The sequence below is a fragment of the Mercenaria mercenaria genome, chromosome 17, assembly GCF_021730395.1.
Source record: "Mercenaria mercenaria strain notata chromosome 17, MADL_Memer_1, whole genome shotgun sequence".
Lineage (NCBI taxonomy): Eukaryota > Metazoa > Mollusca > Bivalvia > Venerida > Veneridae > Mercenaria > Mercenaria mercenaria.
Window position 1 is genome coordinate 73,190,962 of NC_069377.1, and position 72,089 is coordinate 73,263,050.

At 33.0% G+C, this 72,089-nt stretch overlaps 2 protein-coding genes across 2 annotated transcripts; both read left to right on the forward strand.

Annotated features, from left to right (window-relative positions):
* Positions 1 to 29,503: 29,503 nt before the first annotated feature.
* Positions 29,504 to 47,296, forward strand: LOC128550150 (adhesion G protein-coupled receptor E1-like). Its single transcript, XM_053528593.1, has 7 exons — positions 29,504 to 29,564; positions 34,521 to 34,599; positions 35,742 to 35,858; positions 42,549 to 42,680; positions 43,043 to 43,177; positions 43,983 to 44,064; positions 44,966 to 47,296. The coding sequence occupies exons 1-6, from the start codon at positions 29,562 to 29,564 to the stop codon at positions 44,060 to 44,062; spliced, it is 546 nt and encodes a 181-aa protein (XP_053384568.1). The 5' UTR covers positions 29,504 to 29,561; the 3' UTR covers positions 44,063 to 44,064; positions 44,966 to 47,296.
* Positions 47,297 to 50,473: 3,177 nt separating this feature from the next.
* On the forward strand, positions 50,474 to 59,379 carry LOC123535704 (fibrillin-2-like). Its single transcript, XM_053527905.1, has 7 exons — positions 50,474 to 50,489; positions 51,358 to 51,507; positions 52,662 to 52,811; positions 54,622 to 54,771; positions 57,458 to 57,577; positions 58,651 to 58,785; positions 59,306 to 59,379. Exons 1-7 carry the CDS (start codon positions 50,474 to 50,476, stop codon positions 59,377 to 59,379), a joined length of 795 nt encoding a protein of 264 aa, XP_053383880.1.
* The last annotated feature ends 12,710 nt before the right edge of the window (positions 59,380 to 72,089 follow it).

Genomic DNA, 72,089 nt, shown 5'->3' on the forward strand with positions numbered 1-72,089 from the left:
ATTTGTTGCCTGGCATAATTTTAGGAAAGCTGTTTTGTTTGAGTATTGTGTTGATTAAATCTAGATGGATAAGTTTGTTTAGTCATAACTGATTATTGAAAAGCAGAAACCTATCATTGAAGCTCTTTACAATCACAACTATTGGGATTTTTAATAGTGCCACCAACACAAGAGGGGTAGGGGGGCAGTGAGGTCAGTGATTATGTTCACAATGTGTCACTAGAAACTGGCAACAGAAATGTTGTAGCTGATGGAAATTTAATATCTAATGAAAGTAGTGATTCTGATTCAACAGATGTTGGTGCATGTGCATACTTCCTTTGTTCTCCATTTGTAACTGCAAATCAGCAATCCTGGATGAAAAAGGGATCAGGGCATAAAACTTACTAATCATGTTTCAAGAAATATCAGATATAAAATGTTTTGGCCAATGCTTGAAAGAAAAAACTGCGGGCGTAAAAGAAAGTATCTTAGGAAAAAGGCAAGAATGCTCGGGAAAAACGAATATATAGTGTTACTGACTCTGTAGCCATTGCTGATTTTTTTCAATGTGTATTTCTGGATAAATGCACATTTAAACATATATCCAGTTCCATGTTATTCAATTTATTGGATGTTATTTTGATAATTCTTACAATAAAACATTTCTCAAGTAAATCATACAGCATTAGTTTTATATGGCATGAAGAATATTTACATGGCATGGATTGCCATGTGACCACACTGGAGTCACATGGCTACTTGTATGATAAGCCACCCCTCCCCCGAAATTCAAATTTGAATTGCTGTCATAACTTCTTTTGAAAAAAAAGAACATTTTTCTTCATAGATTTTAAAGTTTTTCATCTAGACTAATAAAAATGTCATCTAGCTTGATGCAGAATATTTTTTCACAGATTAAAAACACCATTTGAAACATGTATTTTAAAAATCTGTCCCTGAGCTGAAAAGTGTAAAAAAACAAGGGAATCACTCGTCAGCCATTACCTTCCTGTTATACCCAAGTTTGGTCTTAAACTAGAATGTATGAGACTGCTGATTAAGAGTATGATTGCTTTATTACGTTTTTCTTTTGTTTCGAATCCTCACATGACTACAAGAGGGGTAGGGGGGCAGTGAGGTCAGTGATTATGTTCACAATGTGTCACTAGAAACTGGCAACAGAAATGTTGTAGCTGATGGAAATTTAATATCTAATGAAAGTAGTGATTCTGATTCAACAGATGATGGTGCATGTGCATACTTCCTTTGTTCTCCATTTGTAACTGCAAATCAGCAATCCTGGATGAAAAAGGGATCAGGGCATAAAACTTACTAATCATGTTTCAAGAAATATCAGATATAAAATGTTTTGGCCAATGCTTGAAAGAAAAAACGCCTGGCGTAAAAGAAAGTATCTTAGGAAAAAGGCAAGAATGCTCGGGAAAAACGAATATATAGTGTTACTGACTCTGTAGCCATTGCTGATTTTTTTTCAATGTGTATTTCTGGATAAATGCACATTTAAACATATATCCAGTTCCATGTTATTCAATTTATTGGATGTTATTTTGATAATTCTTACAATAAAACATTTCTCAAGTAAATCATACAGCATTAGTTTTATATGGCATGAAGAATATTTACATGGCATGGATTGCCATGTGACCACACTGGAGTCACATGGCTACTTGTATGATAAGCCACCCCTCCCCCGAAATTCAAATTTGAATTGCTGTCATAACTTCTTTTGAAAAAAAAAGAACATTTTTCTTCATAGATTTTAAAGTTTTTCATCTAGACTAATAAAAATGTCATCTAGCTTGATGCAGAATATTTTTTCACAGATTAAAAACACCATTTGAAACATGTATTTTAAAAATCTGTCCCTGAGCTGAAAAGTGTAAAAAAACAAGGGAATCACTCGTCAGCCATTACCTTCCTGTTATACCCAAGTTTGGTCTTAAACTAGAATGTATGAGACTGCTGATTAAGAGTATGATTGCTTTATTACGTTTTTCTTTTGTTTCGAATCCTCACATGACTACAAGAGGGGTAGGGGGGCAGTGAGGTCAGTGATTATGTTCACAATGTGTCACTAGAAACTGGCAACAGAAATGTTGTAGCTGATGGAAATTTAATATCTAATGAAAGTAGTGATTCTGATTCAACAGATGATGGTGCATGTGCATACTTCCTTTGTTCTCCATTTGTAACTGCAAATCAGCAATCCTGGATGAAAAAGGGATCAGGGCATAAAACTTACTAATCATGTTTCAAGAAATATCAGATATAAAATGTTTTGGCCAATGCTTGAAAGAAAAAACGCCTGGCGTAAAAGAAAGTATCTTAGGAAAAAGGCAAGAATGCTCGGGAAAAACGAATATATAGTGTTACTGACTCTGTAGCCATTGCTGATTTTTTTTTCAATGTGTATTTCTGGATAAATGCACATTTAAACATATATCCAGTTCCATGTTATTCAATTTATTGGATGTTATTTTGATAATTCTTACAATAAAACATTTCTCAAGTAAATCATACAGCATTAGTTTTATATGGCATGAAGAATATTTACATGGCATGGATTGCCATGTGACCACACTGGAGTCACATGGCTACTTGTATGATAAGCCACCCCTCCCCCGAAATTCAAATTTGAATTGCTGTCATAACTTCTTTTGAAAAAAAAAGAACATTTTTCTTCATAGATTTTAAAGTTTTTCATCTAGACTAATAAAAATGTCATCTAGCTTGATGCAGAATATTTTTTCACAGATTAAAAACACCATTTGAAACATGTATTTTAAAAATCTGTCCCTGAGCTGAAAAGTGTAAAAAAACAAGGGAATCACTCGTCAGCCATTACCTTCCTGTTATACCCAAGTTTGGTCTTAAACTAGAATGTATGAGACTGCTGATTAAGAGTATGATTGCTTTATTACGTTTTTCTTTTGTTTCGAATCCTCACATGACTACAAGAGGGGTAGGGGGGCAGTGAGGTCAGTGATTATGTTCACAATGTGTCACTAGAAACTGGCAACAGAAATGTTGTAGCTGATGGAAATTTAATATCTAATGAAAGTAGTGATTCTGATTCAACAGATGATGGTGCATGTGCATACTTCCTTTGTTCTCCATTTGTAACTGCAAATCAGCAATCCTGGATGAAAAAGGGATCAGGGCATAAAACTTACTAATCATGTTTCAAGAAATATCAGATATAAAATGTTTTGGCCAATGCTTGAAAGAAAAAACGCCTGGCGTAAAAGAAAGTATCTTAGGAAAAAGGCAAGAATGCTCGGGAAAAACGAATATATAGTGTTACTGACTCTGTAGCCATTGCTGATTTTTTTTCAATGTGTATTTCTGGATAAATGCACATTTAAACATATATCCAGTTCCATGTTATTCAATTTATTGGATGTTATTTTGATAATTCTTACAATAAAACATTTCTCAAGTAAATCATACAGCATTAGTTTTATATGGCATGAAGAATATTTACATGGCATGGATTGCCATGTGACCACACTGGAGTCACATGGCTACTTGTATGATAAGCCACCCCTCCCCCGAAATTCAAATTTGAATTGCTGTCATAACTTCTTTTGAAAAAAAAGAACATTTTTCTTCATAGATTTTAAAGTTTTTCATCTAGACTAATAAAAATGTCATCTAGCTTGATGCAGAATATTTTTTCACCGATTAAAAACACCATTTGAAACATGTATTTTAAAACTCTGTCCCTGACCTGAAAAGTGTAAAAAAACAAGGGAATCACTCGTCAGCCATTACCTTCCTGTTATACCCAAGTTTGGTCTTAAACTAGAATGTATGAGACTGCTGATTAAGAGTATGATTGCTTTATTACGTTTTTCTTTTGTTTCGAATCCTCACATGACTACAAGAGGGGTAGGGGGGCAGTGAGGTCAGTGATTATGTTCACAATGTGTCACTAGAAACTGGCAACAGAAATGTTGTAGCTGATGGAAATTTAATATCTAATGAAAGTAGTGATTCTGATTCAACAGATGATGGTGCATGTGCATACTTCCTTTGTTCTCCATTTGTAACTGCAAATCAGCAATCCTGGATGAAAAAGGGATCAGGGCATAAAACTTACTAATCATGTTTCAAGAAATATCAGATATAAAATGTTTTGGCCAATGCTTGAAAGAAAAAACTGCGGGCGTAAAAGAAAGTATCTTAGGAAAAAGGCAAGAATGCTCGGGAAAAACGAATATATAGTGTTACTGACTCTGTAGCCATTGCTGATTTTTTTCAATGTGTATTTCTGGATAAATGCACATTTAAACATATATCCAGTTCCATGTTATTCAATTTATTGGATGTTATTTTGATAATTCTTACAATAAAACATTTCTCAAGTAAATCATACAGCATTAGTTTTATATGGCATGAAGAATATTTACATGGCATGGATTGCCATGTGACCACACTGGAGTCACATGGCTACTTGTATGATAAGCCACCCCTCCCCCGAAATTCAAATTTGAATTGCTGTCATAACTTCTTTTGAAAAAAAAGAACATTTTTCTTCATAGATTTTAAAGTTTTTCATCTAGACTAATAAAAATGTCATCTAGCTTGATGCAGAATATTTTTTCACAGATTAAAAACACCATTTGAAACATGTATTTTAAAAATCTGTCCCTGAGCTGAAAAGTGTAAAAAAACAAGGGAATCACTCGTCAGCCATTACCTTCCTGTTATACCCAAGTTTGATCTTAAACTAGAATGTATGAGACTGCTGATTAAGAGTATGATTGCTTTATTACGTTTTTCTTTTGTTTCGAATCCTCACATGACTACAAGAGGGGTAGGGGGGCAGTGAGGTCAGTGATTATGTTCACAATGTGTCACTAGAAACTGGCAACAGAAATGTTGTAGCTGATGGAAATTTAATATCTAATGAAAGTAGTGATTCTGATTCAACAGATGATGGTGCATGTGCATACTTCCTTTGTTCTCCATTTGTAACTGCAAATCAGCAATCCTGGATGAAAAAGGGATCAGGGCATAAAACTTACTAATCATGTTTCAAGAAATATCAGATATAAAATGTTTTGGCCAATGCTTGAAAGAAAAAACGCCTGGCGTAAAAGAAAGTATCTTAGGAAAAAGGCAAGAATGCTCGGGAAAAACGAATATATAGTGTTACTGACTCTGTAGCCATTGCTGATTTTTTTTCAATGTGTATTTCTGGATAAATGCACATTTAAACATATATCCAGTTCCATGTTATTCAATTTATTGGATGTTATTTTGATAATTCTTACAATAAAACATTTCTCAAGTAAATCATACAGCATTAGTTTTATATGGCATGAAGAATATTTACATGGCATGGATTGCCATGTGACCACACTGGAGTCACATGGCTACTTGTATGATAAGCCACCCCTCCCCCGAAATTCAAATTTGAATTGCTGTCATAACTTCTTTTGAAAAAAAAAGAACATTTTTCTTCATAGATTTTAAAGTTTTTCATCTAGACTAATAAAAATGTCATCTAGCTTGATGCAGAATATTTTTTCACAGATTAAAAACACCATTTGAAACATGTATTTTAAAAATCTGTCCCTGAGCTGAAAAGTGTAAAAAAACAAGGGAATCACTCGTCAGCCATTACCTTCCTGTTATACCCAAGTTTGGTCTTAAACTAGAATGTATGAGACTGCTGATTAAGAGTATGATTGCTTTATTACGTTTTTCTTTTGTTTCGAATCCTCACATGACTACTCTGATCTTAAACAATTTTTCAAAGTTATACGAAAAACCTATTTACTTTAGCCTTACATTAAGATAGATGATGTCCACAGGTTCACTCCTTTTATATGAATCGAAACAGTTCTGCTTTTATTTGTGTAATTTAAGTCTCTCAACAATATTCAACTTTATAACTATTTTGCTTTGCAACTTGTCAAATGGACAGTTTTCGTAAATATAAAAAGAGTTCTTATAAAAATGTTGTGCTTTACCTAGCTGTTTTCGTACCATTTTCACTTATTGTGTGGTGACAAGAACCAGTGATTTTGTAAACAGTGCTATAAAATAATGAGACAAATACAAGCTCAAGTTACTTGCTTAAGATATTCTAGCTCTTAATTGCTTATTTTCTTGCCACAAAATATTGTTTGTATTACTGATTGTATGTCTATTATGCATCTCTTAACATCCGATGTCCAGACCATAATTGTGTGAAATTACTATTATACATTATATTTGTATTTAATATGTGTATAGCTTACTATATTTCTGAACTTTTTGTTCTTACATTTAAAGCTCTGTCCAATATCTATTTTAGTGAAAGTTGGATACAGATTTTGATAATTATCCAATTGAAGAACGCGTAAAATGCATTATGAAGCGTTCTGTTTTATCTTATACAACAACCTTTCTAACTCCAAACCTTGTTTTTTTGTTTTATTTCTACCAAATTTTGACAGATCTGAATGAAATTTGAACACAATATTTAATGATTATTTTATCACAATAGAATATAACAACGATAATAGTTTGTAGTAAACTCATTTAACCGTAACGGTAACAATTATGTAAACCTTAAATCAAAGGTCACACAATTATAGAATTCCAAATCATAGCACTTTGAATCAATGACTTTGGTGAAATTTAAATTGTTATATTCTGAAAGTTCAGCTCTGTTTTTTTAATGGAACAGCCGTTTATATTTTCAATATCAATATGATAATTTCATATTAGGTTCGTGATGTCACTAATATCACCACACTTATTATTGACGTGGAATAAACAAGTGCATTTAGTTACTATAATAAATAATTTTCAAATTTTCTCAGCTAAACATACTTGCAGAGTAGGATATTGTGATCATGCTATGTCCGTCGTTCGTCCGTCAAGTTGTCCGTCGTCAACACTTATGTTTAAACGACATCTCCAAAACCGCGAAATGGATTTCAACGAAACTTGGCCTAGATGTTTTTTGAGCGATCCTCTTCCAAAACTATTTAAACGGTTTCACTTGGTTTCACATAGGGTCCGCCAGAGCTAAAAAATAGAAAATTCTTCAAACGACGTCTCCTCCTAAAGTAATGGTCCGATTTTGAAATAATTTTACAAAGAAAGTCCTTCTGTCACCCGCCACCAAGATTGTTCAAATTATATTGATTCGTCAAGAAATATGGCCGCCAGGGGGCGTGCACGTGGTCACTATTCCCTAAATGCATGAAGTGCAAATTAAAAAAAAAAAACAAAAAAAAAAACTCTTCTTGTGTGAAACTGAAGGCCAAATCTTAAAATAATTTCAAACAAATGGTCATTGTGTGAGCCTCTACCATGATTGTTCAAATTACTTTGATTCGTCAAAAAATATAGCCGCCAGAGGGCGTGACCACTTTTCACAATATGTATATCGTCTTGTGTGAAACTGCTGGCCCAATCTTAGAATATTTTCAAACAAATGATCCTTATGTTATCCTCTACCAAGATTGTTCAAACTATTCCGATTCGTTAAAAAATATGGCTGCCAGAGGCCTGGCCACTTTTTATCAACAATGTCTTTAAACAACATCTCCTCCAAAACCACTGAAAGGATTTCGACGAAACTTTACACGAACGATCTCTGGGTACCCCTCTTTTGGTTCATTGAACACACGCGTCTTTTTGGTTAGAAATAGGTTTTTCTGTGATGTATATGATATCAGAGTTGTACTGTCTAAATATTGGCTTAGGTTAAAGAATGTGTGCGACTACTAACGATATACAAAAGACACTTAAAGTCTTATACACAGGTAAGCGCTTTAGGGTTATTGAAACTCTTGTTATTTTTGGGTTACTTTATAACATCTGCCATGGTTAAATATATATACGTACGGATTTGCTTCCACTTTAGAAACTATTTCATTGCCTTCCTAAGGCGACTGATTTTCTGTTTTAAAAACGATTTTTCCTCAGTCTGAATGGTCTGCAAATATTTCGTTTCCCCGATTTACAATATTACTTTTAGTATATGTTAAACACACACCGGGAAGCTTAAATGCACTCGAAATAATGATATTTACTATAATCAATGGAAATTTTGATTGACCATTTTCAACATCAGATAATTTGCAAGGCAGTATACGTACCACTCACCGTACATTGATCACTGACAGCTTTGTGTCTTGCGGGACATATACATCTATAATACCCCCATATACATACAGAACGGAAAAATAGTTACGCATGATATCATGAAGTATTGTGTTAATGTCTAAATGATATCATGACTCTTTGTGTAAATACTTGGTTCATGGCACTTTGTTGTTTAATTCGTGAAAAAATACAACAAATGTTTAATTCTAATGTCACGTATAAAAACACTAATTGAAGGGCTTGCCTATCAATAGTCAAAATTATTTGTTGTTTGTCATCCTGACATAGAGCAATATACATGTACTAGGTAATTTATAAGTAATGACAAACAAGCCATTCAATAAGTTTATAATTTAGATTATCTAAGACTTATACTAGCATTTTATGAGAAAAATGGTCATGTATATCGTTCACCTGTTACATTTGGCCTAGTGATCATCACGATAAATATTTTGACCAAGTTTTATGAAGATAGGGTAATTAATATGACCTCAAGAATGTTAACAGACTTTTCGTTTGATTTTAGTGGGTGACCTAGTTTTAAATCCCATATCACCCAGTTTCTAACTTGGCATAGGAATCATCAAGACAAACATTCTGACCTAATTTCATAAAGATAGCGTCATTAATGTGGCCTCTACGGTGCTATCAAGCTTTTCCTTTTATTTGACCTGGAAACCTAGTTTTTGACCCCACATAATCCAGTTTCAAACTTGGCCTAAAGATGATCAAGTTTGCATTGGCTGAAAGGTCAAACAAAACGATTTTAAGTCGTAAGTGTGGTTAAAGTCAAACGTAAAATGTCATTTCTAGTGTGTACATAATGTAACAATTAACAAATTTTGGCACTTTCGGGGTTCAAATAGGGGTCGTTATTCTGAAACCTATGATCTGATCTGATAAAGTCATCATGGAATGCGAGATTTATTGCTGTTAAAGATATTTTGCAAGTTTGTTTCAAATCAAACTATAAGTGAAGTGCCTGTGTGGCTACAAAAGCCAACATGGCAAAGTTTGGCCCTTTAAGGGGCCACCACTCTAGAACTCATTATGGGATCTCGCCAGTTTTTTGACAGGAACCGAGATAAAAGCGAGATTTTATACCAGTACAAATTGCTATGTTGCTCCTACCCAACCTGTCACAACGGAAGCACTGGTAGCCTCTTAACATTGAAGGATTTGTCCTCGCTAAGGTGAATCTCTTCGATGCAGCGACCTGAATGTCCTTATCAAACAGTATGTTCTCTAATTCATTTTCTTATTGAGGAGTCCTCCTGCATTCCAATGCATAACCTTGAAAGGTTGCATTGACTTCTTTTTTTTTTTTTTTTTGTTCCTGGTGGCCAGTAGATTTCCTCCCTCGTCTCCTAGCTCTTATACAAGTTGCGCGCAAGTTTGATTAAAATTAATAGTAAAATGTGGTTTCTATCGTGTTCACAAGTAATTGTGGACGGACGTATGGACGGACGAAGGCGCTCACAAAAGCTTACCTTGTGTCACTACGTGACAGGTGAGCTAAAACTCTGATAGAATCTATTTGAATTATATATGTTTTGGGGATACAATTACGACTTTTTTGTACGATTTGTAAAATGTCTTGAATAGTGATATAATGAATTATCATTACATTAATTAGTTTTAAAATCTTCTGAATAGTAAAGATTATTCAAAATGTCTCATTTTATAAACATTAAAGTTACACATTATGTCATTATTTCTACATTACATTCAACACATTAGAACTACATTCCATCTATCTGTTTATCAAGAGAAAGGTAAAAACAGATGTGTACAACCCCGAAGCAAGCATTTATACTTTGTTAATTTGTAAAAAGTGTATTGATCGATCAATCACATTTTATACATAGTTTTAGATGGGTGGGGTAATGTTCATACCCCTATAATTTCACAATTTTGACAAAATTGCACAAAAGAGTATTTAAATAATTTATTTTCAAATGAATAATTAGCAAGTAAAGATTTCGTCGCCTTATATTATTGATGCTTGTTTTTATTAAATGGTAAATAACGGGTTGTTTGTTCTAATTATCAGTTGTAAAATACATAGGTTTTCCTACCCCCTTTTTCTATTCAAAATCTTTTAAATACCCCTCATCCATCTTTAAATTGTCATAAATATAAATTATATTGTATATGTGATAAAAAGAATATATCTCATTGATGTTTCGTCGAATATTTTTATTATACATTTTTTTGCATTATATAAAGTGGGTGGGGTACATAAAATACCCCGGTTTTGCGTATTTCTTAGCCACGTCTGGAGTAGATTGCACGAAAGAGTATTTAATTAAATTACTTTCCAACTGAACAGTTTGTAAGTAAAGGTTTCATCGCCTTTCATTAGTGTTGCTCTTATTTAATAATGGATAGTTAATTCTAATTATTGGTTGTAAAATACATAGGTTTTCCTACCCCCTTTTTCTATTTAAAATCTTTTAAATACACCTCATCTAGCTTTATATGGTCAAAAATATAGATTATATTGTATACGTGATAAAAAGAATATATCTTCTTGGTTGTTGGTCGAATATTTTTTATTATACATTTTTTGCATTATATAAAGTGGGTGGGGTACATAAAATACCCCGTATTAGCGTATTTCTTAGCCAGAACCGAACTAGATTGCACGAAAGAGTTTTTAAATAAATTACTTTCCAAATGAATAGTTTGCAAGGAAAGGTTTCATAGCCTTTCACTAGTGTTGTTCTTATTTAATAACGGGTTGTTAATTCTAATTATCGGTTGTAAAATACACAGGTTTTCCTACCCCCTTTTTCTGTTTAAAATCTTTTAAATACCCCTCATCCAGCTTTATATGGTCAAAAATATAGATTATATTGTAAACGTGATAAAAAGAATATATATTCTTGGTTGCTGGTCGAATATTTTTATTATACATTTTTTGCATTATATAAAGTGGGTGGGGTACATAAAATACCCCGGATTTGCGTATTTCTTAGCCAAACCTGAACTAGAGTATCTAGATGATTTTCTATTCTAACAGACTGTTTTGCAGTGGTATTAATAAATGACTTTGAGAAATAAGACCATTTTAAAGGTTACTTCTGCATGCTGTAAATTTTAGGTTAAATATTTTTATTTTATTCTCTGGTATTTTAGGTGCCAAATCTTATAATAGAATGTACATAAAATGAGTACATTTTGCGTATTTTTCAACCATAAGCCTTATGCGTGAAAGCAATGTTAAAAGATATATATTTGAACTGATTTTAGAAACATGGTGCCATGTTTTGTTAGTAAAAAAACGATTTGAATCTTAAAAAGCTGCATATATACAGAGTTATCTCCCCTTGATATTCTCATATTTTGCAAGAGCTTTTGTTTTGCAGGCCCGATTTTTCTGATCCGCGAGACTTTGTACTTTAATAATATGTATAGAAACTGACTATAGCATGACCGGACAGGTAAATCCATTTTTTCATGCCTTGGCTCCTCGGCTACATAATACAAAGTGAGTGAGCTTGTCAGTCGGTCGGTCGGTCTGTTGGTTTTTTATGGTTTCCGGACGATAACTCATGAAAAGATTGACCGATTTCAATAATTTTTGGTACACAGGTGTAACATCAGAAAGTACAGATCAAGTTTGAATTTGGGTTCAGTAGGTCAAAGGTCAAGGTCACAGTGACTCGGAACAGTTAAACGGTTTTCGGTGATAACTTGAGAACGCTTAGGTCTAGGATCATAATTTTTATGCACAGGTGTAACATGATAAAATACAGGTCAAATTCGAGTTTGGGGTCAGAAGGTCAAAGGTCAAGGTCACAGTGTCCCTGAACAGTAAAACGGTTTCCGGACGATAACTTGAGAACGCTTGGGCCTAGGATAATAAATTTTTGTACAAAGTTGTAACAACATGAAATACAGGTCAAGTTTGACTTGAGGTCAGTAGGTCAAAGGTCAAGGTCACAGTGACTCTGAACATTTATACGGTTATTGGTCGATAACTTGAAAACGCTTGCGTCTAAGATCATAATTTTTGTCCACGGATGTAACATGATAAAATACAAGTCAATTTCGACTTTGAACTTAGCAGGTCAAAGGTCAAGGTCACAATGACATGAAACAATTAAACAGTTTCCGGGTGGTAACTTGACAACGCTTGGATAGGATCATCAAAATTAATAGGGGGTTTGGTTATGACCAGCAGATGACTCCTTATGATTTTGAGGTCAGTAGGTCGCAGGTCGCAGGCTTTTGTATTATTGCACGAGGCAAATGCTCTGTTTAAGGGTTAGTTAATAATAGTTATTTGATAATTATAATTATAAATACATATTCGTCCCTGCTGTATTGATAAAGACCGGGGAACGCTTTTATTGCCGCCGCGGCCCGGGTTCGATTCCAGACATGGTTATCTTTGTTTTCTTGATTTGACATTTTTAGATTTTTTAGATTTTAATTGTTCGTAAATTTATTTTTGAAGAAAGATCATTTCAGCAAAACTCTGGAGGCCTTAAACACAGTATCGATATATCGGCTGCCAACATATATCCACTCAGATTATCTAACACTTTGTAAAGAACACTGTTTACTTTTGAATATTATAAATTCCAATCGAAAGAGAATCATCAATTGAAAATCTCTGACAAATATTAATGTTCAACTAACTATCAACAACAATTGTTGTTATATCTTAAGAACTGTGATTTGTTAGTTTGGACGTATTAGATCTCCAAAAACGTCCGTCCTGTGCACATTTCATCTCGACCTAACAAGAATTTATAAGAATATGATTGATATTCTACAGGGATTTTTGTTTTGTTTCGAATCCTCACATGGTTACTCTGATATGAAACAAATTTTCAAAGTTTTACGACATAATCTATTTAGTTTAGCTTTACAAAAGATTGATGATGTCAACAGGTACACTAATTTGTAGTAACGTTCTGCTTTTAATACAAGATTTAGTTTTAGATTAATTTTGCTTTTCGTTTTGTCAAAAGGACAGTTTTCGTAGATATAAAAACAATTCTTACAAAACAAGTTGTGCTTTAAATAGCTGTTTTACCACCATTTCCACATATTGTTTAGTGACAATAACCAAACATTTTGTAATTTAAAACAGAGCTATAAAATAATGAGACAAATAAGATTCAGGCAACTTGTTAACAATACTCTGGCTATTTATACTTATTTTCATGCTACTTAAATATTGTTTGTGTTATTGACTGTATGTCTATTTTGCATATTTGTATTGGCTTGAGTTCTTTTTAAATCATTTAAATTTTTAAACTTTAACTATGCAATTTAACTCACTGCACTTTTTACCTTATTAGAATCAGCAATAAACCCAAATCTAAACATGTAGTTAAAATATCATGATGTCTACATTTGTTTTATGAAAATGTTTTCGGAGTAAAGTCTAAACGGAGAATAAAAAACCCCCCCAAAAAACAAGGGACAATGTATGACATTTAGCATTATTTGTAATAATATTTCATAAACAGATGTCAAAATAAATTAGCGTGTTAACTATGGCAAGATGCATTATATTGCCAGTGTCAATTCATATGCATTTTATGCTCGGTAAGTAGTGGTGATTGATTTCTGTCATTTTGTTTGTAGTGTTTGTGCGTTTAAAGAGCGCAATCACCCAAAATCGACAAAGTAGCGCACTAATACGACAAATATAATATAAGTTGTTTAAGATGCTAATATGTCGTTTGACTGCTTTAAATAATCATTGAACAGAAACTGTTTTCAATTTCAACTTGACCTTGACTTTCGGCTTTTAAATCATTTCGGACCATGTCTTGACCAAAGGCAATATTTAATTATTAGTTACAGAGGACAAGTGTTCTTTACTTTGAAAGTGAAAATTGTTTTCATTCTAAAGGTCATTATAAAATTGACGTTTGATACATTAGTCCGCAATACAATACAGGTTATATTATGACAGAAAATAATGAAGTTTGATGACCGTAGACCAAACCGTTGTTTATTTACAGAACGGAAACCGTTTCCAGTGACCTTTACTTTTGATCTTTTAACACCAACAACAATTGTGGAAATTCAGTCTATGGTGTTTGTAGCAAATGCATTCTCTCTTAGTGGGCAGTGGAAATAGTTTTCAGTCTCACTGTCACTCTAACCTTAATCTTTGACGTAACAAAAGTAGTCATCTACTAGCCACAAGCAATTATTCTATGAAGTTTCACAATTGTAAAACCAAACATTCTCTAGTTATTTTTCAGAAAGCAAATGGTCTACTTACTGAATTTCGAACGCGCCAACACGCAAGAATGACAAGTAATCCCGCCGTTGCATGTATCGTATTGGCGCGTTAGTTTGACGTTTAGACACATTTACATGCTGGTATTCTTCGAACTTTCCAATACGCTAAAACGTGGCCACGAGTTAACAGTTTTGATTTTTGTTTTTATCTTTTTGTTTTGTCTTTTATTTTATAACTTGTTGTCACGAGGTAATTTGTTTTCTTTTTTATATCTCGTGGCCACAATAGAATAAAAAAATAAAACTCATATTTCTGAGCTTCCGTACTGTGGATCATCGCTTCGAATTCTTAAAACGGGACTGTCATACATATCTCCGTACTGGAAGCACAATATACCATGCCGAACGAACATGCATCAACTATGGTTTGAAACGTTATGTTAACTAAACGACAAAACCGTTCATAAATTAAAGTATCCGTATGACAGACATCGATAAACCCTTGAAGAGATTCTAATGTCCATGACTTTACAATATGAAATATTATTCTCTCTTAAGATACTGTGCTAATATCTCAAAATGATTTATATGCGCACATTCAAATTTGGTTTGATCCTAATTATGTCTTTTCTATTTCATATATATTTAACATCCATATCTTTCTAAAACAATTTGCTAGTAATCTACTTCAGTGCTTTCAAGGTAGGTCGGATCTATTTCCATAAAGAATGCATATATATCACTACAAAACTGATAAAATTGATGCCATGTTAATATTCATTCAACAATACATAAATTTTCCTCTTTGATATAGAGTAGGAAAAGATAGACACTCCATGTAACTATTCATTTAACAAAACTTTCATTTTCCTCGTATTTTAAAAATGTCTATTGACGGGATAAGCTCATAGTTGCAAATCAGAGAATCAAGATCTCTAACTCGTGAAATTGATCATGATGATACATATTTTAAATCTATGGAGATTGTAAGTGATTAACATGGTTTACAATTTTAACAGATGCCTTTTTCACATTATGTTTACGATATTCTCAGGACCAGAACATCTAGCATTTTATATCGAATTTTACACTGATTTCCAGACCAGGACATCATATACAAAAAAAATTTAATTTTGTTTTGGACCGCAACCAGTAATTAAGATATCGCACGATAAATTTATCTTTTTACTTGATTTTCATGTCTGTTTCATTGCAAAACAAATATTACACCAATGATACCAGAAGTGACTTTAATAAATATCAAATGTAAACTTGATTTCATTTTAACTGATAAAGGCAACAGAAGTGACTTATATCTGATTCACTATTTTCAAATATAATTTAAAACTTGATTTCATTTAAACTGATAAACTTCCCGGCATAAGGCAACAGTTAAAGCAAATTTTTCTGTTAAATGATAACAACGTTATGAACAATTAAAATGTCAATATGGTGCATGGGAAATATGTCAAAATACTGCCATTCAGTCGGCCACAAATTAAGGATTCTCTTTACTTACGGGCAAAAGTCGCAAATGATGTACACGATCGGAGTTCACTAATATAAAAGGCAAAATAATACCCCAAAAGAAAACTAGATAGCGCTATTTTCCATGTTCTCAATCTGTCCCCGAGGTCCCTGAAATGTCCGCAAATGCTCATGGAAAACAACGACAAGTCAAAAGTTTTTTCGCCGCCAGAAATGTTTATTCAGATCAGTCATAATGAATGTCCTTTTAATGATCTCAAAAATAATTGGGGTCATCTGCAGGTCATGGCAATCTAAATATATTAAATTATATTCTAAAAATCTAATATCTATAAGTTATGCAAACTAGCCACACTTTCCTAACCAGAATCCTAACAGAAGTAATGTAAACACATTTCCATTTACTTATCTCTATCAAAGATTATCAGCTCACTGCATAGCTGAATGTTTGTTTACATTTTATGTACGCGGATATTGATGACGTCATACACAACCTGTTTTTACAATTTAATTTTAAGAAAAAGCATAATTCCACAAATCTCCGATAATCGTGGTAATCCTACATCACCACCAAATTAAAAAATTCTTAAGTCAAATGTTCCACATGAAAGGTGAAAATTGTAGAAATAAAAATGTAAACAAAAGGATCGTGTGAATTAGGTCACGGTCATCCGAGATGGTTGTAACTTACGGTGTGTTACGAAGATGATCGAAACGTGTCACGTGTCCCAAGTTTTTTTTTTCTTATTTTTAAAAGAAAAATAATATATATATATATATATATATATATATATATAAATAGAATATTTTATTATTTAAATAAAGTATTAGTGTATCACACATCTACGAACAAAACAAATCTGTACAGGATGGAAAACCTGTCACGTGACTTGCTCCATGTCCCACACGCAAAAATATTTAAGCAAACCAATAAACCCACCACCTCCTGGCAGCGGGTAATAATATGCTTTTGTAATTGTTAAATAGTATTTAGAACGTATGAAGACTGTAAATTGTTTTACTTTTCTTTGATTAGGAAGTGATATGTGCATGAAAATGCATTTTTTCTAACTAGTCACTGAAAATATATTTCCTCATATGATAAATCTTACCAGAGTGCACTCCATAACTAGAAAAATTGTTAAATAGAGATGGCCTTAACTTCCTAATGCAAATAGCCGGTAACTTACCTTCTTATAACTCTAAAGGCTGCTTGATATCGTGCTGATACTGTGCCAGTCAGTCAGAGAAAACAGCTGTTTTGTGTTTATTTTGAGACCGATGCATATATGAAATATAGTGAAAAAATGATATTCGTTTAGATGAAGCTCCTAAGAAGCAGGGTCTTATCTGACATTTATACTTATAATGTACTCACATATAATTTCGTATTTGGTCATTTAGTAAAAGAAAAAAAAAACAATACTCAGTTTCTGGTAATGACAAATTTATTTTACGTTAAATTTGCATAAAAGATAGATTCCAGATCAATGACAACTGGATGAATTATCAAACTTCACTAAAATTAGCAATATGTTATACGTGCTAATGTAACGTAATTCACTATAGTGACTAATTCAAGGATTTGAAACGCTCTATTGTTCACAGTAATTTACCAATTATTTAACAAGGGTGCAAACCTTTTCCCCATGTAAAATTGTAAAATATTTGCCTTGATATATGTGTCACTAAAACTTCCGCTAAGGCGCGTATATTTGCAAAGCTTCCTGGTGTCCGGGCAAAGATGAGTATAAGATATTGCCATGAAGTAATTATAAGATTTATAACAGCTTATCGTGCGCAATAATATTCTATCGTTGTTTATTTAGGATTTGTAAAAAGATTGATAGTTTAACGTAATTGATTTTATATATTTTGCACAAGTTCATTTCTATATCAAACGTTATAACGTATAGGTAGAAAAAAATACTGCATTGCCTTTCGATAATTGTATAACGATAAGCTTTCCGGTATGTTGATCAAAACTTACAGGTGATTAACCAGATTTTGAAAGAGTGACCGATTCCTTCAAAACCTAAACATGTGATCACTTACATTTTTTGTTTGTGTTCACTGAACGCATAAAAGCAGTTAGATCTTCACAGATGGTGATTCTAAAAAAATGAATTTCCTATTCTAGATAGAGATATAGAGATACTACAGCTTACGTATAAATTTGATGAAAATAGTTTTCCCTTTTTCTTAAAACAAAAACACAACTTTTAACCCCAGGTCACGATTTACATATTACATGGCTTTAGCGGAAAAAGTAAAAATATATAAAATCGTATATAATAACGTTTTCAATTTCCCCCCACCTGGACGGAAAACCATCATACGATGTCTGTATATCACAATTTGTTTTGCAAGACATTGATCAAAGAATTTCATTATTATCGAAGAAACTGTTAAAAAAAATATTACATTATTACAACAGGGGTATAGTTATCATCGAAGGCTTTCACTGAATTTACCACAAATCGTATAAAGTTTGTCAAAGGAGAGTACAATGTGAAAATCGTAAAGCATGGTGCATGTTTGGTGATTCACCCGCTACGCTTAACTAATTGATGATGAGATGACCAATTAAGTGTAAAAATCCGTGGTGCATTTTTTCTTAAACCTATGAAAACGGACGAAGTTAGTGGAATTTTGTTTTGCATCTTGCTCGCGCCCCTTGTCACAGACTATTACCTCAGACTGACCCTATTTATATGTTCTGGTAAGTTGCCGCTATGTTAGAGCTTTTTCTCAACGGGGGTTATTCTATTTATACTGCCTTGTCTTACTTGTTGAGAAAAGGGTATTTGCGAAGTTGGCATGCCCTAAACGTGTTGAAACCCCAGTTTTCTTTAAAGCTACTTTCCGTAGAATCGCAAGCAATCTTATCATTTGTCTATATTTTCTATATGGTTTCAGACTGTCTAAATTCCATTTTGTTACTTTGTAATCGCTTATTTTCCTCGGAGTACCGAACCCTATTTTTAGACTGTGAAATTGAAAGTAGACTATGATAATCAAAAGAGCGCACACTTAGCTGGCAAACAGTAATAAAATGGCTGCCCTAGCATATAGTAAGGCTTCTGGGTAAAGAAATTCGGTACTTAACGGAGAATATTCTAATATACGGCCTTATATGCAATGTAAATGTTCGTTGGAGGTATATTCAACAGCTTAAAGACAAACTGTCGGGGAATGTGACACAATTTATTATACATAAATTTAAACGTGATGTTAATTTCTTTTAAATACATGTAGGGAACGCGCATACTTTGAGAAAGAATAGGGTGTATTTATAAATTTTGTATGTAGCTGTCAAGGGAGAAACGCCGTTAGTGAACATAATGAAGAGCAAACAATTACTATGCCAGGGAATATGACACCACTTACTGTACACCATTTTAAAGGTATTTATATTGTCTTTCAAATGCTTGAACATGCAATGTTCTATCTTGGGGAAAGTAATTCTAACGGCATTTTCATAGAAGACATAAGGTAGAAGATTGAATGAACTACCTAAATCATACCAGAGATAAAAACCTGAGCCATAATGAATTTGAAAGACAGTAAATATCTTTAAGTATCTGTATGATGAATTGTATTATATATTCCCTGAAAAGGAACATGTGCCGCACATTTTTAAGCGCCGTCGACCAATAAACGTTAGTGTTTGCAAACGGTGTTACTGCTGTTTCTGTTACGTTACTGTTGGCCAAAAAGTGGTTATCTCATAACTGCTAAGTGTCGTCGACGACAGTTAGAAGCTTACCATTGAAATCTTTGAAAGTACGCCGAATTTAACAATTACCAATGTTTCACTATTGAAACCAGAATTATTTGAACACGTACAAGTAGAATTATTTTTTTCTATAACGAAATTTAATCAGAGTGTGGAAAGCAGCTTTAAACAAGTTAACGTTAGTTACAGGGCAGTGTCCCTATTTTCAATTTGCTTTTTGTCCGTTTAATGTAAACTATGGTAAAATGTGTTAATATTGCCTTGTTTTGGGTGATGTTACTACCTTATTTCTCCCCCTACTCTCCCCCATCTCCTTTAATTATATTTAAGTAAGGTTAGGTCCCCACCTGATACTGACTGGAGCTCAAAACTGGAATATTCTGCCACTGGCTGTCCCTGAGCGGTGCCCCACTATGCTGTTTTCTTCCCACGTGGCTGCTTGTTTTGCTTTATCTGTGTGTGCGCTTGAGTGTGTGGGTTGGTATCTCACGTTATAGATATAAATTATATATGATGGTGTTATCCGAACTAAAAGTAAGAACCGAGAGATAATCTTAGTCTAAGTATTGTAAATTTCTTTCATGTAGATTGAAATGTACCTTGTATAACATCTTAAGGGATACATATTTCTGCATAAGATCTTCCGGAGCATGCAGCCATGTTAAGGACTAAAATGAAAGAACTCAATATATAACAGCATACGTATTATCTCAAAAACAGTACATTTTGAGAGTGAACAAATAGACGTTTAAAATTTAAAATATGCACGTTTTCTTGAATGTTTACAGCCATTGTTGTCAGCGGGCAGCAACCCGAGATGATTTTTATTAGGAAACTGAAACCATCACTGAATAGGACGGTCCAAACTTTAACTAACGTCAGACACTGACAACGTCAACTATATATTAGACAAAGCCATAATTTAAGAGTGACGTCCCTTGTTACAAAAGCTACGTCAGATTTAACCTCCTGATGATTATAACTGAATGAAACCGATTGCGGATTTAAGTCTTTTCTATTTTATTTTCACAGCAGGGTCGTTTGTGTGGCGGCCGTAAAAGGTCTCCCCGTATATTTAATCAGGACTGTTCGTTCAGCACGACTTTTATGTCGTGTTACTAGTACTGTTTAGTTATTCAGCTTGAACATTTCGACCTGGGTTGATCCAATACTCCCACCTTTATAGCTTTGGTAATTGTATAATCACCCCTTGGAAATGATGCCTGCTTTTTTTGTCAGTTTCTGTGAAATGGAGGCTTCATAACCTCAGATCTCCTTTCTAAATTCCAGTTTGTTTAGTTCTACTCAATGTTTTCTAGTTTAGGGCATACCATATCATGTGTCGGTGCGACGTTAAATCCAGCTTTATTTTAACTGGGGACAATAATCCGCTTTTCATGGAATTACACGCTAGTACATCATTGGTTCCATTTGCACCGCCGTATGAACATATCTGTGGATGTCTCAAAATTGTTGTTTTTTTTTGTACTTGTAGAATGTGTAAATGTTGCGTTCTGCTCAACCCGGTGCTAGAGGGCGTGGATGCGAGATATTATGCCCACAAAAATTGTCAGCAAGTTTGGTGAAGATCGGATGAAAATTGTTCGACTTAAAGAGCGGGCATGCTTTTGGACGTCAACCGCCAGCCGCCACGGGTGTTCACATAATACTTCCCGCTCTTTCAGAGACGGGCGTCTAACTATTTATCCCCCAATATTTATATCCTGTCACCAGTACAGGTTTTCTTATGGAACGGTCCATATAAAGTGTAAATGAATCCTCATTCGGACTTTATTTCGAAAACCTTTTGCAGGATCTTGGAGTGATTGGCACCAAGCCTAGCTGTACATATCGTCAACATGTTCCGGTAGAATAATATTTTAATAATGAGTAATGACTCCATTTTTATGAATATATTGAACATATAAGTTTTGTCCCAAGTTTCATCCTTAATATCTTACCTTATTTTGATGAAACTTCCAAGCAGAGATTTGTATCAAGCCTGCATTTTGTCGGCACGTTCTGTTTTGGGTTATGTTCTCGGTTAAGTTTGGTCCGGCTTCATTTTCAAAACGGCTTGCATGAGTGTAATGACTGCCATTTCAATTGTAGAAAATCGCTTGTGTCGGATAGAGATTTTGACACAATTTTACGATTACACACACTATCAGTATAATCTTACCAAGTACTGTCTGTGTTATCATCCGCTCTTTCATATTATCGACTGCGTTTTGACAAATATATGGTCCAATTCGTTTCACCCAACCCGGGTTACGCCGGTCACGTAGTCGGCAAGAAAAACATCTCGCCAGTTTAACAATAAATGAACGGTCCGGCGTACGCCGGTCACGTGTGCTGCAAGTAAAACTAAATAAATTTCTAATTTGTTATGATTTTCTATTGTATCCTGTTCCAAATATGTTAGCGTTTTCTTTCTTGTGGTATGTTTCTTCCTTTACTCGTATAAACCATAAATTTCCAAATGTTTATCTAAATATATATTGCGAAACTATTTGCCTCGAAAGACCGGCGAACACCGGCGTTTGCCGGATTGACCCGGGAAGAGCCAGGAAATGAAACGAATGCCTAGGCGATTGTTAGCAGCGAAACGGCGTACGCCGCAAATGCGAAACGAATGTTATCAATCATGTTATGTGTTCGTTTGCTAGCAACGTTCATGTTTAGCTTTTTTTAATTTGTCAGAAGTAGTTTATTTGTAGATGATATAAGAATTATAATGAATTATTTAAATTCGTCGCGGGAGTATACAATTTTTTTGTGGTAAAACTTAACGTATGAAGTTCAATCTTAGATGATTTTAGTAAATATTATTTGGGAAAACACTTACAGTTGAAGTATGAAAAATATTGAATTTAACCAAAGTAATTGACTGGTTGTTTGATTGTATCATTGGTCATCATTTATAAAACATATGGCTATAGAACAGATAGAAGGTTGTGTCTGGATAAATTGCTGAAATGAAGATAAAAGCACTTTTTCCGTAAAATCTTCAATGTTTAAGTTTATACCTCACTGGCAAAAAGTACTTGAGCTGAAGCTGGGAAATGAAATTTCATACAATAGTTTTTACCCGTCTGTAATATTTTTCCATTACGGCTTCTATTTTTTTTTTGTGGGCCTACTTTGCAAATGCGTGGCTCTGAAGCTGTGTTTTTGGTGCTCTGTGCTTCTGAGAAATCTACCCTTACCTATTATCTTTTGTTTGATATTAATTAACTAAAATAAACGTAGTTTTAGGACAACTTTCCATGGGGGTTGAGATTTTCAATTCCCAGGTATTATTTCAGACACGTGTGAGTATAGGGGTAGTAACTCAGATTAGGAAGGGGTGCAACTTCATATGTTGATAAATATTCATGGCAAGTTTAAAAAAATATTTAAAAAATGTTGGCTGAGGTATTCATGATCGGGGGTGGTGAGGTGACCGGGTGAAGGAGCAAGGTGAGGGAAGGTACAACTTTGCAAGTTGTTAAATATTCATAAACGGTTTAAGATTAAAAAAAAAAAGAAACAAATGTTGGGTGGGGGAGGGGGAGGGGTTTACCAGGGCCGTGGGATGATCGGACGTGGTAACACAACTTACATGTGATAATAAATGTTCATGGAAAAACATGAAGGAGTTTAATGAAATTCTACCAACTGGTTAGTTTGTTATGTACAAATAAGAGGAATTTTAAACAATTAAAGGGCAATAACTCTGAAGTTACTGAAGACATTCTGACGAAATTGTGTGTGCACTGCCGCATTATAGTGATCTTAATTCATTTTAAGTTTCATAGTTCCACGCCTAAACTATATGTATCCCCCTCTGGCGGGGAATGATAATGACACTTCATTTGATTTTGATTTCATATGTGTATCTAGTGACATACATTAATAATTTGTTGTTTTGATTTTGCCACGTGAGAACGTATAACGATAAAGAAACGATTTTTGTCACTATTCTGTTTCTCCTTTTTGTATGTGCAGGAGAGTTGGGTGTTGTAGATTAGGCCAACACTCGCTCTAAGCAAATTAAGTACAAACAAGACATACATTTTAAAATATTATGATACATAGTTCTAACCAAAACATGTCATTTATTTTTGTCAAGGTCAAGACTCCTGTAGATATTTAAAATTGAAAACGGTGGTGCTAGTAAGGTCTTGCTTTCCTTAAAAGCCAATTTTTTTAAGTTATTGGATTTCTTAGGTACGCGCGATACAAATTGAAAAATACTTAGTTCTGACAGATTTGGTGTATAACTTTGCTGTGACCATAAAAAAAACATAATTGCTTTTATATAACTGAAATTTTTCATGAATTTTTAAGCCATAGAGATTATCCTTGAAGAACAAATAACACTGACACTGGACGTATTAATAGTACTTTCACATTTAATATACGAATTAAGCAGATTCCAGGGGTGTGTGGGTTAAAGCACATCTCATTGTTTTTGTCAATCTTAAACTTCTTTCAGTAAAATACTTCAAAACGATCCTTAAAAATAGATTTGATTGTCATCAAATATTATTTTGAAGTACGTTGTATCGAAAAGTTTGGTGATCTAAATAAACTTAGCATGGGATTATCATATACAAGAACACGTGGTCTATACAATAACAATTAAACAGATAGAAACTGACATTTCTTTGTTGTTTGTTTATATGTTTCGCCATTTCTCATTAATGTATATTTCGTCGTCGTATTAATCTTTCTTAAGAATAAATTTAGGATTGGTGATACCGCTTTTGAGCTGATATACACGTATCTCAAGAGAAGAGCAAATATTCAAAACTCCCTAAATACATTTTCTGAAACTTTTTACACTTGGTGACACTAACATGTTCTTAAAAACAGTTTGAGATATTGACGCGAGAAGTACCACTTCAATGCATGTATCACAAAGGCGAACGTGATGATTCGCATTGTTTGTTTCAAACGTAATGATAGAAAGTTCCAATAAATCACAGCATGACCAAACAGAAACATCAAAATGACTTTTACTTGTACCGCACCTGTTTTCCCTCTGGTTTCTTGTTGCTATAACCAGACAGGTTGTTCTTTATCTGAATTGTCTGTTTTGGAGTAATTGAATTATTACGAGAAATAAGAACAATCAAAAAGGAAGATAAAGAAACGAGCTACTTCCACAAAAGATGTGAAAAAAAATTGAACAGAATTACAATCTTCGGCATATTTTAAGATTTCTAAGAATTACAATTGAGATTTGAGACGTTATAACTAATAAGCTCATGCGCGGGACAAAATCATATTTATTAGCGTGAATACGGAACAATATTTAAGAAACATAATGACAGGGTCACGGAACGGAAACATGCTAGTTAGCGCCCTCTTTTCGCCGCGGCCGCGGAAATTGTCGCGTCCCAAACATTGAAAGTGCAAAAACAATTAAAGATGTTAAAACAACGGACGAGGTGGAAAGCACTGGTAGGGGGATGGGTGGTGAGGGAGACGAGATTTAAATGACATATAAATATAATTGCGGGAACCGCGAAGCGAAAAAAAAAGTTCAGTTTACATATCTAGTTTGCCCCATGACCCCAACCCCTTCTCTTAATTTTTAAATCTCGACTTTTCACTCATCGTCCCCACCACCATCCGCCGATTATCGGGAATTCGGTCCGCGATCCTTTAGATCAACGAATCTTACCTCCGCTTCGTCATTAATCTTGATCAATCTTGCTCCGCCTTCCCCCTACATCCGACCCTTTTATCTACCCCTTACCACCTCGTCCCCACTTTTTTGTATTTTGCATATATTGATAATGTACTTATTGTTGGATGTTTGAAGTAACCCGTCGTCTACAATGTTTTTCTTTTTACAGATTTTATTAACTATCACAACAGCAATCTTAAAGTGCCGTGTGGCGGCTGTTAAATGTCTCCCCGTACTTAGATTCAGTGTTGTTATATTTTCTGGTCCTTTGAGTCTATTCAACATACATTTGTATGTGTAATAGAGTTCCGCTTAAGCCGGTGCTAGGGGGCGTGAACAGACTCAGTCAAACCGAGTCTGCTATTATTCTTCTTGGTTGCATTCTTTGCTTCCAAAGGATCTTTTTAAAGATTTTATTTTCTGTTACAGCTTCTTATTGTTGTGGGCCTACTTTACGATGTATGGCTCTGGCTGTGTTTGGGGTGCTCTGTGCTTCTGGGAAATCTACCCTTACATTTTATCTTTCTTTGGTAGTATGGGCGGAAAGTGATTGGCAGATATCAGCCATCATAGAGGTTTTTTGTATTCAACGTCGAACCAACACAATTATAGGTCATGTGGCGACTTTCCAGCTTTTATGGTGGAAGAAATACCAATGTGCCCCACCGTGCATTATTTCAGAACTAGAACCACAGGTGAGGGGCAAATGATTCTAAGTCAATGACTTTAATCACTAGGGCACGTAGGTGCCGCCATCATAGAGGTGCAATTGTTTAATTTAGAATATAAATGTGTTTGTCGTAGCAGAAATCATGCAGTTAAAGCGAAATTTGAAATAAAATTCATATTTTCTTCTTCTCCATCCATTTCAGATAGGCAAAAACATTTTTACACCTGTTTTCGATATATCAGTAGCATATTTCCATTCATGATATTTGATGTTTTGTAAACAACTCACTCTGTTTAATTTTAAGTGTCATAAATTTCCATCGGAAAAGAATTATAATTGATCATAATTGCAAATCTCTTACAAATGTTCAACTACATATTACCAATAATTCTTGTTATGTCTGAATGACAGTAATTTATTAGTTTAGACATGTTTGATCTCCAAAAACTTCGGGTGCTCATTTCTTCTAGACTTACCTATAATTTTTGAGCCGTTTGATTATGAGTATGATTGATATATTACGGTTTTATTTGTTTCGAATCCTCACATCTGACCTGAATCATTTTTTTTTCAAAGTTTTACGACAAAATATATTTACTTTGACCTTACATTAAGATCGATGAGGTACACTCTTTATACGAAGAGTAAAAAAGTTGTTTTTTTATCAATTTAAGTTTATCCGCAAGATTTAGTTTTAAAACTCTTTTGCTTTGCATTTTGTCAAATGTACAGTTTTTGTAAAAACATAAGCTAATTCTTAAACAAAGTTTTGCTTTACGTGGCTGTTTTCACAGAAGTTTCACATATTGTTTAGTGACAAAAACCAACAAAATTTTTACAGTCCTATCATAAAATAATGAGACATGTTGTATTGTTTACAGGAATTTACTGTTTATTTTAGAAAGATGCATACCTTTGTCTCATGCTCTATCTACAATGACAAATATTTGTCTTGATATACGTGCCTTTAAATTTCCCGCTAAGGGAGCGTATATTTGCAATGCTCCTTGGTGGCCGGGCATAGATGAGTATAAGATATTGATTTTGAGTGATTACTATACTTTTAGAAGGCATAGCTCAAAAAGATTACCTTGCTCATTAATATTTTTATGGGATATTTTAGTAGCTCTATGCTAATAAGTTTATTAAGGGTTTGTAATAAGATTAATTCTTTAACGTAATTAATTACATGGAAGAGCTATATCTTGCACAACAGTTCATATGTTTTCCAGATCAACGATACAGCACGAAGAAAAAATATTGTATTGCCGTTCGATAATTGCCTAACATAAAGCTGTCCGGTATGTTAATCAAATCCTACAGATGATTAATCAGATTTTGGCCAAGTGACCGATTTGTTCAAAACTTTAACCTATGATCACTTAAATTTTTTGTTTGTTTCTTTATTAAAACATAAAATAATAATCGTGTCAGAGAAAAATGTTTTCCAGTCGAGAATCTAAAATTTTGACTCTTTAAAGAAAATCACGACCTTTCACCCAAGGCAACAATTTCTATATAACATGGTATTAGCTGGCGCGCGCGCAAAAAAAAAAATATATATATATATAATTATAAAATCATACAAAATAAAAATTGTAATTAAATAATGAAATACGAATCAGTAAAATATGATGTTTGTGTCCGTCAGCCTTTAGACATCAAACAAATATCATTTCTATCTATTATTAACCCACATTGATCGAAACAAAATACAACATAACAAAGGTGCTTATACCTTTGTTTTAGAAGCCTCATTTTTTTACTTAAATGGACTAACGCACACATTTTAGGCGAAAAATAATTTCTCTCAAATATCCATAAAATGTGAGTACCATGATAGTGCCTAGTGGTACAAACTTATTGACGACAGATATTTTTTATAAATAACCAACAATTTTGTGCAGAAGTAGTAAACCGTTGCAACGCATTTGAAAACTTTACATGCTTCTTGCATTTTCACCAAACTCTAACTTTTATTTTCACACATTTTATCATTTTTACGTGTCATATATAATTCTATGACAAACTTGATAGAAATGAACATGTTGAAAAAATTCGCCATATGTGGTTTCTCTATTTTCAACTTGATTTTTGTATATTTCATGTTAGATATATTATGTATGTTGTCTTGATTTTTGTTGGTGTTATTTTCCTTTTTCCCATCCTCTACCTTTACGCACCCTCTTCTTTAACTAAAAGCGAGGTCAGGCCTCCAGCCTACTGGCAGTCCCTAATCGGTGCCCAGTGTGTTGTTTTCTTCCTACTTGCCTGTTTGTTTTGCTTTGTATGTGCGTATGCTTGTGTGTTTGGGTGTGTCCGTGCGTGCATGTTTGTCTTGGTTTTTTACACTACTGTGGCTAGCGGTCTAGGGAGTGTGCGCTTTTGGAGCGTAGCTTTCTCTGCTGTGTGGTCATCTCCCTTCTCCCCATCCCTTTCCCTGAAACATACACATTTTTCCATCGTGCATGTATAATCTTAATGTTTTTATTGGATTTTGAAGCACCCCGTCTCCCATATCTTTCCATTTAAGTGTCTGTTCTTGCGACGCAAGACCCTTCCTGTGTTTACTGGGCTCTGTGCGTCCGGGAAATCTGCCTTTACTATTTATTTTTGTAGGTGTCTCGATTGTATTTTTGTACTTTCTTATCCTACCAGTGAATTTAAGTAAGTTCTACTTGAAGTCATCTCTTATGGTTAAACACCTGTAATTCAGGCTATTTCTTATTTGAACAGAACCCGCTTAATTGACAACATTATTTTATAGAGTATCAGGTTCAGAGACTTACGTTGTCATCAAGAATTGTACCACTACTTTAGTAAAAGAAGCAAAAAGGGACATACTCTACTAAATACGAACTGAAGCACAGTAGAGTAAAAGGAATCACGATGCTTTTGAGAAAGGACAAGAAGAAAGTAAGAAGGATTTCGAATTTTTATATGAACTACTTTTGATTGGCAATATTGGATTTGGTATGGATCTGCCGTATGATATTAGGCACTTGTTTATATAGCCTAGAGTAAAACCTTGGTCTGACATACGGAAGAATAAAAACCTTAAAGTCAGAACTTAGTGCAATTATAGTTAAAAGTAGAAAATATTCTAGATAAAACAATTCTTATAAAGACAAATCATTACTATAAATATGTTTGCGTACGAAATAATACCAAGTAGTATCGTAAACAGTATCAGATTAGGAGATCCCTTTAGTCATAGGGAAATCTCTTAAAATATGTACACACGGGCACACTCATTGCAATTAATCCTTTGATAACAAATCTTAGACACAAGACTCTATATATTTCGTTTGCTGAATCCCTAACTTTACCTCTGAAAATCAGTGTTAAATCAGATTCTGCATTGCGACAACGTTTTGCTCGAACGTGCAGATATACATTTACTCCTTAAACTGAGGTTCACAATAGGCTTAATATTAAGCACGCTTCAATTTAACTATATTATTACAACTTCAAGGTCCTGATAAAATGTGCAGATCAATGCATGCAAGCGCAGATATGTTTGCCATAATGACAAACATAAACCGTTGCTAGGAAGCGGACACATCACGTGACTGATAAGATATCAGCAGTCTATATATTTAAAAAAGCTGTCATTATTGCGGAAGATCGGACATTTACGCACAACATAAAACATGGTAAGATCTATTTTCAGCCATTCCTTTTATTTTTTTTCATTTAATTCTACAATTAAGTTTTAGAACAAAATCTCTCAACTTAAAATTTTTAAATCAATACAACTAACTGAAAACTGTTTTTTTTTTTTTTTTCAAAGATGTTAATGCATAATCAAGTAGCAAAAGTGTTTGTCAACAATCAAGTGCAAAGGATTTCAACGGAATATTCTTACCGAAACATCATTGTAGCTTTTAGAAAAAGACAGCATTAGAGACGATAATTGAACGGTTAAAAGTTAAACTGTTAGCTTTACTTAGGCTGTTACTTTACAAATTAAACTGTTTGGTGTTTTCTTTCATCATTTTGTGATCATATCACAAATGGACTCGTGACTGGGAGCGGACCTACACGGCAATTGAATGGAGGTTTATAAAAATATCTCAAATGTTTGCTGTCTTAATGGGTTGTAATGCGATTAAACCTGAACCACACATTTTATCTAATTAAATTCTGAAATATATACGATTTTACTGCTTTGTTTACGTTTCAGCAATGTAACAGTCTTTTTATATTCTAAAAATGCTTTAGGTTGAAAAATTATGAGGTATTCTTGACAAAAGATTTGCACCGCATGGAAGAATTTCAAACTCTGATACATGTACCTTAATGTGATATTTATTCGTAAACGAGCGATAGATCTATGATGCAAACATTGATGAAAATGTAGAATAAACTAGAACTTATTTTTTTATAAAAAGGGAATCTGTATTCAGATTCCCTAATTTCACTTGAAAACCCCATTTTCCACGCTCTTTTTTTTTCATCCTTTCAGTTCAAAAACTGCGTAAAAATATAATACAGAATATAAAACAACATATATTTAGTGCGTAAATTTTCATAAATTTACAACAAACTGAAAAATCAACAAAGATAGGAAAAATAAATCTGAAACAGTTCGTAAATTTACAAAGAAGATGAAATCTGTGAAAAACTAACAAATGGGAAGAAATGTAAATTTGACACTGATTGTAAATTTACGAACAAGTAACAACATCGTAAATTTACGAAGTAGCTTAAACTAATTAAAATTTCTATTTTTGCAAACATTTAAGAAACTTAAGAAGCTCGTCTTCGTAAATTTACGAACAAGCTGAAAATGTGAAAAAAAATACAAATTGGAAGAAATGTAAATTTTACACAGTTCGTAAATTTACGAACAAGTAACAACTTCGTAAATTTAAGAAGTAGATAAAATAAACAGATTAAAATTTCTATTTTTGCAAAAATCTGAGAAACTTCAAAAAGTTCCACTTCATAAATTTATGAAGAAAATGAAAACTGTGAAAAACTAACAAATGCGAAGAAATGAAAATCTGACATAATTCGTTAATTTATGTACAAGTAACAATTTCGTAAATTTACGAAGAAGCTTAAAGTGATTAAAATGTTTATTTTTGCAAAAATTTGAGAAACTTAAAAAGCTTGACTTAGTAAATTTACAAACAAGCTGAAAATGTAAAAAATTAACAAGTTTTAAGAAATGTAAACCTCACAAAGTTACAAAGTTGTTACTTGTTCGTAAATTTACGAACAATTTGAAAACTATGAAAAACTAACAAATGGAAGGAAATATATTTGACCACAGTTTGTAAATTTACAAACAAGTAACAACTTGGTTAAGTTACGAAGTAGCTTTTAACTAATTGAAATTGTCTATTATTGCAAAAATCCGAGAAACCTAAAAAGCAGGACTTCGTAAATTTACGAACAAGCTGAAAAAGTAAAACAATTAACAAATTGTAAGAAATGTAAATCTGACATAATTCGTAAATTTACGAACAAGTAACAATTTCGTAAATTTACGAAGTAGCTTAAACTGATTAAAATTCATCTTTTTGGCAAAAATCTGAGAACTTTCAAAAGCTCAACTTCATAAATTTATGAACAAGCTGTAAAGGTAAATTGAAAGAAATGTAAATCTGATAAAGTTACGAAGTTGTTACTTGTTCGTAAATTTACGAACAAATGAAATCTGTGAACAACTAACAAATGAGAAGAAATGTAAATTTGACGCAGTTTAAAATTACGAAAAATTCCTATTTTTATAAAAAAAAAATCTGAATAAACTTAAAAGTTTGACTTCGTTAATTTACGAACAAGCTGAAAAAGTGACAAATTAACAAATTGTAAGCTATTCATTCACGTAACAAGTAACAAAATGAAGTAGCTCAAAATGATAGAAACTGGATATTATTTCAAACAGATGAAAACTATGAAATGCTCTACTTCATAAATTTACAAACATAACTATAATAAATTATATATAAAAAAAACATTTCAAGATTTCGTAAATTTATGAACTAACTGAAATTGATTAAATAATTGTCTATTATTGTAAAAAATTTGAAAACTTCAGAAGCTTGATATCGTAAATTTACGAACAAAATCTTAAACATTTAATAAAAAACAGATTATAAGTGCGTACATTTACGAACCTATCAGAGAATATGTAGACAAAATGAGTGACTTCATAAATTTAACAAAGTCTTTTAAATTAAAAATAAAATATTTTTATAGTTCGTAAATTTACAATCTTGTAAGAGAATATATAAAGTAAATGAAATGTTGGACTTCTGAAATTTATGAACAAAATCTTCTTTTAAAATGTATAAAATTTTGTTCCTAAATTTACGAAGTCAACCTACTGAGTTTTCTTTTCTCATTTTTTACAATAATAGACAATTATATATAAATTTGAACTAGCTCGTAAATTTATGATGTCTTGAAATGTTTTGTGAATATATTTATTTATAGTCATGTTCGTAAATTTACGAAGTAGAGCCTTTCAGTGTTTTCAACTGTTTGAAGTAATATCCAGTTTCCATCAATTTAACCTTTTTCGTAAATTTACGAACAAGTAACAACTTTGTAACTATGTCAGATGTACATTTCTAAAAAAATGTTAATTTTTCACTTTTTCAACTTGTTCGTAAATTTTTATAGAAATGTTAATCAGTTTATGAGTAAATTTATGCAGTTGTTACTTGTTCGTAAAGGTGGGGGTGGAGGGGGGAGTCCCAGTTAGGTGTCTGCGCAAAATGTATTTTGATTTTCTTTATATTTTATGACAATATACCTACATGTATTAAGTTTCATTCACAAGTGTTACTGTTATCAGTTTTGACTTACTTTTATAGAAATTCACATTTAAAGTGGGTGGGGTAATTTGACATGTAGCCAGCCAGGAACACAATCTCAGCCGCGTTTTTAAAAATGGTTCAAACTATTTACCTGGAACATTCGTGATAAAATAGCGATGCAATGGACATTTACACAACATGTTGCGTTTTAAATTGTCTTGAATACTTTTTCCAACACAGAGCCACAAAGTGGCCTAACCAAATTTACTGATTTTCAATGGACGAACTTCACCAAAAATCTAAAACATTTTTTATTAGTTGAGATATTCAGGTGTTATTTTCAGCAGATATTGTAAGCTAAATAAACATTAAAATGACAATATATCAGTACACTCTGATTAATATTGGAAGAGTGGTACACTCTCAAACTAGGGAAAAGTGGGTGGGGTAAATAAACACCTGAATATCTCAACTAACAAAAATGTTTTAGATTTTTGGTGAAGTTCGTTCATTGAAAATCAGTAAATTTGATTAGGCTACTTTGTGGCTCTGTGTTGAAAAAAGTATTCAAGACAATTTAAAACGCAACATGTTGTGTAAATGTCCATTGCATAGTTATTTTATCACGAATGTTCCAGAAAAAAAGTTTGAACCATTTTTAAAAACGCGGCGGACATTGTGTTTCTGGCTGGTTACATGTCAAATTACCCCACCCACTTTAAATGTGAATTTCTATAAAAGAAATTTTAATCAGTAGGAGCTACTTCGTAAATTTACGCAGTTGTTACTTGTTCGTAAATTTAAGAACTGTGTCAAATTTACATTTCTTACAAATTGTTAATTTTTCACTTTTTCAGATTGTTCGTAAATTTATGAAGTCGAGCTTTTGAACTTTCTCAAATGTTTGCAAGAATAGAAATTTTAATCAGTAGAAGCTACTTCGTAAATTAACGAAGTTGTTACTTGTTCGTAAATTTAAGAACTGTGTCTAATCTACATTTCCTACAAATTGTTAATTTTTCATTTTTTCTGATTGTTCGTAAATTTACGAAGTTGAGCTTTTGAACTTCTTCAGATATTTGCGAAAATATAATTTTTAATCAGTTTAAGCTACTTCGTAAATTTACAAAGATGTTACTTGTTCGTAAATTTACGAACTGTGTCAAATTTACATTTCATCCCATTTGTTAGTTTTTCAAAGGTTTCATTTTGTTTGTAAATTTACGAAGTGTATCAGATTTATGTTTCCTATAATTTGTTAAATTTTCAGTTTTTCGTAAATTTATAAACATTGTATTAAAAAATCTTAATAAATGCGTAAATTTACGCACTAAATATATGTCGTTTTATTTTCTGTATTGTATTTTTACGCAGTTTTTGAACTGAAAGGATGAAGAAAAGAGCGTAAAAAATAGGGGTTTCAAGTGAAATTAGGGAACCTGAATACAGATTCCCTTTTCATAAAACACTAAGTTCTAGAAAATGAATAAACTTCCTAGATATTATTGCGGACTGTTCTTAGAAATTACAGCATGCAAGACGTATACTCAATTTTGTTATTTGACGCGAATTCAAACATTATTTCGCATAATAAATTATAAAAGACGTACACAGATTGTTATCTTTGACGTAATATGTATACTACTTGACTATATCAATTCAGATTTGTAATTACTTTGTCAAGCAGTTTTTTTCTTAAAACTGAACTATTCTGATCAGGTGAGCGCCTATGCGTCATCCCCGTCAACTAAAAAGAAGTCTTGTACGGATTTATTTGATGATTTTGATATTTCCATCTTATCTACAACTTAAGTTATGATATTTTATATTTACCAGGCCTTTGCAAGAGTTTGTTTGCTGGTATTTGCACTATTTAACACTGTATACGTTCTAAGAGCTGCAACAACGACTGTAGGTATAGTTAAACTTTATCATTTTATGGTTTTAGGAATATGGCTTAATTGCAGTTTTTAGTCTCTGCATAAAAGGTCATAGAGCTTAACATCTACACGTCAAAATTAGCAAAATAGATTCTAATTTGTTATTTTATAAAATCAATCCCATAAATGAAAACATGTATTCTTTTCGGGCTGGTAACTTCTTTCCACAGGTTTGAAACTTATTTGTACGCTTTTATTCCAAACCAATTGTTTAAAAGAAACATATATCAGTTTCCTTTAATATGGGTTACTGACCGTTCCAAGGCGGTGCCCCTATTTTCAACTGGTTTTCTGTCTGTCTTGTATTTTGTGTTGCGTATGCTGTCCTTCTCCTCACTTACTCTATCGCCCCCACTCTTCCCTTGCAATTGCGCTCCCTTGTTTTGGCATCCCCTCCTCCCTTTACTATTAATTAGTTTTCGTGCCCCCAACCCCCTTTTCTTGGCTGCCGGAATCCTAAGGCGGTACACAACTGTTTTTCCTGCTGCTTATATGTGTGCGTTTGTGTGCGTGTGTGTGTCTAAAGTGGTGCCCTATAGTGTTGTTGTATATTACTTGTTTGTTATCTATGTTTGTTACTTTGGTGTGGTTGTGTGTGTTGATCTTTGGTATATGAATGTCTGTGTTATTGTGGTTTACGTTGTAGTGTAACTGTAATTAAGGAACGTAGCATTCCCTTTGTATAGTCATCCTTGTTCTACTTTCCCCTTCAATCTCATTCCACCCCCTTCCTACCCCTTACCCCTTTCCTCCCCCTCTATCTATACTTTGCATAAAATTTAAATGTACCTGTTGGATTTTTGAAGCAACCCGTCTGTAATATATTTCCGTTACAGCTTCTTTTTGTTGTGGGCCTACTTTGCAAATGCGTGGCTCTGAGGCTGTGTTTTGGTGCTCTGTGCTTCCAAAAATCTACCCTTACCTTTTATCTTTTGTTCTTGGTAACATTTTACATAGTAGATGCCAAATAGGTTTTGCAGTTTCGTATTCGAAAATAATCAACTTTATTACTTCAAGGACCTTTAATAAATTTAAGGTTCTTTTGTAATTTCTTGTAACGTTCTTTCAATAAATATACCAATATTTCCTTATAACTCTGTTCATGTTTTACCTTCAGGGCTCGGTAAAAACTGCAACACAACTGTGACCTGTGTAGCGAATACTACTTGCACTAATAAAACATGCGTTTGTTCACCAGCCTTCAAAGTTAATGGCCAAAAATGCTCTCCTAAAGGTAAATGAAAATTATTTGAATGATAACATTTTTAACACAAAGAAAAAAAGACATACAAACAAGGGTAATAAGTAAATAATCTGTTGTAATTGCTGATCTTACACTCTGAACAGGTTTATTTTTCATACCATTTACTCAGCAATACCAACTGAAAGAATAAACAAATAAATGTGAAGGATACACTGTAATAATAAACTGCGATCATTTGTATTGTATTTATTGAAAACACTACTATGATAAAATATTGACGTTTCAAATATTTATTTGGTACTTGTTGTAATTTTTTATAATTTTTTTTTTTTATTTTTTATTTATGTATTTTTTGTAACGGCTTTAGCACAGAAATGCATTATGCCGTAAAATGCTTCAAATATGTATCACAAACTGTACAGCAAAGCTGTCTGCTGTCTGAAAATTTTCTATTTTTACTTTGCACATATTTGTTTTTGAAACGGTTTACATAAATCTATTTCAATATGTACTCTATCGAATTCAGTGATCAAAAGGGTGTGTCACCAGGCTCGTGTTATTTTTATAGACAGGAAAAGCGCATGGCCAGTTTAAAATTGCTTTACAAATATGAGATCCAAGAACTCAAGCATATTGTCACTAAATTCGATGACAAATTGGTTTTAATTTCTTAACTTTTCACTTTAGTTAATAGAATATGACGTAATTGACTAAACTAATTATATTTTTTTATAAATTCCAAAACTTACATAACAAAAAGATTCTTTAATTTCTATTTATTGAGAAAAGTTTGCGGACACTACACTTTTATTATGTTTATTTTCTCAACGGACAACTTATTTTCTGTTTTACTGTATAAATGACCTATACCATATACAGCAGAAAGTAAGCATGGGTATCCATGTTTTTGTTCTGCGATATTTAGAATTTTTTCAAATCTTGGTTAATTTTGCCAGGGGCCATATCTCTTGAATTAACCTGCATTGTTTCATTCCTCGGGTGTTTTATTCAAATATATCATTTTTAACACACGCGTCTTATGGATTGCTTATACATGCTCAAACATGAATAAGACAGTAAATGAAATTATACTCATTCGTGGCTTCATTACCTAAATCTTACTTGTAAATAGAAATCTTTTTTCATTGCATTTGTCTTTCCTGTAGATAGAACCCGACCAATTCGCTTTTCACAACCAGTTTGTTACCTTAAATGAGTACGATACCGCATAAAAATAATTCAGCATTTCATTAGGTTGTGCAGTAACAACTACCAGAAGTGCCTTTGAATAAGACAGAATACGTCTAGTTGAGTTATTGGTTTGAAATAATCCGGATGAAAGCCAAACGTTACCCAGGTACCCGCTCATGCCTGAAACTATGTTCGTATGGGCATCTGGGGTTTTTCTCCACCATGAAAAGAGGGAACAGTTGGTATGAGACCTAAAATGTGTAAATGTGACCCTAAATCAAAGGAAAATATATTTTTTAGCTGGTCGTTATCATGTTTATTTTCTCAACGGACAACTTGTTTTCTGTTTTATTGTATAAATGACCTATACCATATACAGCAGAAAGTAAGCATGGGTATCCATGTTTTGTTCTGCGATATTTAGATATTTTTCAAATCTTGGTTAATTTTGCCAGGGGCCATATCTCTTGAATTAACCTGCATTGTTTCATTCCTCGGGTGTTTTATTCAAATATATCATCTTTAACACACGCGTCTTATGGATTGCTTATACATGCTTAAACATGAATAAGACAGTAAATGAAATTATACTCATTTGTGGCTTCATTACCTCAATCTTACTTGTAAATAGAAATCTTTTTTTCATTGCATTTGTCTTTCCTGTAGATAGAACCCGACCAATTCGCTTTTCACAACCAGTTTGTTACCTTAAATGAGTACGATACCGCATAAAAATAATTCAGCATTTCATTAGGTTGTGCAGTAACAACTACCAGAAGTGCCTTTGAATAAGACAGAATACGTCTAGTTGAGTTATTGGTTTGAAATGAACCGGATGAAAGCCAAACGTTACCCAGGTACCCGCACATGCCTGAAACTATGTTCGTATGGGCATCTGGGGTTTTTCTCCATCATGAAAAGAGGGAACAGTTGGTATGAGACCTAAAATGTGTAAATGTGACCCTAAATCAAAGGAAAATATACTTTTTAGCTGGTCTTACATATGTTTAAAAGAAAATTTTCGTTTTGAACAATAAAATACAGTGTAACCTCTGTACAGCAACACCCTTTGGGAGATACAAATATTGACTGTTATGTAGAGGTTGTTGTTCTGGAGAGGTAAATTCGATTATATATTTCAGCTTAAGGAAATGTTGATGATGTTGTTATAAAGAGGTTTTAGCTTAAGAGAGGGTTGCTCTTGAGAAGTTGTACGGTAGCATTAAATATATTGCATTTTTACAAGAATCCTAAAAGCAAAAGCTATTTTAAAATCTAAAAATGTCTTGAACTCATGTAAGAAATTAATTTGCCTTAAATACTAATAGTATTTAGTAGGCATAACATTTAGTGTGATATTGCCTGACTTAAGCCGGTAAACAAACGACATGTTAAATAAAAGTTGTTTCGAATATCGTTGCTATGCAAAAACTCAGTACAAAAGGTATACTTATACAAATGATTTTGGCAGATATTGTGTGTATATTATTCTTTAACTATTACACAAAATACTAAAGATCTAATATATAGCCTCCATTCAATATATTGAGAACCTAGTAAAATAATGGTTTAACTAGCCGGTTCTGTGTCTTTAACAACTTCTTTTTTAAACTCCTGTCCTGTCCAGGCATTGAGTACAAGAGTTTTTGGTTATTTAGGTTTGCCTGTTATATAAATTTTTAAGACATTTCTCTATTTCTGCTTCCATGCCTATTTTACCATTGCGTGTTATAGGGCTTCAGATGGATATACACTGTTCTAGGCCATGGTGGGAGCTTAGAATGATATTAGGTGCACACCATAAAACAGTTTAAACTACCCAGTGGTGTTTTAGACACTGACCATTTGTAGAACTACATTTACATTTATATCAACAATTACGTCCCCCCTCCCCTATGAGACACATCGCATGTTTGGTATTCAGTCCTATAAAAGTTGGACGTTACATATCCTCCCTAAATGTATCCGACGGAATTGATGGGAAGTTCTCAAAGTCAGCTGGGACTAATCCTCTTTAGATTTGATGTTAAATGATGCCACAAGCAATTTTGTAGTTTATATATTTTCCGTGATTAACATGACGCGGATACTTTTAACAACACCGACTCATAATGTCCGTTGGTTGTTTTTTTTTTTTTTTGTTCTTTTTGACTTTTTGTTTACTTCGTCTATTAATGTGTGTGTTTTAAATTTAGTCAATCAAACACCCATATATACATACACTGATGCAGGGCTTCGTTTGGTGGAGAATATTTTTTTTAGGAATGTAATTATTAGGCCTAAAGCCTTCTCTGCTTAAAGCCTTCCATGTTCAGTAGTTACAGATGTAGCTTTTTAACTAGAAAATTATACTGTCACATTGATTAGGCTTTCTATTGCGTGTGTGTAATGTTGTTCGTGACTTGATAATGTGATTGCGTCAAATATTCATTTAATTTTATTCACCAACCTCTGGTAACTTTTCGGATGATGTAATATCCCAATAATGATGAATCAGGTAGTTCGGAGACTGAAAGTAATTATGAGTTCTGATCTATTATTTTATATGTTTAGGAGAATATCTTAAAAATATTGTTGTATTTCCTCATTAATATTCTTTTGTTATATTCTAATTCAAACGCGGACAGAATGTTGTTTAAAAGAGTATATGATTCAGGATTAGGAGGTTATTGTACAGATAACACACTGTGGTCAATGTAAAATAAAGGGTAAGTATAAAATACTGGTTGACAGGTACTTTTATGTTGAACATTTTTATGCGAAGCTTCTGAAACTGAAACTAATTTATTTAATTAAACGCCTATTTCTATACAAAGACATATTCAGTAGTACATTTAAATTAACAAACCTTAAAACGGTTATAATGAAATGTAAAAACTCACATAAAATTAAAAACTAACACCTGCTATTATTGCATGTTATACAATTATCAAAAAATATAAAACAATATCATAAGTCTCTAAAATACAGGGTCTTAACATTTTATAATGTATCAAGTGATTTACTTTTGTGTAATGCTATCGGCAGTTCATTCCACGGTTTTGGACGAATTGCACAGAAAGTTCTGTCATTAAATGTTTTGCACTTGTTGTATGGAACAATAACGACATTCAGAATTTCTCCACGGTGTCAAACCTTGTCTACTAGGAACATACTCTGTAAGCAGTTCTGTTAAGAACATAGGTCTCTGCCAATGTGACAGCTAAACATAGAAGAAAGTATTTTAAACGCAGTCTTTGCTTTCTCGGACAACCCAACCAATGTAAGTCATACAATGCTTGTTTGGAACTGTCAAAGTTCCTACTGTTAACGAAAATATTTGCATCTTAAGCACTTCCCTGTTAGCTAAACCATACAGTATGACAGTAATCAGGATATGAAATAACTAGAGACAAATCTAAAATTTCAGCGACTGCTTTGGTTAGAATTTTCGGATGTTTCTGAATTCGTAGGAACTTCAACATGACTGTATGACATTTGCGATTTACATTTATAAAGTTCAAGGCTTCATCAAGATATGCACCAAGATATATAATTGTGCCTTCACGTTTGATATCAACACTAGCATTGTTAATCGAATTTGTAAAACGTATGTTCAATTGAGGTCTGCTACCGAAAATAATAAAGTCAGTTTTTGAAAAGTTCATTTGCTCATCCAGTCATTGATTGTAACTGCGCACCGTTCGAGGTCTCCGGCTGCTTGTTATTTTAATGTAGCAGATGTAGAACGCAAGCTTTTATTTGCTGCATGGTAATCTGCAAAACCGTGGCATGCCGCACTAAAGTCAGTTGAAATAAGGGCCGTGACGTCCTGTTTCTCCATAACATTTAAAAGATCATTAACCAACCAAAGCAGCCAGCGCAGATTCATAGAAGTGATATTTCCTATATCCTGACTGGTTCTTAGACAAAAGACTATTTTGATTTACATGTTTGTTGAATCTGGAAAGAACAGCTTTCAAGTTTTGCATGTTTTTATTGAACCAATGGTTTCTGTGCTCTCTTAAATAGTGTTTCCCTTTAGAGGGGCATGCTTGTTCAGGACATACTCTATTTCCGATTCAAACTCATTCACAAAGTTGTTGATATTTTATGAATCAACGGTTTTTACACTTAGGTCATTCTTGAAGGTGTTTTTCTCTGTCAGGACAACCCTATACGAACGACAATCGCATGGGAAATCCAGCCTTATATGTATGTATGTAGCATGTTTGTTTATATGTAAGCTTGTTTATAGTCGCCATCGGAAACTCATATGGGCGACTCCTCCAGAAGGTTATAAGAATGTTAGTGGGAGGACAGTGTAAGATACAGAAGATGCTCCAATTCCAGAAGCCTCCCTTGTTCTTTCGCGAATAAGGTGTAAAGCACACTCACATGTTGAAGCTTATTTCAATGTTAGCTATTTGTAAATATAATGCTCACATAGTTTTGTTAAAATACAGGAAAGTGCAGATGAAACGTGGTATACAAGAAAAGTAATTCCGAATTAGTCTTTGCAGCTAAGAGTCGGAAGAGTTGTCTCGAATACAGATGTTTTGAACTGCATTACAATACGAAAATAAATGGCGTTTTTGGACTGTAGGTTTCGGATATTGTTATGTATAATTAACAGACCTTGAGTGCATTTCAAATCACGCAGAACAACACTGGCCTGTTTTGCATCGTCATGTGATAGAAAGAAAATATAAAGAGGTCATTCAATTTTGACAACTGTATAATCTCTTGTTTATTTTTCAATATGCGGATATTTATAGGTCTGACGTTGTCGTAAAGGTAGTAAAGGACGTAATTTTGACGTCAAATAGGGGAGTTAATAACGTTATGACGCTATCCATATCATGTGAATTGTTCCGCATGTTTAATTTCGGTTTAAAACAGTCAATAACGTATTTTTCCTTTTGTTAATCTAGCCGATAAACTGTTGTTTTTTTTTTTTATAAAATGTGAATATTGTAAATTTTGTACAGGAAATGTCTATATGACTACTTACATGTAGTTGTCTTACCGAAGGGTCTCTTTGTTGAGAATTAATTGTTTTTCTAGTTTTTTAATTTGTCCCCTGTTTGAACTATTTAATATTCATGGCAGCCATTACATGCAATAACGTAAATTATATTTTTTACATCACAGGACATGTTTTCATTTAAATCAAACATTTTTCTATTAAAATTAAATGAGTTAGTTTCTTATATTTGTTTACATAGGCTGCAGTTTGGTCTATTGCATTTATAAACTATGTTGTTTCTCTGTATATTGATTTCTGAAAAGTTTGCTCGAGTTAATATTTTCTTCAAGTTTGGTGGCTGCCTTTGGTTCCTAATGATGGTATTGGTTCTTAATAATTCGTTCATGGTTGCATCTGTCTCTAAAATAAATATATTATTTCTAAGAACGTTAAACATATCCTTATTATTTGGGTTAAATGTAGATACACAGGGTATGATTTCATAACTGTATGTGTGGCACTTACTCTCATTATAGAACCATCATTTCTCTGTGTTAATTCAAAGAAACATACCTTTGCAGTTCTAGGAGATAAATGCAAAAATGACACGGATTGTGCTGCTGTTACTAAGTCCGTTTGCAATACAGCCGTCAGCCACACTTGTGAATGTCCGGCTAAACACAAAGCCGTCAGTGGTCAATGTAAACCTAAAGGTTAGTATATGATATTTCTATAATAAATGGCTTGAAAGTATGTGTGCTCATAAAAATTGTTTGTATTCACATAGTTTTATGTTGGTTTACTCCAGATCCGTATATTAATGTGTTAAACTGCAGTACAAAATGTGTTATATCTATAGACGTTCATATCAGTTAACACGTGGTCTGTATGTAACATGAAAATAAACAGCTTGCAAATAATACTTTACAAACAGAATACATGAAACAGAAGAAAAATCTAGATAAAGGAAAAATGACAGGACTTTCATCTAACAATGAACGCATTTAAATCTAGAACTTATTGAATGGCAGTTTCACTGAAACACTAGCTAACTTATGATTTACTTCACTTGCAGTCATTGGCGCAGCATGTACTACTGCAAATGCAGCTGCAGTATGCAATGTAAAACATTCAGAATGCAACAATTCTACCACCAAGACATGTGCATGCAAAGCAGGTTATCACAATAATAATGACCAGTGTCTAGCAGGTAAATGTAATTTTGTATTTTTTATACATTGGCTAATCTGTTTACTTTTTTTCAATGAATTATCGTAATATTACAGTGAAATATAATTGGTATTTTCAAAGTGAAAAATATCAAAAATATGTTTCATTGGTACAGAATAGGCAAATTTAATCAAAATAATAAAATAAAAAAAAAAATGTTTCTTTTACATGTAAGATCAATAACATTTTCACTCGAGGTTATGCCACTCCTAAAAATATTGCATTTTGTGTTCACTCGTGAAAAATATTTCAATTTTTCACTGAAACAAGCGAATATCCTCTATTTAATAGTTAAAAATAAAATGAAATTTATGAATGTAGTATGCCCAAGTATTGTTGGAAACATCTATGCATCAACACATGTAAATAAACATGATAAAGAAAGAGTATAATTGTGCCATTTATGCTCTCTGAACGCCTTAAGGAGAAAAAACAAAACAAATACAAGAGAACTTTTGTTAAACCACCAGCAATTGAGCATTTTAAACTGATGTGCGCATTGGTAGGCAGTTAACAATACCCTTAAAAATTAATTACTTTGTTTGTTTTACAAACTACTCTGAAATAGATATTTGCATGAGCATCTTAAAATTTAACGACAGCATTGTCTATGTCACAACTCATCACGCAGGAGTAATAGTTTTGCTTTGGTATATGTAACATTCTTACTATATCGACATTTATTTACAAGATTACAAGATATTTATTGTTGAGTAAACGTTTAAGTCTAAATGTTATGCAGTTATTGTTAACGTACATAAAGAGTCCATTTACTTTTTGTCTAGATTCATCGGCTGAGACTCAAAGGATTGCATTTAATATTTTGGGCGCATCCTTACTGCTGACCGTCTTTAAGATACTCTAAAGGTAATGTTAACCGAAGGTTGTATTACACATTTTCACTCTTTTTTTTCATATTCCTTATACAAGATACATAGAAAACTATTTATAATTATTTTTGCTAATTTCAATTTCCTGTTGTTTATTCTAAAAGAAATAGTATAGAAAACAGGTAACGGTTAATGTTGTACATTATTAGTTTTTCCACATTTTTATCTTTAAAGAAAGTGGAATTACATACTGTTATACGTGTTAACAGTTTCGTTCCGGCTCAAGTACTTTATAACGCTTTATTCTATGATTCACAACATTGATATGCACATTGGTTTGGATAGTACATGATCACTATTGATTTTGAGGTCAGTTGGTCAAAGATCAAGGTTTCAGTGACTGTTAGTACAAAACCCATTTCCACACAATATCTTGAGAATGATTTGATCATAGCAGGCACAATGCTCATTGGTAGTTGTTAACCACTAATGAGTTTAAGGTCAGTGAGTGAAAGTGTACATTAGTACAAAAACAACATTCACATAGACCAATATAGACTTCTGAGGTTTCGCATTCGAAGATCACAGTCACTGTCATTCTTTGTAAATCTAATGGACGTATAATGGTGCAGGTCATCCATTTGTTGTTTGCATTTTGATTGTACTCAACAACTACATTATGCTTCCACATATCATTCTAAAACTTGACAGGCATATTGTGCTACCCACAGTTGTACACATATTAGTTGATCCTTATAAGACATTGTAGGGTATTTTATTCGTCCGACTGGATATGTTATCAAATAAAACTTTAAACATGTTACGTTTCTGTAAGGGATTTCATTCCCCGATATATGTTAGACTCTTCAGACTGATGTATACGAGTTGTATTGATATAATACTCTTTACATACCTGACGAAAACTTTTTATCTTTCAGGCGGACGCTACTGTTGAAAAAAAAAAAACACCAAGGATTTCAACAGAAGAAAAATATATTTGCGAAATAGATTTCGAACTCTACATTAATCATATACATTTCAAATATCGTTGCCTAATACCGTTTCCCAGACTCGTTTATATATAATGGTACCTGATGACATTATTTCTGTTTTACAAACATTGTTTTATGATGCTCCCCGAAATGTTTACAGGTTGTGGTGGTTTCTGGTGCGTATAGTCCGTCCGTCTGTCCCGATATCTTTTTCCGAACGTTTTCAAGTGATCTGACATAAACTAAAGAGTTCGGTATTACTAAGAAGTAAAATTACACATTTTGTCATGACATGAATATATCATGCTCGGCTTAGGAGGCCTGGCCTTTTGAATTTTCTACAAAATTCTCTATATTGCACTATATTGATATATGTTTTGTCCGTTTAACCCCGCTTACTGTTTTCAAGAAGTCTCTCTCAAACTTACAGACATTTATGACGTAAACTTGCGTGTGTTGTTGAGACCATGAATGTACTTTGCCTGGGTTAGGAGTTATAAGCCTTTGAAACTATACATAGCCAAAACATATATTGACCTTACCTGGTTAACTCCTCCTACAGTTTAAAAAGATCTGGCTCAACTGTCAGGACATCCCTGAGTAATGAGTTATGAAAAATTGAAAGTTTAGAAAATACTATATTTTCCTGTACGTATTAACCTGTTGGAGTTGTCAATGCACTTTGCCCAAACAGACAGAAATGCATTGCTATTAAGTTAACTTGAGAATATTGTCAGGATGAAAATTTACTTCTGTGTAAACTAACATAAACGCCCCCGCCCCTGTTAAATGCACAGCATCCTAATTAATAAAAATATTTTTGAAAATATTGATTCATTATCGACACATTTTCTCAATTCTGAATATCTTCGGGGAGCATACATCAGTTTACTGTTGACTCTTATTAAGGGATCATGTGTTGTTCTTAGTTAAATCAGAGTCGCTTAATTTGCTTTGCAGAACTTCGAAATTGTTGGAAGTGTACACTGTTTTTATTTACGTACAAATTTTAGAACAACAACGTCACTTTTATTTTATTTTATATTTTTTCACTCACATTTTACGAAATGAATATCGCATTTAAATAGAATCCTATTTCATATAGAACCTAACCTATACGAACATATATTTGTATTTGGATAACATGTAAAACGCAAAACATATAAGACTGGTTATCTAACATAATTCAAAGAATACCCTAAATGATTATATTTGATTGTGCAAATTATTTTTACGCCTTTGTTAGTACACGAATTAAGATTTTGTCCTGGTGCCTTTGATTCGCGGTTTGTTTGTTAAATGTATTGAAATACATTTATAACAAAATACCATTTATATCCTGAAGGTAACAACAGGAAAAGCCTTGAACTGACATGTTGTCACCGCAAAAGAAAGTTGCATTTACTTCTTATTGCCTGCATTGACATTAGCATTTGATATGGATAAAAATAGTTGTTTACATATGATAATATCTGACTTTTTGCCTTGTTAAAGTGAGAAAACATCATGAACGTGAAAAAGCCATTCTTTATATTTGGTATTAAGCAAATGTGTAAATACTTAGACGTTGATGCTGTGTTATGTATAAAATATGTTTTTCAAATTGGCTTTCTCTATGGTAGCTTTAGGAAGAGAAAAAACAAGTTAACATTAGACAAAATGTGTTATTATATATATGGCTATATGAGCCCAAGAATATAAGCTCTTTGATTTTTTTAATTGTTTTTTTTTAAAGATATTTTGAATAAATATTCTAAAACAACTGTTTAACTGTCAAATGAGCTTCTTGTTTAATCTGTGACTATGTTTCTATATTTGAATCCATGTTGAACTTAATGTAATTATTGCGATACTGGTTCAAGCAGGGAATCATTGTATGAAACTGGCCGGTAGATGGTATTTGAGTAATGCCTATAATTCAGTGTAGACTAAATGAATACACGAGAGTTACAATGCCTTTTAAAATTTTCAAGTTTTATTTATTTCTTTAAACCTAAGAGTTTAGTAAAGGTCATTTTTTTCTTGATCTCAGATCATCTTTACACTTTACACTATTCCATCTCAATGCTTATATGAGCACACTAATCTATTAATGAGCGTCGTTGCACTTTAGGAATTATTCCCATCGAAAGCCTGATGAACATGATTAAGCAATGTTGCTCATTTGAAAGTAGATCTATGTACAGAAAAAGAAAATAAATCGCAACTTAACTGTGGTCAGTCTATATATGAACATAAATCTGCTAATCAAATATCAGTGTATTAATTGAATGAAAATTTTCTGTTAAATGAAATAACATGCGTTGAATATATGTTTAAGATCAATAAACTGTTGTTTTTGTATGCTTTGTATTCTTGTAATATATGGCCCAGCACTACTACAGAATTATACACAACGGAAACAACTTCAGCTGTCACATTTTATCATAATTGAATAAAACAGGATACTTTATATAATATGTTCTTAAGTATCACTGTAACTTACGTTATACTGTATGCATAGGCAAGGACTTGACTTTCTACAATCAAGAGTACACTTACACATTATTGTAAGAAAGAAAAGATAGTAATGCTAACTGTAAAAATCAGAAATGTTCGCGAGTGGTTTATGTCCCCTATTTTCACTAAGTTTCTTTTTCACGAAAGTGCTGTTGTTTACATGTTAAATTTATGTTCAAAAGATATATTCTACCTCTAGAGATAATTCCAGTAACAAAAATAATGAAAATTTAGCCGCTCGAAAATATCTGATTGCACAGTACACGGTTGTACTGTACATGTATAAATTAGATTCAGAATTCATAGTATATTAAACAGCCGGTAAGACACTTATTGTGAAGTGTTTCCTTGCAATGCAGTGAAAGATAATCTGTTTGCTTTTTGAAAAGAACTGTTATTACGATTTTAGACTGAATTAACTGTGGCTATGCAACGACAAGGACAATTACAAATATTATAAAACATAGACAACTTAAAGTAAGTAAGATTCATAAACAAACTATAACGTAATGAGTTGACTTTTTTGTGAGAGGAGTCATAGTTTTGCTTTAAGTAATTCTCAAAGTGAAATAAATACAATATCCTAAACACCTGAAAAGAAAATTACTCACGGAAACGTCTGGCCTTATTAAATCATAAAGCATTCGTAACTATATTACATATAGAGTCGCATAATAAGTATACAGTCTTCCCAATCTTGAAAGAGTAAATAACTGTCATCTTTCGGATAAGTGCGATAGGATAGCTGTTTTTCAGTTAATCCGTGGCTTGCACAAAAAAGGAAAGTATGAAATTTCCACTGCATTTACATGTTTTTGCCATGCAACAATTTAGATCTGATCTAATAGATTTTTTGTTTGAATGTGGTTCAATGTATGAAGGGTGGTGCATATTCCATTACCTCTCAATAACAGACTCAGTCAAATAGAGTCTGTTGTTATTTTGCTTGGTTGAATTCTTTGCTTCCAAAAGACGAAAAGAATATAAAAAAAACAACCTGAGAATTAACCATGTCCATTGATAGATGTGTATTACAATATATATTTCTATTTTCAGTAACTCTATTTCGGCCTTTTTATAAGAAATTGAATAATAAACTATTTAAAAATTACAAAAGTCTCCTGTAAGGAAAACGTCAGCAAGTCTACTAATAAATGGGAACCAATTTAATCCCACGTTTAAATTGAACTTTGAATCAGAAACTTAAATAGTTTTACTGGCCAGTAGTCAGTATTTAATAACAGTTTATATTATAAATTGGTTTATTATAAGTAATACAAACAACATAATACTTATTGTGTGTCAAAATTCATTTTTGTATAATTATTAATATCATTTTTATTATTTTCTTTTTAACATAAGTGATATACAAACCTTGGTATTCATGTATCAAAATTATCTCAAATATTATCAAAGGTCCGCAAAATTTAGCAAACAGAATTTATGTTGAATCAACTGTTTTAGAGAACTCATATTTATTATAAAAAATTAAGCGATTTATTTAAATGAATGTATATTTGAGATTATTTTAAATCAGTCAAATTATAAAAATACATAAAATCATGTGATTGCACAATATGATTTGTTTGTAATATTATTATCCCTTCATATATTATACAAATGACATCAAATGACATGAATCACAGACGTTAAATTATAAACAGCAAAGTATAAGTTTGCGTGTATTGCGGCTTTTTTTATTGTTGACATTTTCCCACGTTATTGAATGCTCTATTTATTTCAAATAAGCCTTCACCTGTTGAAATTTGTTACCCAAACGTCTTTCAGATATAAAGTAAGATATATCATTTTAAACTGCACAATATCTGAATTAATTATTTAAAAACAACGGTAAAAAGATCTGATAAGCAGTGTTTATGTTGTTTATGCACTTGATGATATTTTGCATTTTATGCTGCAAAATATAAGAGGTACGTATCATTACTTCGGCTACTTTGGTGTACTGGGTAATATTAATATTGAAAGAGTTTCGTTGAATGATTTCATTAGAAGCTCATCAGAACACAAAGTGCTAAGTGAACTATTGTGATCACCCTATGTTTGCCTCGTCTTTCGTTTCAAAACTTTCAAATATTCCTTCGCATGTCCAGAAGTTAGCTTCACCCCATGTATACATCAAATAAGCTATGCTCTGAATTTTTTGTGTCTTCGTTCTTTTTAATAGCTAAACTAAGCTGACTTATTGTTTATGGTATGGACGATAGAAAGTATATCTTTAATCAGAATATACACATATATAAGTTATTTGTTTCGTTTTGTTAAGAATTTGTTTAAGTGAAGTAAATTGCTGCGACAGGACATTGATACATTTAAAGGGCATAAGATGGTTACATTACATAATTCATGTACTTCTTCTTTAATATTTAATATATGTTTTTTTTCTATCACAGTGTGTGAATCTCACGTTGTAAACTATCTTCCAGTAAATTGAGGCAAGGTCATGCATGTATAATGATGAGCAATAACAAAGACAGCAATACACTCTGAAAATATACAATTAGTGCATACATAACTAACGAATTGTGTCAGGTGGCTATAATTAATGCATATTAATTGCATCTATAGATCCATTACATGTAAAGTATCATTAGATTACATACAACTATTAATTCATTTTTTTGTCTGAACTGCCGTTCAAACCTTGATAGATTTTTAACAATTATTTCAGTCATTAAATCATATACCATTCAAACATAAGCAGTACGTATTAAATAAAAGAAACATATTTTATTCAGTAAAAGCAGTTAAGTTTGAAATTTACACTGCCAGTACTTTGTTCTATTCATTACTATTCTATAAAAACTACAAAATATCAAAAAATGTTAATTGACCATAGTTTAACATGAAAAATACATTATATGATGATAGTTCTACATAATATAACATCGAAGTATAAAGAGTGCATAGCATATAAATATACGTCTACATAATATAATGAATGAAGACAAACGTACGTCATACACAACAAATGAAACACACAAAGACAGCTCCAGCTTTCCATATTTCAATGTAATTTATATTTTATTCAGTGCATTATATGGTTATTGGATAAAAAGCTTTGTTACCTATACGTAAATACAGTCTTAAATATGTGCTTAATAAAAAGTTTAGAATTAGTGCACTTGCAAACCAAACAAAAAACCTCATCTTTTAATGTTCATGATATGACCAAACTTCCATCTTTAATAAGATCATTTTTACACGAAATCTGAAGTCATGCGCTTTTAAGGAGAAAATAAATAAGGTATAAAAACGTAGTTTTCACAGGAAACTTAAACGTTTTTCCAGCTTTTATTACATAAAGTAGTAGCTAGCTGATTTTGATTTTTCCGGATTTCAGAACAAGTATCAACTGTCACGTGTACAGATTGAGGGACCGAGTGCGATGGCATTACGCACTCCTCTTGTGATACAACACCTGAAGTGTTAAAGTGCAAATGTAACCCTGGCTACGAAGAGGATTCAGATGACGACAGTTCATGCGTAAAGAGTATGTAATATAATTAATAGTCTCCTGATCCTGCCAGAAAAAAATATATAAAATGTTAGTGATTGACAATCGGAGATAAAAATCATTATTAAACTGGATGGAAACATCCATACTATTGAAGAGAGATTTTGTCAATATCCAACTAATATACTGACTCCGTTTATTTGCGCAATAAACTTCATTTTGAGCGATTCGTTCGCATTCTCTCGGCGTGCCAACTGTTGTTTATCGCAGAAGTCAGAGGAAACTTTTACATGTGCTTAGGTCATAAAAAACCCTTGATAAAATGTAGCAGCTAGCTAATTTTGATTTTTTTTCTGGATTTCAGAACAAGTATCAACTGTCGTGTGTACAGATGGAGGGACCGAGTGCGATAATATTATGCACTCCTCTTGTGATACAACAACTGGAGTGTTAAAGTGTAAATGTAACCCTGGCTACGAAGAGGATTCGGTTGACGACAGCTCATGCGTAAAGAGTATGTATTTCAATCAACAATGTTGCTGCCTATCTGATTTAATTGTTCACTTCTTAATGATCCTTCCAGAGAATCTAAAATATCAATAAAATACTGATGATTTAAGAGAAAAGAAGAACCTCATCGTACACTGAAAGTGACTGTATGAAGTTATCCACAGTATTGAATGGGGGTTCTCTCGATATCCAAAGTGATTCCGTGACTCCATTTATTTGAATTTTCCATTTGCAACCAACTGCCATTTCAAGCGGTTCGTTTTGACATTTGTAAAACTGAAGTCCTGTCAAATTTGTAAAAATATATTTTTTAGCAGTGTTTATTAGTTTGTTCATTATATCACAATTTTCTTTAGGTTTATTTTGTCTATGTATTAAATATAATGTCTATGTTAATCGTAAAGGTGAAGGTGAAATGTAAATTTTATTTAACGTCGCTTTGTGAAAAAATGAACATAAGCTCTGTACAGCTATTTTAAAAACAGTTAGAACAAATAATACCTTTCCCCTAGCAATATACCGATTCCCATTTACAGCTGGATCGACTGAAGCAATCGCAATGAAGTGCCTTGTCCGAAGACACACCGGAGTGGAAGTAGCCTGGAATCGAACCCAGGGCCTTCACAACCATAGAAAAGCGTTTTGGCCCTCTCGACCAATGTGTCCACGCACATGTATACATTGCTATGGGGTTACGGTCTGAGAGTATTGGAACATGACTTCCCGTAGGATATTCGATATAAATCTTTGTTTATGTGTGAAAACGAAATGAACCGCTCGTCATGTGGCAGTTGGACGTAATTGGCGTCATTACGTTCTTCCACTTGTCCGCGCGCCAGTCTTTGTTTATCAACACTTGATTTCCTTCTCTATTTAGCTGATACATAACTCGAGCTATGAGATAATAAACGGTTTATAATATTAAAAATGATAGTAACAAAGGAAGTTTAAAACCATTTTCTGGCCCCTGGGATCGTTAAGAACAATTAGAAATAAACATGAAAATATTCTCTTTAAGGCAAAACTGAATCGGATAAAAATAAAACATTGTTTCGGAAACAAACTTAAAACGTTTCATATGTCATACAAAAACTCTTTTCTGTTTAAGTTGTTTGTTAAAAGGTCATAGTATCCTAGTTTGAGTTTTCTGAATTTTAGAAAGAGTATCAGATGTCGTGTGTACAGATGGAGGAACCGAGTGCGATGATATTATGCACTCCGCTTGTGATACAACAACTGGAGTTTTAAAGTGCAAATGTAATCCTGGCTATGAAGAGGATTCGGTTGACGACAGTTCATGCGTAAAGAGTATGTAATATAATCAACAACATAAATGCGTTTTTTTTTTTATTTGTCACTCCTAAAGGATCTTGACAGAAGATATAACACTGTCAATAACTTAGTGATTGACGAGTTCAGACGAATTCAACCATTACCCTTGAAGCTAACGGATGTAACCATCCACAGCATTGAAGAGCAATTCTCTCTATATCCAAAGTGATTCATTGACTCAATTTATTTGCACAATAGTCTGCATTTGCAATCAACTGCAATTACAACTGGCTCGTTTACATTTTTAATGTAAAATGAAGTCCTGTCAAATTGGTAAGAACTTGTTTTCTTCTGTGTCACTTTATTTGTTCGTATCATCCTCGTTTTCTTTAAGTAATACTTTGTCTGATTTTATCGTATGCGTATACTTGCAAACATTGCTATTGTAAGGGTTGCGTTCTTCGAACGATACCTTTCCTGTTGGGTAATAATCTTTTTATTGTGTGATAATGTAATTTTGTGTCATGTAACGATATATCTGCAATTGTTTGTAACGTATTCGTATAATGTAAAGTAACAATTAAATGTTTGCGTCTCGTAGGCTTCTGCAGTGATGGACAAAACAAATATTCTACATGCGTTTTCAATGATCAATACAGGTTTTCACTTTCTCTTTGTGTTCGTGCTTAACCTCTGATTAAGCTATTTAAAACCTCTCGATTTTTACTCCAAATGTGAACAAGTAACTTTAAGCGAAATCCAAATAATTTTTGTATGAAAACACCATTTACTGATACAAATTCGACGCTCACTAAAACCATCTTTAAAGTCATTCTATCAGTGCTCAGTAATAGGACCAGAACCAGAGGCACAAAACCTGTGTATGATTTATTTTCAAAATGTGCCCGCATTGGAAAGTCAAATCACACAATTTTTAACCTTTGAAACCATATGACATCACTGAAATCTTGTCATATATAATACATTTTTAAGTTAAAAACAAATGCAATTCAAAACTGATTATATTTACAGGCCAAATCCATTTTTTATGAAACTTCTTACTTATTTCGTCAAAAAGGGGCCTCCGTGGCCGAATGGTTAAGGTCGCTTACTTCAAATCACTTGCCCCTTACCGATGTAGTTTCGAGCCTAACTCGGGGCGTTGAATTCTATATGTGAGAAAGCCATCCCGCTCTCATACGGGAGGTCGGTAGTTCTACCCAGGTGCCCGCCCGTGATGAAATAATGCACGGAGGGGCACCTAGGTTCTTCCTCCACCATGAAAGCTGAAAAGTCGCAATATGACCTATAATTGTGTCGGTGCGACGATTAACCCAACAAAACAAACACGTCTAGTTCAAATGCGCAGGAATTGAAACACGAGAGTGTTAGCGTGAGATTGTTAGAGTACTAAAATATCCAAGCATTTGAAACACGAACCGTGCTAAATCAAAGGATAAACCACAAGAATATACTGTATATTTAAATCTACATTCTGATTAAAATGTAATGATAGATATTACGTCGTGGCAATTTGACGAAAGAATTGACGTGCCAACCGTTGTTTATTGCGGAATATACATCTCTTGACCTCTTGCTTTGTTTATACAACAACCAAGTCGGCTTTGTTTGGAAAAAATGTTTCATAATATTCAAAGAAGTATTCTAAAACCATTTCTAGCCGTTGGGATGGTAAAGAATGATTACGCACAATGCATATCAAATTATCTTTAAAGCAAAAATAAATTAGATAAAAATAAAACATCGTTTACAGAGCAAACCTTTACATGCGAAAAGCCTTGGTATAAGGTAGTAGCTAGCTAATTTTGATTTTTCTGGATTTCAGAACAAGTATCAACTGTCGTGTGTACAGATGGAGGGTCCGAGTGCGATAATATCATGCACTCCTCTTGTGATACAACAACTGGAGTGTTAAAGTGCAAATGTAATCCTGGCTACAAAGAGGATTCGGTTGACGACAGTTCATGCGTAAAGAGTATGTAATATAATTAACAGTGTCATCCTGCCAGAAAATATATAGTTATCAATCAATTTTGTCAATATCCAACTAATTCACTGACTCCCTTTATTTGCGCAATAAACTTCAGTTTGAGCGATTCGTTCGCATTCTCTCAGCGTGCCAACTGTTGTTTATCGCAGAATACACAATGCTTGATTTCCATTTTATCAGCTGACAAATAAATCGAACCTTGTTAGAATTAATGGTTTATATATTCAAAGATCATATTTAAAGGGAATTTTTTATGCGCATCTTTCTGCGCAGCCGGCACTTTCTATGGAAAACTGAAATGAAGTCAACATTTGTTGAAACATGTTACAGACAACCTTAAATATGAGGAATCTTGAATGAAATAAAATTTTTGATAAGTTTTATCAGTAATCAAATGTTGATTCTGGTTTATGTTGTATTGGCAAGTATCATGCATGCCAGGTATCTTGCCATTTTTGTGGTTGTGTTTTCACATCGCATTTTAGTACAAAGACAGTGTTGTTCATATAATGTAAGACAATTGACTTAGTACTGATAAGACAATATCACCTTTCACATAATTTAGTATTTAATTATAGAAAGAATTAAGAATTTTTAAAACTGTTTTTAACTTCTAGCAGATATACATATAATCAATTTGGTTAGGTTCGCGCCATTTTTCGTCCGAACAGGTGTTGTATTCAAGCGGTCTTTACATAAAATTTAGCCTGGAGACACATACATTTTTAACCATTTTTATTCTCACAATACAATTATTCATACACAAGAAAAATAGGAAAAAATTCTATGAAACAGTTTTTTCAAAATTTAAAAAACAAAAGCAAAAGTTCACAAAAGTGAATAGGAAACAAGATTTGTTTTTCATTTGTACCCATTATTGTAAGGATATAGTATTACAAATATGACTATGATATCTAATAAGTATATAATAAAATCTGTAAAAAGAATCAACCTCATTGTGCCGTCTTGATGTATATTTTGGTTGGTATTTATAAAAAAGCAGAAAATTATGAAAATGTTGAAAAATCGCTGGAAGTTTCAGCAACAGTGGGTGTGTTCAAAACAATTTTTCACAAAAACAAGTCTAGTGACACATTGTTTTTATTTGTTCATTGTTTTCAGCACAGAATTTCCTATCATATATGTGAATTTGAAAAAATTCTATGAAAGGAAAAAAACTATAGGAATTCTCTTTAAGATGTATAAGAAAATTAAAAATATATCTTTAAAAGTACCGTTACCTATCTTAAGTAATAAAATAAAAATCGACGCTCGCCAAATTTTTCACTAAAACAAGAAAACATTCTTGTAGTTTTACGTGTTAGAATCAAAAGCAGAGGCATAAAACACCTATTTAAAGTATCTTTAATTGTTGAATGTCTACATGGAAACGTCCAAAGAAACTTTCTGCAACTATCTAAACCATATAGATATCACTGACATCTTGTTGTAAATAAATACAATTTAAAAATATGTCTGAAACGAATGCAATACAAAACCGTATATTTCAGTTCAAATTAATTTCCTTTGATAAAACTTAATGTAATGAATATGTTAAAATGTCTATAATTTATTGACACAAAAGCTGAATATTCCAGCGGTCACAACGCTCAATGATAATGGTTATGGCGTCAAACGACCATGTCACTATAATTGAAAGGATTTAGATACAAGTATTCCTATAGCTGACCTGGTGACATAAACTCAAACATATTAATTCAATTCCTTTGAAAATAAGAAATGGATAATCTTGTCAAAGACGCAACATTCATTAGCTAATAGATAAAATGTAGCTCAAGGTGTTGGTATGTCAACAGAGGCAGTATTACTGATTGTTATGATATCTTTTAGTCCAGCAGGAGGTTGAAGTCATAATTTCTGGTTCTTTCGGATCATGAAATATTTCAGAAAACAATCCGCTTTAGCCGGTTCTAGGGGCGTGACAGATATTGCACATTTCAATACGATACTTCTAAAGGATCCTGTTATAGATCTTATAAGCAAAAGTTGTAGACAGGTTATACTGACGTGTCTTTCAAACTGCAAAATGCAGTGTAAGAATTAAGCTTGCTAACTCTATCTATTTTCAACATAATCTATGTGAAAGAAATAGCGACGTAACCTTTTTCCTTCCTAATGTTATTTTAATCTTTGATAAGTATATAATATATATGCCATCATGAAAAAGAAAAACAAGGCCAACAAACTGCGGTATAATTAAGTTTTTGGTGTGTTTAATCTGACGTCGTGCATTACATTATTTATTTTTCTTAGTGTTAAATATATTATAATGCATGTTTTACTATATTTGACATTTCAATGAAATAGATACGTGTTCTTTTTTGAGCTTCATTCATTTGCATGAATATGTGATTCATAACGAATAAAATTTATTTCAATACAGACAGTCTTTTATTCAATCCCATATAATACCTACGGGTGCATATCAAAGAGTTGTGAGAAGCACAGCAAATCTATGAAAAATTTAATTTCGGATGCATTATCATGGTATTTCGAACTGCATTATTCATATTACGAGTTTGAATTAATTAGATCTCTTTCATCAAAAAAGCAACTGCGCATTGATAATGTTATGACATCAAGTTCTCTACAATACCAAAAGATAAATACATGAATATTCTAAATACTGAAAACCGTTTTACATTATCAGCTATTGGAAGTGGTTGCACAGGAACTGATGCATGCTCAGGTGATGTGAACTCAGTTTGTGAAAATGAGAAGTGTACCTGTAAAGATGGATATGGAGAAAAAAATAATGTTTGCACACTCAGTAAGTTAAGTTTTGTTTCTTACAACGTAATTATATGCATTCATTTTCTCCACACTTTATTCATTGTAAAAACAAAGAAAGCGTTTCTAAAATAGTACCAAGCATTCAAAATATTTATATTTTACGAACTTACCAAAAAATGTTTTCTTGAAGAGATAGAACAGAATGGTTAAGTGCAATTTTAATTTTTACGGAAAACGTTGTAATTAGCATGGTATTAAGTGTGCAGTGAAAGACATGCCGATAAGGCACACTGACTAAGGGTGGGCATTGACTGTACTGTCTTGCCGGTATATCTCCAAGGCATACCACATAACCCTATCAGAATCCCATTCACCACATCATGACCTCATGAATCAAAATATCGTCGGCTTCAAAGAAAACCCCTGTAACAGAAACAAATGAATTTCCCGTACTTTCCGATTTCATATGTGTTTATTACTTCTTCTTATATATGTCTTTGGCATACCTTTCAGAATTATTTTTTCTTTAGAAATTTCCCTTCACTGATTACTCATGAATACATCCCTTTTTCATCACAAGAGTTGTATTTTTGCACTATAATACAAAGTGAGTTCCTTCCGTTTTGCTGTCGGCCCAAAGGATGTCCACGTGAGCAGTCTTATATACTGATAGCAATGTATGTTTTATAGAGTTACCGTATTGGCTGATATGCTCTGTACATATATCCAAATGCTTTGACAAAGCCCGCCGATCCCCTATAATTGAACTCCCTAATGTAAACCGTGTTTCGGTTATTATTTATCAATTCGAATAACTTCATTAAACACTTTTAGACATCTCCTCTTCCCCCCCCCCAACACCCACGAACTCTGACGAGTATCTTTAAAGATATCCAATGTGCATCTTCACACAAGTATTCTTTTCTTTATTTTTAAATGTAGAAAGTCCTCAAAATGTATTTAACTTGACTAAAAATTTAATATCTGAATATGTTTCACTGTACCAAGGAAACTGCAGGTTGTGGTACATATAAAACTTTTCAAAATACTTTTCAATTGCTGTGCATTCTTAAACTTCTAAAATGCATAGTTTTTCTATCTAATATCTAGCTGTAAGTGGAACTTTGTGCGCTGAAGATGGAGATGAATGTGACAGTATTGACAATGCCGTATGTGATACTGGTACATGTAAATGTAGTCCCAATTTCGTTATGAACGTTGACGCGTGTGTACCTGAGAACACTGGTAAATAATTACGTTATTATGTTTTACAATCCACTATCACCTAAAGACAATTGGCTGATATGCTCTGTACATATATCCAAATGCTGCCTTTTCAGTTACAGATTTTCTCTTGTATTCTCGCGAAATATAACCCGGTATGTCTTATAGTATTCAACATTTAAAAAAAAGAACATCAAATGTGGTAAAAGAACTAAAAGTCCAAATTGTTTTCTTTACATGCGTGCGGGTGATGTTTCTTTCTAAAAAAAATAAAAGTTTTGGTGAGGCCGCTCCTGAAAGACAAATCTAAGTGGCATGGCTTACGTAGCAGATAAGATCTACGTTTCAACAAAAAGGTCTTTTTATAACTGCTTATATATATTTTACTCTTACAAAACAACTAGCTGTCTTCGGAGTTAAAACGTTATCTTTACTAACCATTTGTCTTATTCAGATGAAGTGAGCAATAAGAACAGGCGGAGACCAGACTATTAATGCATGTAACTATATCATATCTTTCAGTACGTTTTCACTGTTTCAGGTGCATCTACAGGAGTTGGAGCTATGACAATTGTACTGTCTGTTTTCGCAACAATTCAAGTGATGTTCAGATAAATTTGAAGTTGTGAGTACCTACAAATTAATAACTTAATTCCTTCGCATAAGAAATTATATTCATATTGCAAATGCTAAAGATATTATAGGTTTGGAGTCTTCTAATTTTCATTCTTTAAATGGTTTCATGGCGTACTTTGATGGTACTTACATTTGTATAATGGCATTACGGAAACTACATATCTCGCCTAGATTAACTTAGTAGGTAGGGCGCAAGATTACGGATCGAGATGTCACAAGTTCGATCTATGGGTGATATACTCCATGACAAAGTGACAATAAACAATATTTAAAGAAAAGCAAAACTATGCAGTCTAGATTATGTAAAAAAGTTTTATATCATATCTCTTTTCAGGGTGTCTAATTTGAAGAAAATGTACTATAAACAGTGTGTTTTGGTTGCGTGTACAAGAGACATTATTGCATTATCAACTGTTTCTGAAGTGCAATCTACTCAACTGCTTCGCTTGCTTTGGAAACAACACCATGATTTAAACACTTCGAAGTCTTATATATTCTATATGTTACTTCACGTCATATTTAAAAGTGTTTAATTTATATCAATTTATTTAAGTCGAATGTGAAACAAAATCTGCAGCTTGTATATTTCACTCTCGGCACGTAACTCCTGATTGAAAGTATGATGTTAAAAGGGTTATGTTAGTGTATAAAGGTTTAATTCTAATTTCTTCATAATACTTTTTATGGTGTAAGCTAAGTTGTCAATTGTCGGATTTCTTTATTATTTGATTTATTTGATGATCAAAATATTAGATAGAGAAAAGATTAAAGGCCCTTTCAGTATGTTTAATTTATGATTACATTCTAGCGCAAAACTTCATATCTATACGTTTTTGGTTTGGATTAAGAAATATGTATTATTTCTACAGCGGAAATAAACTCTTAGTGCAACGAAACACACGAAACTGATGTCAGAAATAACGTCCTGAACTAAACATGAATCTGAGCATCAGAAAGTAAGCATATTGGCGTTTGAGGTTCCTTTGTAACTTAATAAAAAATGATTTACCAATACACATATCTTCAAAATACTTTAAGGAACATACTAAAATCATGCATATCTTTTAACATCATACTCAAATTATCGTACTAAAATTACAGCAAAGCCATCGTACAAGTTTATTCCCTTAAATTCTGTTCATATTGAAAAATAATTGCAGAAATAACAAGCGGACTTTTTAAGCAAGATAAACATAATGTTGATAAAGTCAAAATTTAATCGCTGCCCTGCAATGCCCAAAATAATTCTCAACGTTTCTGAATTTTGACAGGATTTTCTTTTAAAACCACAGATGTATAATCTCTGTTACTTTGTACAGATTAAATTGTATCTGCATTTCAAGTCTCATTTCAACTAAATCTGCTTGGTATTTTTATAATATTACATGCAAGGCTTTTTACTCACGTTTTGTGTTTGTGTTTAACATATTTGTCAACTGTTTAGTTCTTAAATGAGAAAATGAATTTGCCATATGAATAATTTCGACATATTAGCCGCCATTCTACGTCTGTCTTATGACGTTGACGGATGGCTAAATGCTGAAATAGGTAACTAGCCGGTAAAGAGTACTATCCAGATACTTGGTCAGAATATATACATTTTCGAATAATTACATCTTGTAATTCAACATAAGTTTTATGTGTTAATAATCAAACTACTACTTGACAGGTTTGAACTAGAATTCGAACAAGTGAATGCTATTTAGCAATTACAATACTCGTACTAATTTTGATATATTGCATCATTCAAGTTGATAAACAAAACATATCCCGTTGTAAAGACAATTCTGTAAATGAACGAACGTGGTAAAAATGGTATAAATAACTCATAAATGCATATTTTTGTTCCTGATAGGCCCAATCACACACAGACCAAGAGTTATCTGTATACTGGATATTATTCCCGATGAAAACCATGTGATTATGGATAAATGCTTTTACTCATTTAATAATGAGGGTAGCGCATTATTGTTTATAACTATCGTCAAATCCCCATCTGCTAGCTGAGTATCAATTTAAGGCAAGATACATAACAGATTTTCATCTTTTTCAAACCTTGTACAAATATGATGCCAAATTAAAACCATTTTAAGAGCTGAATGTCTTAATGAAAATATGAAGATTTTTAAATGTTTATGGAACAAACATTTACCAAATAAACAGTTGTGTTTTTATTACGTGTTTCTTTTCTTTTCCAATAATGTTTTCCGAAGAAAACTACTTAGTCGCTATACATTCTTGTAAAATTTGGCGATGAGTAACTCATTTATATTACTTTTACTGAACTATATTATTTTGTAACCATAAGCAATATATGATTAGGTTTGCTTTATTTGCATGATATATAATACCTCTTAAAAATGCATAGTTATATATAATTGTGTTTAAAAGATTGCATGGACTTGCAAAAACATTTACAGCACACTTTTGTAGATGTGAACGGACTATCATTATCATCTGACTTAAGTAGATACGTCTGACACACGTGACCTAATTTCCTACAATTTTCAAAACAAATCTTACTGATTAACACATTTTACGAATTTGTGCATACTCATCATAATATAAGAATCTTTCACTGGTTGCGGATAAAGATGGGAAAATATCCAAGATATGCAAGAATAGATTTTTCAACACTTTCGGAGAATTCTCGTCTTATGATTTCTTGTTACACATGCTAATTATATAAAAATAGAATGGAGTAAAGCAAAACAAAAGCAAACTCGTTTTTAGTTCATTAGCGGTAATGAAATGTGCAAAATCTCTTGAACAAATGCATGCGTTAAGGTAGTACCGGCATTTCGATAAACTATTACACAATACACATTCTCTACTAGTTCCGATATCTATCTCATTTTAGGCCACACCAAATTAAAAAGTTGTTCATCGGATTTTTTTTCTGAAAACAATGAAGGCGGCGAGTGAAATAACAATTAAAATATTTTGTTTTTGAGAAAATCAGGAGCGAGCGAAGAGCGAAGAAATATATTTGTCTTCATTTGGCTCTCGACAGACTAAAAAAACTTAAAATAGAATGTATAGCCTTTTACAGTAAAAAATAATTCCCCAGGGATTGAGAAAATCTGACATGCAGCGAACTCGTGAAAAAAGGTCATAACATTGGCATACAGTACACTGTAATCAAATAATGTATACTTTTGAAAATGTTGTTAGAAAATATGTAATAAACAACAATGCATAACCTTAAATTATACTTATCACATACATCTGTGACTTGAATATTTACTGCTATGAAAATGTAGCATTTTTAGCTGACGTTACAAAGTTTTTAATACATCAAATATCTCTGTAAGTGTTACTAGATCTATTAAAGCTTTTATATTTGAAACTTAGAATAGTTAATTACTGTCAAAGTCTACACCAGGAGAAACAATACTCTTATGTCTGAATCTAGACAGAGTTATGTCCCTTTTTAACATAGATTTTTTTTTTTATTTAAGTTTTATTTAATGACCAATAGCTCTGTTACTTTCAAAGCTTATGACTATTATGCCCCTTTTACTGGCAAAGCTCTGATTCAGAAAAGTCGAGCATGATATCTTAATATGTACAGCTCCTTTTCTAACTATAAACTTTCATAACATATTAAATTTGTTGAAACAAAGTCAGTTAAGGTCTGAAATAGAGATTAACGTGCATTAACATTAGTCTACTAAATGACTGGAAAATTTGAAAATCGAAACTGGTCTGAAAAACAACTCATCATGTAAATTCCTTACCCCACCAGCTTTCGTATGCAAATGCTGTTCATTTGGACAGGAAAAACAGAAAACAGATAAGTGACATGCATCATTTACCCTTAACAAATTAATGTAAATTGATGTTATCAAATAAATCAGTATGATTTTTTCTATAAGTTCCCAATGAAATAAATCGATTTTTGTAGCATGTAATTTAGTAAACATTTGAAGAAAATGGCGTAACTGCATAAATAACTTTAATGCAACTAAATATAAGTGTTATGATCTATTGTAGACGATATGTGCGTAGTATGTATTTATTTGATTAAAATCCATTTCAGTACAATTTGGGACTGGAATTATAAGCATTTATACACTTTTACATCCGTAAAAAGTAGCGCACCAAAAAAAAAAATATTTTGGATTGATTATTTTTCAATGGGACGAGCGCAAACCAAAAACAAAAAAAGTATGTTTTGTGTTTCTGACAATATACTAGCGGCAAATCCTATGAACAACTTTTTAATTTGGTGAGGCCTTAGGTGAATATATAAATCTTAATTTATCATTTAGGGCAATCGGAATGACAACTCCTTTAACATCATGTCATACATTTTCGTTTCCCATTGCTTCCTGAGGAAACTAATAAAACGCGCTCTATTTTTATACAACCACTATTTGCTATTTTAAAAACAGCACACTCCTTCTGGTAGGACAGGCGAAAACAAATAAGAAGAGTGCTATTTTTAGATAATTACTTCCGATGAAACACTGTTTGTGTTGAGTTTAATGCTGTTTCAGTTATGTATTGGCGGGCAGTAAATCTTACAGGCTTATCATGGATTCTGTAACAGTACAGACCTGTTCCCCGCAAGTAACTGCCATCTTCACCACATGAATCAGAGGTGGAGGACAAATGATTTCAGTCACAATGTTTTATCAAGTCGTCATGGAGAAAATACACCTAGGCAAAGAATCGAACTCATGACCCCGCGATCAGCAGATTTACGCTCTCCCTATTGAGCTAAGCGAATGGACTATATATGGCCAAAAAAGGTGCCTGGCATCTGTTGTTAATTTACTGTATCATTTGGAATTTTATTGATCGATATGTTCAGTTAGCTTATATATATCGAACAATATAGGCGGAAAAGTTGCCATTATTATTTTGATTTATGGTGCCCTTGGAAAAGGCTTTTCGAAAGTGTCTACGTGCCTGTCCTTGTTGGATATTTATCCTTGTTTTCTTCCCATATTGAATTTATGAAACGAGTTGAAATATTTATCAATTTTATTCAACGGAAGTAATCACATGTAATATTAAATCTTTTCCTGCTAAAATTTACCTATAATAGACCAAGTAAATTCGTCCAACGGCCTTAAAAGGACGTCAACATCAAAGCCTATAAGGATCTTACATGCTTGTCTGTGTAAGACGGGTTTGGGAAAACAGCTGTCTTACATTAACAGACATGTTAGATCATTTTTCTTGCCTATCACGTTCAAAATAGATCGTGGAAACAAAGATTTGGGTATCTCCTTACATTATTTATATTTGTATAACGTCATAATAATGCTAGTACTATGTGACGTCACCTAAGGGAAAGACAGGAATATCTATCCCTGGCACGTGCTGGGACAAATGTAACTTTCCCTGCTAGGTAGGCAAGAATCATAACACTAGTGTAATACCAAAATGTAATGTCTTTATTTAACTCCAACGACGTCAAACATGTGATAAATATGAATAAAATTACAGAAGACCATAAATCTTATTTATCTCAGACACTCTAATTAAAACTTGCATGGTGGCATTATCCCTATAGCAGTTGATACTTCTGCCAAATCAAATCGAAATCCCAGAACGCATGCATTAGAAATGACTCAAGATGGAAGGACAGACGGAAAGATGGATAATGCAAAAAAAAATCATATCAACCTAATGTATTGCGATGATGATAATAATAATACCGTATTTACCTACATGTACAATAAAGTTATATGTTTTATCTGGGTTAACATTCTGGAAATCTACAATTGTTAATAGAAATTGTATTTATCAGTACCGATTCATTTACCAACAAAAAAGAAAACAAACATGGATGCCTGCGACCTTGACCTTTGAGAGATAGCTCTGGATGAACTCGACGCATTGTTTTGTAATGGTGAATATTTTGCCAAGTTATTTAAATACATATCAATGCATAAAAAATGTTGCAAACCAAACAAAAAATAATACTTAAAATGTTTTTTTCTCAAAGTGTCACATTTACCTTGACCTTTAGCTAGAGGTTTATGTCTTATATGTGATAGATCAATATGTTATGGTAACTGTTTATGCCAAGTAATTTGAATATTCAGCTATGCAAAGTGAAGTTATTGACCAGACAAAAATGCCTTTTTGTCTTTGACCTTTAAGTTGAGACAGTGATCTAGTTCTTGTACATGACGAATACGAATATCTGTACCTAGTGATTTTAAAATCTCTTGATGAATGGTTAAGATATGGACCGGTCATGAAACTGACGCTCTTATCCTGTGATTGCTTAGTGTGACCTTGACCTCTAAGCTAGGAGTCTGGTTCTTAAGCGCAAAGCATTGTCTTATGTTTTGGAAACATTTGTGTCAAGTAATTTCAAAAGTGTTTGACTGCACAAAAAGACCCAATCTGACTAAAGTGCTTGATCTTCTAAACGAAAACAAAAAGTGTAATAGGAGATGTACTTTAGTCAGGTTGCAAAGAGACCCTGCTAAATTTGACTTCAAAGTGTAATCTTGACCTTAGAGTTTGTGGCCTTTGTTTCCCTTGTTAACGTTGTCTCATTATGGGAAATATGTGTGCCAAGTAATTTTAGACTCCCCTGTTGAATGAAAGAGTGATAGACCAGAAAGAAAGCAGACCCTGTGATACTTTGACCTTTAAGTTGGACCTGGTCCTTAGAGCCAGGGGTTGGGTCTTGCGCAAGACACGTTGGCTCATTATGGGAAACATTTTTGCCAAGCTATTTAGAAATTCTTTTCTAGACGGACCGGACAAAATATAGATGACAGATGAACGGACAGACAAAAGGATGCAGCCCAGTTCTATGTCCTCATTTTTCCTTCGAAAAAGGCTGAGAGGAAAAAAGACATGACCGCAAGCAGGTGGATGCCTGCTTGTCTTCATAATTATACTTTCATAGAAAAACTCTTCTTCATAAAATATATCTGCTTTGAAACAGAGATTCAAATTCCTTACAATCAATCTTATCTCTGTTCTTTGAACGAAACACCCATCCAGGCATTGTTCCAGGTGCAAGCCTGCATCTGGGTTAAAAACAACCTTCCGCATGCCAGAAGGATGGCACATCAGAAAAATCCAAAGATCGTTTGTCAGCTGAATGGCATCTGGGTAGAACTAGACTTACAAGTCAGCTTTATGACATCCAGGCAGAACCATAAACCTGCAAGCAAGCTGGATAGTATCTCAATAGGACAAGATGTCTTTTGCAAGCGGGTAAAACTACAGACCTTATACAAAAATTCAATTATCTATGGTCATCTCCACATAAAGGTCCTTCATCAGTGAAACTTTTTGACATATCCTTTCAATAGTGTTTAAGGAGTTGGACACCAGACAATATTTCACTCTATATTTTTATAGTCAAATTGTCAAAAGGTCGTAACTGCGGAAAAATAGTCACAGCAAACGTTCCTTCCGTTTTAGCTATCTGAAAGCTTAACGCAAATTAGCTTTATAGTGCGGGAGTAGTTGGACACACAAAATGTTCTCTATATTCTATAATCAAAGGGCCATAACTGCGGTAACAACAGTCAAAAGAAAAAAAGAAAAATCCGTCCTTCATGGCCATTTGCACATCAAGCTTGTTCATCTGTGAAAATTAAAAGCAAATCAGGCAAATAGTGTGGGAGAAGTTGGACACACAAGATTTCGGGACGTATGGACGGACGTACGTAGGTACGGATAGCAGCAACACTATATGCACCCTACATAAATGTTGGGGCATAATCAGACCTGACACTTTCATGCCAAATTACCACAAATCAAACTCTGATACTTTCATGCGAGATGTCTACAAATCAAAATCTGATACCTTCATGTCAAATGTCCACAAATCAAAATCTGACACCCTTCATGCCAGATATGCATAATTCCAGCTCTTTCACCTCCCACCAGATGTCCACATCTGATACCTTCATGCCAGAGGTCCATTGATCAAGCTTTGACTCTCCATGTCAGATGTCCACAAATCAAATGCTGACACCTTCATGCAAGGTGTATACAAATCAAGCTCTTAAGACTAATTTAAATTTTGTTTTCAGCTTCATTGTACACATAAACCTCAAAACTTGATGGCATCAAGTCCTAGAAAATTTCTATTTTTGAAATGCAATGTACCATTTTTGAGGTTATTGTAAACCTGTTGCCTACAAGTCATAGTAAATATCAGTGTTTCAAAACAAGTACTGTACTGATAGTAAAACATGTCCATCATCTATCCTTGAACAATTTTTAAAAAGTTAATTCTTGTGAATTTTGGACTACAAGTAAAACAGATATACACTCATTTTATGGCTTTATTGTTAAAACTCTAGCTTCTGTAGTCCTAGTCTATCTTTAAATACCATGAAAGCTGTAAATCTTTGTGCTAGAAGTCCAGGCACATTTCTATTTCTGTAAAAACAAATCATTGAGTTATTGTACAAGACTACAGGGCTTAGCAACTTTCTCTTTTTTTTAATACGCACTTAATGTAAACATTTTGACTACAAATATAAATATATTTTGTATTTCTAAGATAACAGGAATGCATTTATTGTATAACTTTGTGCTCCAGACTGGCAGATAAATTTCCGAACTACTAAAGATTTTTTCCAGTGCAATGTTTGATCATTTCAATAGCTAGATAAGATATGCAATTCCTGTTTGTATGTTACATTTTGGTTTCTATTCTAACCCCAGTTATCAAGTTTAGGAATTTCAAATTTCAAGCTTATTACTTTTTGTGAATCAAACTTATAAAATATGTGTTAAAAGTCCTCTTACAAAATTAGCTTTTAAATACAAACAACGACACGATTTCTATCACTATACAGTTATTGTCAAGCTTCTGTTTCAAGTTCTAGCAAATTTCAAAGTCTGAAATACCGATACATTGAATATCTATTGTTAAGGCTTTGACTACAAGTCCTTGCAAATTTCTTGTTTTTTAATTACCAGAAATGGAGTTTTGTTTTGTACATTTTTGGGCTACATTAGTACTAGAAAGTTTCTATATCTACAGGATATTCCTTTTCAATTTTCAGTGTCCTTATTACTCTACTCCAAAAAATTATTTTAAGAGTAGTGATATACCAGTCCAAAAATAATAATTCTGAAATAACAAATAAATGAAACTTCGGCCTACTAGTCACGATATATTTCTTTTTTTAAATCAAAGTAGCACTTACTATAAAACGTCGGACTTCACGTCCTAGCAAATTTCACAAATTTGAAAGATTTTCAATTTCCAACTAGTGGTTTTAGTAGCATTATTCAAGTGAATCAGATTAAAAAGCTGTTAGGTATAGCTCCTAGCCAACTTACAATTTGAAAGTCTAGTTTTGTCATTATTGTAAACATCTGTGGGCAGTAAGTACCAGCAAAAGTCTATTTCTCAAATTATATCCATGCAGTTATTGTCAATCAGGGGCTATATGTTCTAGCAAAGTAATTTCTTAACATTTGCATGCAGTTATTTCAATTTGACGCAACACATTTGTCAATTGTAGATTTCTAATCCAGGGCATCTATCACTCTACCCACAAAACTCTTACAAACACCTGGATAAAGAGTAAATCTGAAATAATGGTAAAGCTTTGAGCTTCAAGTCATGACACTTATCTGAAATTTAAAAGAACTAAATTTTAAAACAGTATTTCAGCAGCACTGTTTCTGTGATTCAGACAACATTTAGCAAATTGCTATTTTTGAAATACAAGAGAGGCAGTTCAGTACCGGTACAAGCAAATTTTGTATTCCTACAATACTGGGTATGAAGTTTACGCCAGGCGTAGCATATTTCTATCAGTCATGATTCTGGACAACTGTGAAACCTTTAAGCTTCTAGCATTAGCATATTTCTATTTCTAGTATAGCAGGTGTGCAGTTATTGTAAGATGCTAGGCTTCTAGAATACCACTTGCGCAATTATTGAATAGTTTTGGCTACCAGTTCTAACAAATTACTATTTCTGAAATACCAGTCAATCAATGATCATTATTTTTGAACTACAAGTGCTTGAAAAACGTTTATGTATGAAATTGTTTTACAAAACTTCCTGGAAAAATTGTAATTATAAACTGATGATCTAATTGCACCCCATGACAGCAGCTATGAATAAAAACCCGCCCGCTTAGCTCTATAGGAAAAGGGGCGATCTATGGATCGCGAGGTCGTAAGCTCAAGATAATACAACAAACCAAGCACATATTATATAGTCCCATGCCTCGTTTAATTCTTATCCGAAATTGTTTGCAGTTCTCAACTGACACTCTTGTTCGCCAATTTATTTATCCACTTTCCAGCACTTGAATCGCTATTTATCATTGCACAAATAGTCCACACTATCAAAATGTCTGTTAAAGATAAGTCTCATCCTTTTAATTAATCTAAGTTTCCATATTTTCTTATTATTTTCCAGAATTTCTGACAGGAAACACTTGCATTTTACACAATGCCGAATAAGCGAAAGTACCGTTGTAATCTCTGAAGACATACATCCCGCTCAGTCATATTTGGTTATTAAATGAACATGTGGATGATTTTTTTTGTCAAAATGTGAAAAAATGTAATCTATAACTCTGATGTAAAACAAAATGGCGTCATTTAAAAATCTAACGGAAGTGGCTTCTCCGTATTGGCCCTCTCTTTTGAACAAATCAAAATGCTTGAATTCCGTATTGGCCCTGTTTTTCTCGTATTGGCCCTGTTTTTCTCATATTGGCTCAGGTATGTTTTGTATTAGCTCTGTCTGTTTCATATGATGTTTGCAATTGATCTAATACAGTGAGTAATATTGTAAAGTTGAATAATAATATGTAGTCATACTTGTAACTTTTCGGCACATTTCTACTTCAGAAATACCAGGTAAGCAATGATTAAATACCTTTTGAAATACATGTAGCAAAGTATTGCTTGTTCTATTATTAAGTTTTAGTTTTGAATAAAAGCTTGAAAGTAAATCTGAAGTCATATCCACATTTATGTAATTATCTAAAATACCAATGATTTGGGTTACAAGTCTGTGTAAATGTCGTTTTCTAAAATATCAGTTATATAGATACTGCGCGCATTTGGCTGACGTCCAATCACATTTCTGTTTTTGAAGTACAAGCAGTTATAGTAAAACTCGGAGCTACAAATCCTAGCCAATTCAACAAGTGTACAGTTATTGTAAAACATTTAGCATGTTTCTATTTAGAAATGCTAAGTACAGAAAGTTATTGCGGAACTCTTGTCTACATGTTAACCTTTGACTTCTTGTTAAGTAAAACGTTTATCAAAAGAGGATACAATGTGAAAATCGTGAAGCACAGTGCATGTTTGGTGACTGAACCCTCTACAGTTAATCGCTACGCTTTCCTATTTGATGGTGCGATGACAAAGTGTAAAAGTCCTTGATACTTTTCTCCTAAATCCTATAAAACACGGACGGAGGGAATGGAATTTCGTGCCCTTAAAAGTTAGGCTCTTTGTTCTCTGTAATTATACCTTAGATTAACACTGAACTTATATTTTACTTGCTATGGTCTGGTATTTTGCCATTAATGATACAGCCTTTCACAGCGGGGTGTGTACGGGGGGGAGGGAGGCGGGGGCAGAGTTTTTACATTGTGTTGTCTAACTTGTTGAAAATAGGGTAAATGCGAGTTTAGCATGCCATAGACTCGTTTTAACCCCCAAATTCCCACATAAAGATTACTGACCGCTCCAAAGTGGTGCCCCTATTTTCAACTAACTTGTTTTCCGTCTTGTATTTTATGTTGCGTATGTTGTCTTGTCTGTTGTTAGCGTTTCTTTCCACTTTTTCCTCTATCCCCAATCGCCCCCTCTCATCCTTTCCCTTGCATTAGCGCTCCCTTGCATTTGCACGCCCTCTCCTTTTATGAGTAAATTATCGTACAAAAATTAAGGATGCCGACCGTCCTTAAGGGGTGCCTGACTGTTGTTTTTTCCTCCTTATGCACACATGTGAGCTTGTGCGTCTGTTAGTCTTGGGCGTAGCCCCACAGTATTGGTTTATATCTTACTTCTCTATTTATCTATATATGTATAATGTGTGTTTGTTCTTTGTACGTATGTGGGGCTGTGAGAAATAGGTCGCTGACTTCAAATCACTTGTCCCTCATCGATGTGGGTTCGAGCCTCACTCGGAGCATGGAATTCTTCATGTGAAGAAGCCATCCAGCTGGCTCACGGAAGGTCACTGGTTATATCCTCGTACTCGCTTGTGATGTTATAATGCACGAAGGGTCACCTGGGAGTGAAGTGAGTTTCTTGCATACATAAAATATCAACCTGCTTTTCCTTGAACAGATTTAAAATATCTAACCTTTTTGGCAACCCTCAGGCCACGACAATTGCAAGAATAAATTTTTAGATCAGCCATTGCCAATTAGATTATTCATTTCCTTAACTATCTCTACATCTCTACATGTATGTCTCTGAGAATATAAGCAAAATAAATCAGTAAATTCCCAACCTTAATTGTGATGAAAATTTTAAAACAAGCATGTAGCAACTGAAATATAAACAGTGAAGAAATTACGATTATTGTCTTTTACATTTACAGTAAATTCCATAAAGTAATATCTATTGTCCTTCTGAAATAACAGTATATGACCTTTTGCAATGTCCTGCTTGTTACTTATTCAATAAAAAAACACCTTCAATCAGCTTTAACTTTAAGACCTATATGTGCTTGTTTTTACCTATTATCATATAAA

Excerpts from the sequence above, each read along its gene's own strand:
- LOC128550150 (XM_053528593.1), top strand. Across the intron at positions 35,859-42,548 it reads CCAAAAATGCTCTCCTAAAG|TTCTAGGAGATAAATGCAAA; the intron begins GTAAATGAAAAT and ends ATACCTTTGCAG. Across the intron at positions 43,178-43,982 it reads TAATGACCAGTGTCTAGCAG|ATTCATCGGCTGAGACTCAA; the intron begins GTAAATGTAATT and ends CTTTTTGTCTAG.
- LOC123535704 (XM_053527905.1), top strand. Across the intron at positions 52,812-54,621 it reads CGACAGTTCATGCGTAAAGA|AACAAGTATCAACTGTCGTG; the intron begins GTATGTAATATA and ends TCTGGATTTCAG. Across the intron at positions 54,772-57,457 it reads CGACAGTTCATGCGTAAAGA|CTATTGGAAGTGGTTGCACA; the intron begins GTATGTAATATA and ends TTACATTATCAG.